The sequence below is a fragment of the Hyla sarda genome, chromosome 7 (genome assembly GCF_029499605.1).
Source record: "Hyla sarda isolate aHylSar1 chromosome 7, aHylSar1.hap1, whole genome shotgun sequence".
NCBI classification, from domain to species: Eukaryota; Metazoa; Chordata; class Amphibia; order Anura; family Hylidae; genus Hyla; species Hyla sarda.
In genome coordinates this window covers 178,471,306-178,543,394 of record NC_079195.1, presented here as the reverse complement: position 1 = coordinate 178,543,394, position 72,089 = coordinate 178,471,306, and the positions used below count along the sequence as shown (strand labels likewise).

The 72,089-nt window shown below is 44.8% G+C and overlaps 2 protein-coding genes across 7 annotated transcripts; both read left to right on the top strand.

The window, feature by feature from the left end:
• Positions 1 to 42,188: 42,188 nt before the first annotated feature.
• On the top strand, positions 42,189 to 49,850 carry LOC130282787 (zinc finger protein 345-like). Of its 2 annotated transcripts, none has more exons than XM_056531513.1 (5): positions 42,189 to 42,330; positions 42,650 to 42,789; positions 46,536 to 46,718; positions 46,792 to 46,912; positions 47,779 to 49,850. In XM_056531513.1, the coding sequence occupies exons 2-5, from the start codon at positions 42,718 to 42,720 to the stop codon at positions 49,590 to 49,592; spliced, it is 2,190 nt and encodes a 729-aa protein (XP_056387488.1). In that variant the 5' UTR covers positions 42,189 to 42,330; positions 42,650 to 42,717; the 3' UTR covers positions 49,593 to 49,850. The 2 variants fall into 2 exon arrangements, with proteins under 2 accessions (XP_056387488.1, XP_056387489.1); XM_056531514.1 differs by lacking the exon at positions 42,189 to 42,330 and adding an exon at positions 42,339 to 42,522.
• Positions 49,851 to 64,058: 14,208 nt separating this feature from the next.
• LOC130282805 (oocyte zinc finger protein XlCOF7.1-like) lies at positions 64,059 to 70,535 on the top strand. Of its 5 annotated transcripts, none has more exons than XM_056531577.1 (5): positions 64,059 to 64,202; positions 66,244 to 66,389; positions 67,130 to 67,315; positions 67,957 to 68,035; positions 68,364 to 70,504. In XM_056531577.1, the coding sequence occupies exons 2-5, from the start codon at positions 66,309 to 66,311 to the stop codon at positions 69,701 to 69,703; spliced, it is 1,686 nt and encodes a 561-aa protein (XP_056387552.1). In that variant the 5' UTR covers positions 64,059 to 64,202; positions 66,244 to 66,308; the 3' UTR covers positions 69,704 to 70,504. The 5 variants fall into 5 exon arrangements, with proteins under 5 accessions (XP_056387552.1, XP_056387553.1, XP_056387551.1 ...); XM_056531576.1 differs by having other exon boundaries at positions 64,090 to 64,309; XM_056531575.1 differs by having other exon boundaries at positions 64,090 to 64,358; positions 68,364 to 70,503.
• Positions 70,536 to 72,089: the final 1,554 nt, after the last annotated feature.

Below are 72,089 nucleotides of genomic sequence, written 5' to 3'. Positions count from 1 at the left end.
TCCGCTCTCTAGGGCGCGCGCGCGCCAGCTCCCTGAGACTTAAAGGGCCAGTGCACCAATGATTGGTGCTGGCCCAATTAGCTTAATTGGTTCCCACCTGTTCCCTGGCTATATCTAGTCTCCTCCCTTGCACTCCCTTGCCGGATCTTGTTGCCTTAGTGCCAGTGAAAGCGTTCCTTGTGTGTTCCTTGCCTGTGTTTCCAGACCTTCTGCCGTTGCCCCTGACTACGATCCTTGCTGCCTGCCCCGACCTTCTGCTACGTCCGACCTTGCTTCTGCCTACTCCCTTGTACCGCGCCTATCTTCAGCAGCCAGAGAGGTGAGCCGTTGCTAGTGGATACGACCTGGTCACTACCGCCGCAGCAAGACCATCCCGCTTTGCGGCGGGCTCTGGTGAAAACCAGTAGTGGCTTAGAACCGGTCCACTAGCACGGTCCACGCCAATCCCTCTCTGGCACAGAGGATCCACTACCTGCCAGCCGGCATCGTGACAAGAATCCAGTACAGCACAGGTTATAAGAGAATCCAGTACAGCACAGGTTATAAGAGAATACAGTACAGCACAGGTTATAAGAGAATACAGTACAGCACAGGTTATAAGAGAATCCAGTACAGCACAGGTTATAAGAGAATCCAGTACAGCACAGGTTATAAGAGATTACAGTACAGTACAGGTTTTAAGAGATTACAGTACAGCACGAGTTATAAGAGATTACAGTACAGCACAGGCTATAAGAGAATCCAGTACAGCACAGGTTATAAGAGAATCCAGTACAGCACAGGTTATAAGAGAATCCAGTACAGCACAGGTTATAAGAGAATCCAGTACAGCAAAGATTATAAGAGAATACAGTACAGCACAGGGTTATAAGAGAATCCAGTACAGCACAGGTTATAAGAGGATCCAGTACAGCACGGGTTATAAGATATTACAGTACAGCACGGGTTATAAGAGAATCCAGTACAGCACAGGTTATAAGAGAATCCAGTACAGCACAGGTTATAAGAGGATCCAGTACAGCACGGGTTATAAGAGATTACAGTACAGCACAGGTTATAAGAGAATCCAGTACAGCACAGGTTATAAGAGAATCCAGTACAGCAAAGATTATAAGAGAATACAGTACAGCACAGGTTATAAGAGAATACAGTACAGCACAGGTTATAAGAGGATCCAGTACAGCACGGGTTATAAGAGATTACAGTACAGCACGGGTTATAAGAGAATCCAGTACAGCACAGGTTATAAGAGAATACAGTACAGCACAGGTTATAAGAGAATCCAGTACAGCACAGGTTATAAGAAAATCCAGTACAGCACAGGTAATAAGAGAATCCAGTACAGCACGGGTTATAAGAGAATCCAGTACAGCAAAGGCTATAAGAGAATCCAGTACAGCACAGGTTATAAGAGAATCCAGTACAGCACAGGTTATAAGAGAATACAGTACAGCACGGGTTATAAGAGAATCCAGTACAGCAAAGGCTATAAGAGAATCCAGTACAGCACAGGTTATAAGAGAATACAGTACAGCACAGGTTATAAGAGAATACAGTACAGCACAGGTTATAAGAGAATCCAGTACAGCAAAGATTACAAGAGAATACAGTACAGCACAGGTTATAAGAGAATCCAGTACAGCGCAGGTTATAAGAGGATCCAGTACAGCACGGGTTATAAGAGATTACAGTACAGCACGGGTTATAAGAGAATCCAGTACAGCACAGGTTATAAGAGAATACAGTACAGCACAGGTTATAAGAGAATCCAGTACAGCACAGGTTATAAGAGAATCCAGTACAGCACGGGTTATAAGAGATTACAGTACAGCACAGGTTATAAGAGAATCCAGTACAGCACAGGTTATAAGAGAATACAGTACAGCACAGGTTATAAGAGAATACAGTACAGCACGGGTTATAAGAGAATCCAGTACAGCACAGGTTATAAGAGAATCCAGTACAGCACAGGTTATAAGAGAATACAGTACAGCACAGGTTATAAGAGAATACAGTACAGCACAGGTTATAAGAGAATCCAGTACAGCACAGGTTATAAGAGAATCCAGTACAGCACAGGTTATAAGAGATTACAGTACAGTACAGGTTTTAAGAGATTACAGTACAGCACGAGTTATAAGAGATTACAGTGCAGCACAGGTTATAAGAGAATCCAGTACAGCACAGGTTATAAGAGAATACAGTACAGCACAGGTTATAAGAGAATCCAGTACAGCACAGGATGTAAAAGAATACAGTACAGCACAGGTTATAAGAGATTACAGTACAGCATGGGTTATAAGAGAATACAGTACAGCACAGGTTATAAGAGAATCCAGTACAGCACAGGTTATAAGAGAATCCAGTACAGCACAGGTTATAAGAGATTACAGTACAGTACAGGTTATGAGAGAATACAGTACAGCACAGGTTATAAGAGAATACAGTACAGCACGGGTTATAAGAGAATCCAGTACAGCACAGGTTATAAGAGAATACAGTACAGCACAGGTAATAAGAGAATACAGTACAGCACAGGTCATAAGAGAATTCAGTACAGCACGGTTTATAAGAGAATCCAGTACAGCACGGGTTATAAGAGAATACAGTACAGCACAGGTAATAAGAGAATACAGTACAGCACAGGTCATAAGAGAATTCAGTACAGCACGGGTTATAAGAGAATCCAGTACAGCACGGGTTATAAGAGAATACAGTACAGCACAGGTTATAAGAGAATACAGTACAGCACAGGTTATAAGAGAATCCAGTACAGCACGGGTTATAAGAGAATCCAGTACAGCACAGGTTATAAGAGAATACTGTACAGCACGGGTTATAAGAGAAACCAGTACAGCACGGGTTATAAGAGAATCCAGTACAGCACAGGTTATAAGAGAATCCAGTACAGCACAGGTTATAAGAGAATCCAGTACAGCACGGGTTATAAGACAATCCAGTACAGCACAGGTTATAAGAGAATCCAGTACAGCACGGGTTATAAGAGAATCCAGTACAGCACAGGTTATAAGAGAATACTGTACAGCACGGGTTATAAGAGAATACAGTTCAGCACAGGTTATAAGAGAATACAGTACAGCACAGGTTATAAGAGAATCCAGTACAGCACAGGTTATAAAAGAATCCAGTACAGCACAGGTTATAAGAGAATCCAGTACAGCACGGGTTATAAGAGAATCCAGTACAGCACAGGTTATAAGAGAATACAGTACAGCACGGGTTATAAGAGAATACAGTACAGCACGGGTTATAAGAGAATCCAGTACAGTACAGGTCATAAGAGAATCCAGTACAGCACAAATTATACGAGAATACAGTACAGCACGGATTATAAGAGAATACAGTACAGTACAGGTTATGAGAGAATCCAGTACAGCACAGGTTATAAGAGAATCCAGTACAGCACAGGTTATAAGAGAATCCAGTACAGCACGGGTTATAAGAGAATCCAGTACAGCACAGGTTATAAGAGAATCCTGTACAGCACAGGTTATAAGAGAATACAGTACAGCACAGGTTATAAGAGAATCCAGTACAGCACAAATTATACGAGAAAACAGTACAGCACGGGTTATAAGAGAATCCAGTACAGTACAGGTCATAAGAGAATCCAGTACAGCACAAATTATACGAGAAAACAGTACAGCACGGGTTATAAGAGAATACAGTACAGTACATGTCATAAGAGAATACAGTACAGCACAGGTTATAAGAGAATCCAGTACAGTACAGGTCATAAGAGAATCCAGTACAGTACAGGTTATAAGAGAATACAGTACAGCACAGGTTATAAGAGAATACAGTACAGCACAGGTTATAAGAGAATCCAGTACAGCACAGGCTATAAGAGAATCCAGTACAGCACAGGTTATAAGAAAATCCAGTACAGCACAGGTAATAAGAGAATCCAGTACAGCACGGGTTATAAGAGAATCCAGTACAGCAAAGGCTATAAAAGAATCCAGTACAGCACAGATTATAAGAGAATACAGTACAGCACGGGTTATAAGAGAATACAGTACAGCACAGGTTATAAGAGAATACAGTACAGCACAGGTTATAAGAGAATACAGTACAGCACAGGCTATAAGAGAATCCAGTACTGCACAGGTTATAAGAAAATCCAGTACAGCACAGGTAATAAGAGAATTCAGTACAGCACGGGTTATAAGAGAATCCAGTACAGCAAAGGCTATAAGAGAATCCAGTACAGCACAGGTTATAAGAGAATACAGTACAGCACAGGTTATAAGAGAATACAGTACAGCACAGGTTATAGGAGAATACAGTACAGCAAAGATTATAAGACAATACAGAACAGCACAGGTTATAAGAGAATCCAGTACAGCACAGGTTATAAGAGGATCCAGTACAGCACGGGTTATAAGAGGATCCAGTACAGCACGGGTTATAAGAGATTACAGTACAGCACGGGTTATAAGAGAATCCAGTACAGCACAGGTTATAAGAGAATCCAGTACAGCACAGGTTATAAGAGGATCCAGTACAGCACGGGTTATAAGAGATTACAGTACAGCACAGGTTATAAGAGAATCCAGTACAGCACAGGTTATAAGAGAATCCAGTACAGCACAGGTTATAAGAGAATACAGTACAGCACAGGTTATAAGAGAATACAGTACAGCACATCTTATAAGAGAATACAGTACAGCACAGGCTATGAGAGAATCCAGTACAGCACAGGTTATAAGAGAATCCAGTACAGCACAGGTAATAAGAGAATCCAGTACAGCACGGGTTATAAGAGAATCCACTACAGCAAAGGCTATAAGAGAATCCAGTACAGCACAGGTTATAAGAGAATACGGTACAGCACAGGTAATAAGAGAATCCAGTACAGCACAGGTTATAAGAGAATCCAGTACAGCACGAGTTATAAGAGATTACAGTACAGCACAGGTTATAAGAGAATCCAGTACAGCACAGGTTATAAGAGGATCCAATACAGCACTAGTTATAAGAGATTACAGTACAGCTCAGGTTATAAGAGAATCCAGTACAGCACAGGTCATAAGAGAATCCAGTACAGCACAGGTTATAAGAGAATCCAGTACAGAAAAGATTATAAGATAATACAGTACAGCACAGGTTATAAGAGAATACAGTACAGCACAGGTTATAAGAGGATCCAGTACAGCACGGGTTATAAGAGAATCCAGTACAGCAAAGGCTATAAGAGAATCCAGTACAGCACAGGTTATAAGAGAATACAGTACAGCACAGGTTATAAGAGAATACAGTACAGCACAGGTTATAGGAGAATACAGTACAGCAAAGATTATAAGAGAATACAGAACAGCACAGGTTATAAGAGAATCCAGTACAGCACAGGTTATAAGAGGATCCAGTACAGCACGGGTTATAAGAGGATCCAGTACAGCACGGGTTATAAGAGATTACAGTACAGCACGGGTTATAAGAGAATCCAGTACAGCACAGGTTATAAGAGAATCCAGTACAGCACAGGTTATAAGAGGATCCAGTACAGCATGGGTTATAAGAGATTACAGTACAGCACAGGTTATAAGAGAATCCAGTACAGCACAGGTTATAAGAGAATCCAGTACAGCACAGGTTATAAGATAATACAGTACAGCACAGGTTATAAGAGAATACAGTACAGCACATGTTATAAGAGAATACAGTACAGCACAGGCTATAAGAGAATACAGTACAGCACAGGTTATAAGAAAATCCAGTACAGCACAGGTAATAAGAGAATCCAGTACAGCACGGGTTATAAGAGAATCCAGTACAGCAAAGGCTATAAGAGAATCCAGTACAGCACAGGTTATAAGAGAATACAGTACAGCACAGGTAATAAGAGAATCCAGTACAGCACGGGTTATAATAGAATCCAGTACAGCACGAGTTATAAGAGATTACAGTACAGCACAGGTTATAAGAGAATCCAGTACAGCACAGGTTATAAGAGGATCCAGTACAGCACTAGTTATAAGAGATTACAGTACAGCACAGGTTATAAGAGAATCCAGTACAGCACAGGTTATAAGAGAATCCAGTACAGCACAGGTTATAAGAGAATCCAGTACAGCAAAGATTATAAGAGAATACAGTACAGCACAGGTTATAAGAGAATCCAGTACAGTACAGGTTATAAGAGGATCCAGTACAGCACGGGTTATAAGAGATTACAGTACAGCACGGGTTATAAGAGAATCCAGTACAGCACAGGTTATAAGAGAATACAGTACAGCACAGGTTATAACAGAATCCAGTACAGCACATGTTATAAGAGAATACAGTACAGCACAGGCTATAAGAGAATCCAGTACAGCACAGGTTATAAGAAAATCCAGAACAGCACAGGTAATAAGAGAATTCAGTACAGCACGGGTTATAAGAGAATCCAGTACAGCAAAGGCTATAAGAGAATCCAGTACAGCACAGGTTATAAGAGAATACAGTACAGCACGGGTTATAAGAGAATCCAGTACAGCAAAGGCTATAAGAGAATCCAGTACAGCACAGGTTATAAGAGAATACAGTGTAGCACAGGTTATAAGAGAATACAGTACAGCACAGGTTATAAGAGAATCCAGTACAGCAAAGATTATAAGAGAATACAGTACAGCACAGGTTATAAGAGAATCCAGTACAGCACAGGTTATAAGATGATCCAGTACAGCACGGGTTATAAGAGATTACAGTACAGCACGGGTTATAAGAGAATCCAGTACAGCACAGGTTATAAGAGAATCCAGTACTGCACAGGTTATAAGAGGATCCAGTACAGCACGGGTTATAAGAGATTACAGTACAGCACAGGTTATAAGAGAATCCAGTACAGCACGGGTTATAAGAGAATCCAGTACAGCACGGGTTATAAGAGATTACAGTACAGCACGGGTTATAAGAGAATCCAGTACAGCACAGGTTATAAGAGAATCCAGTACAGCACAGGTTATAAGAGAATCCAGTACAGCACAGGTTATAAGAGAATCCAGTACAGCACAGGTTATAAGAGAATCCAGTACAGCACGGGTTATAAGAGATTACAGTACAGCACGGGTTATAAGAGAATCCAGTACAGCACAGGTTATAAGAGAATACAGTACAGCACGGGTTATAAGAGAATCCAGTACAGCATGGGTTATAAGAGAATCCAGTACAGCACAGGTTATAAGAGAATCCAGTACACCACAGGTTATAAGAGAATAAAGTACAGCACAGGTTATAAGAGAATACAGTACAGCACAGGTTATAAGAGAATCCAGTACAGCACAGGTTATAAGAGATTACAGTACAGTACAGGTTTTAAGAGATTACAGTACAGCACGAGTTATAAGAGATTACAGTACAGCACAGGTTATAAGAGAATCCAGTACAGCACAGGTTATAAGAGAATACAGTACAGCACAGGTTATAAGAGAATCCAGTACAGCACAGGTTATAAGAGAATACAGTACAGCACAGGTTATAAGAGATTACAGTACAGCACGGGTTATAAGAGAATACAGTACAGCACAGGTTATAAGAGATTACAGTACAGCACAGGATATAAGAGAATACAGTACAGCTAGGGTTATAAGAGAATCCAGTACAGCACAGGTTATAAGAGAATCCAGTACAGCACGGGTTATAAGAGAATCCAGTACAGCACAGGTTATAAGAGAATCCAGTACAGTACAGGTTATAAGAGAATACAGTAGAGCACAGATTAGGGGTGTGCGAGCTGTGCGGCTGCACAGAGCGCCATAGCAACAGGGGCGCCGGGCGGCCGTCACTGCTCGCACCAAATATGCTGGTGTAATGAAGAAAACTGTGCCCTGTAGCGGAATGTGACCCTCCGCACAGGGACACAGTTTTCTGCTTTGCAGGCCGCTCCCTCCTATTATTTTTTTCTGTTGCGCCGTATTTTTTATGATAAAGTGAGTGATGTCATTACAAAGGACAAATGGTCACGGAGAAAAACAAGCCCTCATACTAGTCTGTGGATGAAAATATAAAAGAGTTAGGATTTTTAGAAGGCAAGGAGGAAAAAATGAAAACGTAAAAATAAAATTGTCCCTAACAAATGGGCTGAGTCCTTAAGGGGTTAAAGGGGTACTCTGCTACCCCAGCATTCAGAACATATTGTTCTGAACACTTGGAGTTGGCAATGGGGGCGTAACGTCACAGCCACGCCCCTCGTGACATCACATCACGCCCCCTCAATGCAAGTCTATGGGAGAGGGCGTGGTGTAGACTTGCATTGAGGGGGCATGGTGTGACATTAAGATGGGTGTGGCTGTGACGTGACAACCCCACCGCCCCCACCCAGCCTTCTAAACAAATGCTGGGTGCTGCACAGAGATTGCGGGGGTTCCAGCGGCGGGATCCCCCCGCGATCAGACATCTTATCCCCTATCCTGGATAGGGGATAAGTTGTCTAGGGGTGGGGTACCCCTTTAGAGGGAAACTGAACACACTGTGTACTTGTGCGGATGAACAGCATTACTACAAGCGGTCACTTACATAAATTGGTGCAGTGGATTAAAAGTAGTGGCTTCTGGTATCCTCACTGCCACAGCGCTGCTAGGATGTGAGAATGGAGATATTAGAATATTAATCAAATGGACCGGCATAGTGCAGCATATAAAGGAGGCACGAGGATACCCACTGCACCAATTAATGTAAGTGACCCTTCCTCGTAATGCTGTTCATCCACACTACTACACAGTGCATTGGGTTTAGTGTGGGTGAATAGCCTGTCAGTTTCTTTTTAAAACATTATGGGGGATGCATGCGCGCGGCTCACTGAGGAGGACACAGGGGATGTGAGCTTCGTGCCGGCCACGCTGTTATAAGCTGAATTTAGCGCCATTACCGGCATTTAGCAGAAGAGACATACCATGTCGGGTGGCGGAAGATGTCCGCTCCGGTTGTAAGAAGTTCCAGGCAGATTCGCAGCGCCTTTCTCAATAATTTCCTGAGTTATTCTGGGCGGCCCCTCTATCCAATATGGCGGCACTTGCTTCTAGTCGTGACGGGGCTTCAGAGGAGGAGGAAACTGAACAAGAGCTGGCCTCTCTATCTCCATGTTCCGCAGCATTCAAAAGCTATTCCGGGCTGAGCTGGGAAAAGCTGTGCAAGACTTCACCACCCAGATCCAGGTACTGGGACAGCGGATAGCTGATAATGAAAACAAGATGGTGGAGCTGGGAGATGCTTTAGAGGCCGATCATAAAGACCTGAGTGACCATGTTGAGAAGCTTGAATATCTGGAGCTGAAACTTAAAGACCTAAAGAACAGGTCTCGGAGGGCGAATGTTTACATTCGCGGCCTGCCTGAACAGGTGACTGATCTGAAACCCTCGCAGTTTCAAGCCCTGCTATCTGATGCAGGCCCGGAACTGCTCCATATGGATCGTGTTCATAGGGCCCTGAGTAGGCCCCGCAACCCAGACATTCCAGGGGATGTTATTCTCAAATTACAATATGTGGAGACCAGCTGCTGGTCGTGGCTCGCAACTTAGAGACGCTCCTGGACATGTCATCTACGGTTCAAATTCTTTTCTGATTTAGCTCCCTCTACTCTGGAGTGTCGTCGACAGTTTTGACCCATCACTTTGGTCCTGCAATGAGAAAGTATCAGGTGCCATTGGGGATTTCCCTATTTTTTGGCATTCCAGATCTGCAGCAGACAATATGTGGCCTGCTCCCTGTCTGAAGTGCAAGATGCCTTGACTAAGGAGAACACTGCCTGGTCCTCAGACCCTCCACTGCCCCCGTCCATCTAGACCATGGTACACTGTAGCACCTGCAGTGCCTCGTCCTGCTCCTCCACATTAAAGGTGACTGTGAGTGTTTCTTGTTCTTCTGTTAGTTCATGGATGGAGACTTTTTTCGGGATGTCAGGACTCCACTACTAGTTTTTTATTCTTTTTGTCTGGGGGACTGCTTAGACCCCTTTATTTTTCTTTTTGCTGGGACTGATGCTGCGTGGACTCCCCCCGCTATTGGAGTATGCTGCTATGATATTTTCAATTATGCCCAAACTTCCTACTGGATGCTAGGTTTTCAAGCATATATTGTTTTTGCACTCGTGTGTTTGTTTGATGAATCTCTTCTCTGTTATCGCAGCGTTGTGTGTGATTTGATGTGTCCCTGTCTTTCCTATGGGAATCTGGAAGTATGTTGGCCCAATCTAATATGAGTGCTGACTTTCCGGCTGTGTTGGTGTTGTTGTTTGTATTGTTTTCTGTTCTGTATGTCCTTACAAGCCTTGTATTGTATCTCTCCCTCAGTCTGTTTCTTTGTGCCTCCCTTCTTTTCTCTTACATACCTCTCGCTTCTCATTCTTTTCTTTTTCTCCTCTTAAGCACCCTTTTTTTATGCTCTATATGTAGAATCCTATCTCACAATGTGCAGGGTTTTAATTCACCCACGAAACGTAAGAAGGCATAGGCCCGATATTATATGTTTACAGGAGACACATCTTACACCTCGATCTTTCCCAAAATTTCTTTCCAAGTCATATTCTAGGATGTTTTTAGCATCTTTTGAGATTAAAAGTAGGGGTGTTTTAGTTCATCTACGTAATGATTTTCCCCTTGAGATTACCAGTACGGTCATTGACCCTGAAGAGCGTTATGTGGTTCTTTTTGGCTCCCTGTATGAGTAGCAAGTTTGTTTACTTAATTCCTATGCACCAAATGATGACCCTATTGCATATTTTGATACTCTGTGTAAGTATATCTCTACATTAATTTATGACACACTGCTTTGGGGCGGAGACTTTAACTTTGTGATCAATGGAAAACTGGACCGTTCTAGCACGACTATGTTTCATCGCTCGGGGGCACAGCAGCGTCTCATTAATTCAAATTTTCTGTCCCTTTTTTGGGCAGACATGTGGAGGGAACATAATGGGATGGCCCGAGGGTATTCGTACTACTTACGCACTCTATACTAGGATAGACTGGTTGCTGACAAATGCTGCTACTCTCCCTTCTGTATTATTTGCTAGACATTTAGTTGTACCCTGGTCAGACCATGACATAGTCTTGGCTGCTCTGGATTGTGTGAGTAGGCCACACACACACACCTTTCAGGTGGCGCCTTAATGATGCTCTTCTGACTAATACCTCCATAGTGTCTCAGATGTCTGAGGATTTGATTACTTTTTTTGACAATCATGATGGCTCTGGGTCGGAACCAAAGTGGGTGTGGTCTGCTCATGAAGCATTTATTAGAGGCCGTATAATTGCTATTGCTTCAGGTCTCCGTAAAGCCTGTGACAGGCAACAGTCCATGCTAGAACATAAATTGGCTAAGTTATCCTTGGCGCATCAGAGGCACCCTGATGCCTATTTGTATAAAGCTATGCAGGATGCCAGAGTGCAGCTGGACTCCATTCTTTCAGGTCCGTGTGGAAAAAGTGGTCCGCTGGACCAAAGCGACATACTACCGTTTCGCTAACAGGCCGGACCGACTTTTGGCTAACATGCTCCATCAACGCCAGTCTTTGAATGTTATCTGCGCCCTGGTTTAACCACATCTCAACCGCATCATATTTACTTGGTCTTTCACGGTTATTCTGCCAAACTTTATAGTGAACCCCTCCATCTCTCTGCTCATGGGGATTGACTTTGTGAATACTTGAGAAATGTCCCTCTGTCTACTCTATCTGAGGAGGCTAGAGCGGTATTAAATGCCCCTCTTACTGTTGAGGAGGTGGGGAACTTGGCAAGTGTCCAGGTCTTGATGGGCTGTCGGCAGCTTATCATAAAAAATTCACTGACCAGCTGACCACCCACCTTACCAAATTGTATAACTCTCTATTTACCTCTGAATCTCTTCCCCGTGAGTATTTGGACGCCCTAATAATGGTCATACCCAAGCCTTATAAAGATCCTCTCCAGGTACATAACTATAGACCGATTTCTTTAATTAATGTGAATACTAAGATACTCACCTCGATTTTGGCCAGACGTCTTAATGGTTTCCTGCCCCAACTGGTCCACCAGGACCAGGTGGGTTTTGTGCCAGGCAGTCAGGCCCTGGATAGTGTCCAGAAGGTAACTTAATTTAGTGGCCCACTCGAATGCCTCCTCGATTCCTCTTACTTTGTTGGCATTGGATATCGAGAAGGCCTTTGATTGCGTTTCCTGGCAGTATCCTGGAGAGGATGGGCTTTTATTGTCCGTTTGTGAGCATTCTTCGTCTGCTCTGTTCCTGTCTGAAGGCCTTTCTTAAGATTCCTACTGATACCCCTTGCCCAATCTCTATATCTCGGGGCACTCATCAGGGGTGCCCCTTATCCCTGGTGCTTTTTGCCCTGGTGATGGAGTCCCTGACTACTGTTCTCCAGTCCTGTCCTGATGTTAGGGGAATACAGGTGGGTTCCCATTCTTATGAGCTAAATTTTTTTGCAGACGACCTTCTACTTACCTTAACGCAGCCCCTTGTATCTCTTCCAAATCTGTTTAGGATTCCGTCAGAATCTGTGGAGGTGTCTGGCCTTCACGTTAATAGCTCCAAGTCGGAGGTCCTGTATTGTGGAGTGCCCTCTGCCACTCAGAAGCCCATTGACCTAAACTTTGGGTTTCAGAGGCCCTCTTCCGGTCTTCCATATTTAGGGGTATATATTACTAGCACACTTCCCTACATTTATGCTGCTAACTGTCTTTTTAAGTCTTTGAGAGAGGACATTAGGAGAATGGATCTTCCCTATATCTCCTGGATTGGGAGGGTAAACGCTGTTAAAATGGTGATTTTACCATGCCTGTTATACTTATTTCACACCCTCCCGGTCCCGGTGATTGGGGCTGAATTGAAGGCCTTTCAGGCAGAGTTATTCCACTTTATTTGGAAGAATAAACAACCTCATATTCCCCGTGGAGTTATGTATTTTCATAGGCGTTGGCCTGGCCTATCAGTCCCGAACCTTATGAAATATTATTATGCAGCCAGAATAGCCCAACTGACTATGGTTAATGCATCTCAAGGGGTCCCTTATGGATTCCCCTGGAATTGGATTTAGTCTGATCATACTCCATAACAGCGCTTATGTGGTCTTTCTCCCCAGTAGCTCATCTTCTCCCTTCTTCTGCTCTTGTGGTTCTTTATGCTCTTTCTTTTTGGCGACAGGTGCACTTTTGCTTTTTTCTGCAATCCCTCCCCTCTCCTTTTACTCCTTTGCTCTTTAATCCTGCTTTCACTCTGGGTCTCCTCCCTTCTAATTCCTTCTGGTGGACGAAGAAACGTCTTGTCTGTTTGGCTGATTTTCTAGTTCGGAAACGCCTGATGTCTCTTGAGGATTTTCAGAATACTTTCCATCCTCCAAACTCTGAGCTGTTTCGTTCCCACCAAGTTTTCTATTTTCTTCGCTCCTTGGCTCCAGGTACACTGTCTATTTCTTTCACTGTTTTGGAGAATGTTGCCCGATACTCTCCCCTCCATATGGGTTGGTTGTCCCATCTATATGCGGTCCTCAATGCCCCTCCTAAGGACCAAAATTACCATTCATGCTCAAATGGGAAGAGGATTTTTACTTTCATATGCCCTTGCAGCGATGGCAAGCTTGCTCTGAGGCTGTGAGTAAAGGGAATTGGCAAGTGTCTCTTATGGAGACTTCTCTGAAGATCTTAAATAGGGCTTATTATGTCCCCGCTAGCTTACATGTTATGTTTCCTTCCACATTTCCTTATTGTTTCTGGGGGTGTCCCACTATGGGTGATATGTCCCACACTTGGTGGAACTGCTCGGTGGTCCATGCATTTTGGAAGAGGGGGGTGAATCTCATACGTGCAATTACAGGGTTTCCCTGTCCCTTTACACCTTCTTTTTGTTTGTTAAGTGATAAGCCGTCCCATATGTCTTTCCGTCTTTTTCATCTGTCCAACTCTATGTTACTGGCTGCAAGGATCCATATTGCCTCCCGATGGAAACAACCTGATTTATTGTGGGATGCTTTTATTGCACGCATTAATGTAATTGTACTTTTTGAAAAGCTTTTGGCTATCCGTGAGGACAGGGTGGAGGGATTTCAAAAGGTCTGGGAGCCCTGGATATCTTCTTCGTACTGCCCTGATCTTAGGTACACTGTTACGCCAAGCGCTCCGGGTCCCCGCTCCTCCCCGGAGCGCTCGCTACACTCTCCTCACTGCAGCGCTCCGGTCAGATCCACTGACCCGGGGCGCTGCGATACCGCCTCCAGCCGGGATGCGATTCGCGATGCGGGTAGCGCCCGCTCGCGATGCGCACCCCGGCTCCCGTACCTGACTCGCTCTCCGTCAGTCCTGTCCCGGCGCGCGCGGCCCCGCTCCCTAGGGCGCGCGCGCGCCGGGTCTTTGCGATTTAAAGGGCCACTGCGCCGCTGATTGGCGCAGTGGTTCCAATTAGTGTTATCACCTGTGCACTTCCCTATATCACCTCACTTCCCCTGCACTTCCTTGCCGGATCTTGTTGCCATCGTGCCAGTGAAAGCGTTTCCTTGTATGTTCCTAGCCTGTGTTCCAGACCTCCTGCCGTTGCCCCTGACTACGATCCTTGCTGCCTGCCCCGACCTTCTGCTACGTCCGACCTTGCTTCTGTCTACTCCCTTGTACCGCGCCTATCTTCAGCAGCCAGAGAGGTTGAGCCGTTGCTAGTGGATACGACCTGGTCACTACCGCCGCAGCAAGACCATCCCGCTTTGCGGCGGGCTCTGGTGAAAACCAGTAGTGACTTAGAACCGATCCACTAGCACGGTCCACGCCAATCCCTCTCTGGCACAGAGGATCCACTACCTGCCAGCCGGCATCGTGACAGTAGATCCGGCCATGGATCCCGCTGAAGTTCCTCTGCCAGTTGTCGCTGACCTCACCACGGTGGTCGCCCAGCAGTCGCAACAGATAGCGCAACAAGGCCAACAGCTGTCTCAACTGACCGTTATGCTTCAGCAGTTACTACCACAGCTTCAGCAATCATCTCCTCCGCCAGCTCCTGCATCTCCTCCGCAGCGAGTGGCCGCTTCTGGTCTACGACTATCCTTGCCGGATAAATTTGATGGGGACTCTAAGTTTTGCCGTGGCTTTCTTTCCCAATGTTCCCTGCACCTGGAGATGATGTCGGACCAGTTTCCCACTGAAAGGTCTAAGGTGGCTTTCGTAGTCAGCCTTCTGTCTGGAAAAGCCCTGTCTTGGGCCACACCGCTCTGGGACCGCAATGACCCCGTCACTGCCTCTGTACACTCCTTCTTCTCGGAAATTCGAAGTGTCTTTGAGGAACCTGCCCGAGCCTCTTCTGCTGAGACTGCCCTGTTGAACCTGGTCCAGGGTAATTCTTCCGTTGGCGAGTATGCCGTACAATTCCGTACTCTTGCTTCAGAATTATCCTGGAATAATGAGGCCCTCTGCGCGACCTTTAAAAAAGGCCTATCCAGCAACATTAAAGATGTTCTGGCCGCACGAGAAATCCCTGCTAATCTACATGAACTCATTCACCTAGCCACTCGCATTGACATGCGTTTTTCCGAAAGGCGTCAGGAGCTCCGCCAGGATATGGACTCTGTTCGCACGAGGCGTTTCTTCTCCCCGGCTCCTCTCTCCTCTGGTCCCCTGCAATCTGTTCCTGTGCCTCCCGCCGTGGAGGCTATGCAGGTCGACCGGTCTCGCCTGACACCTCAAGAGTGGACACGACGCCGCATGGAGAATCTCTGCCTGTACTGTGCTAGTACCGAACACTTCCTGAAGGATTGTCCTATCCGTCCTCCCCGCCTGGAAAGACGTACGCTGACTCCGCACAAAGGTGAGACAGTCCTTGATGTCTACTCTGCTTCTCCACGTCTTACTGTGCCTGTGCGGATGTCTGCATCTGCCTTCTCCTTCTCTGCTGTGGCCTTCTTGGACTCCGGATCTGCAGGAAATTTTATTTTGGCCTCTCTCGTCAACAGGTTCAACATCCCGGTGACCAGTCTCGCCAGACCCCTCTACATCAATTGTGTAAACAATGAAAGATTGGACTGTACCATACGTTTCCGCACGGAGCCCCTTCTAATGCACATCGGACCTCATCACGAGAGGATTGAACTTTTGGTCCTTCCCAATTGCACTTCTGAAATTCTCCTTGGACTTCCCTGGCTTCAACTTCACTCCCCAACCCTGGATTGGTCCACTGGGGAGATCAAGAGTTGGGGGCCCTCTTGTTCCAAGGACTGCCTAAAACCGGTTCCCAGTAACCCTTGCCGTGACTCTGTGGTTCCTCCCGTAACCGGTCTCCCTAAGGCCTATATGGACTTTGCGGATGTTTTTTGCAAAAAACAAGCTGAGACTCTACCTCCTCACAGGCCTTATGATTGTCCTATCGACCTCCTCCCGGGCACTACTCCACCCCGGGGCAGAATTTATCCTCTGTCCGCCCCAGAGACTCTTGCCATGTCTGAATACGTCCAGGAAAATTTAAAAAAGGGCTTTATCCGTAAATCCTCCTCTCCTGCCGGAGCCGGATTTTTCTTTGTGTCCAAAAAAGATGGCTCTCTACGCCCTTGCATTGACTACCGCGGTCTTAATAAAATCACGGTTAAGAACCGCTACCCCCTACCTCTCATCTCTGAACTCTTTGATCGCCTCCAAGGTGCCCACATCTTTACCAAACTGGACTTAAGAGGTGCTTATAATCTCATCCGCATCAGAGAGGGGGATGAATGGAAAACGGTATTTAACACCAGAGATGGACACTTTGAGTATCTGGTCATGCCCTTTGGCCTGTGCAACGCCCCTGCCGTCTTCCAAGACTTTGTTAATGAAATTTTTCGTGATCTTTTATACTCCTGTGTTGTTGTATATCTGGACGATATCCTGATTTTTTCTGCCAATCTAGAAGAACACCGCCAGCATGTCCGTATGGTTCTTCAGAGACTTCGTGACAATCAACTCTATGCCAAAATAGAGAAATGTCTGTTTGAATGCCAATCTCTTCCTTTCCTAGGATACTTGGTCTCTGGCCAGGGACTACAAATGGATCCAGACAAACTCTCTGCCGTCTTAGATTGGCCACGCCCCTCCGGACTCCGTGCTATCCAACGTTTTTTGGGGTTCGCCAATTATTACAGACAATTTATTCCACATTTTTCTACCGTTGTGGCTCCTATCGTGGCTTTAACCAAAAAAAATGCCGATCCCAAGTCTTGGCCTCCTCAAGCGGAAGACGCCTTTAAACGGCTCAAGTCTGCCTTTTCTTCGGCTCCCGTGCTCTCCAGACCTGACCCATCTAAACCCTTCCTATTGGAGGTTGATGCCTCCTCTGTGGGAGCTGGAGCTGTCCTTCTACAAAAAAATTCTTCCGGGCATGCTGTTACTTGTGGTTTTTTTTCTAGGACCTTCTCTCCGGCGGAGAGAAACTACTCCATCGGGGATCGAGAGCTTCTAGCCATTAAATTAGCACTTGAGGAATGGAGGCATCTGCTGGAGGGATCAAGATTTCCAGTTATTATTTACACCGATCACAAGAACCTCTCCTACCTCCAGTCTGCCCAACGGCTGAATCCTCGCCAGGCCAGGTGGTCTCTGTTCTTTGCCCGATTTAATTTTGAAATTCACTTTCGGCCTGCCGATAAGAACATTAGGGCCGATGCTCTCTCTCGTTCCTCGGATGCTTCTGAAGTTGAACTCTCTCCGCAACACATCATTCCTCCTGACTGCCTGATTTCCACTTCTCCAGCCTCCATCAGGCAAACTCCTCCAGGAAAGACCTTTGTTTCTCCACGCCAACGCCTCGGAATCCTCAAATGGGGCCACTCTTCCCATCTCGCAGGTCATGCGGGCATCAAGAAATCTGTGCAACTCATCTCTCGCTACTATTGGTGGCCGACTCTGGAGACGGATGTTGTGGACTTTGTGCGAGCCTGCACTATCTGTGCCCGGGATAAGACTCCTCGCCAGAAGCCCGCTGGTTTTCTTCATCCTCTGCCTGTCCCCGAACAGCCTTGGTCTCTGATTGGTATGGATTTTATTACTGACTTACCCCCATCCCATGGCAACACTGTTATTTGGGTGGTCGTTGATCGATTCTCCAAAATGGCACATTTTATCCCTCTTCCTGGTCTTCCTTCAGCGCCTCAGTTGGCTAAACAATTTTTTTGTACACATTTTTCGTCTTCACGGGTTGCCCACGCAGATCGTCTCGGATAGAGGCGTCCAATTCGTGTCTAAATTCTGGAGGGCTCTCTGTAAACAACTCAAGATTAAATTAAATTTTTCTTCTGCATATCATCCTCAATCCAATGGACAAGTAGAAAGAATTAACCAGGTCTTGGGTGATTATTTACGACATTTTGTTTCCTCCCGCCAGGATGACTGGGCAGATCTTCTACCATGGGCCGAATTCTCGTATAACTTCAGAGTCTCTGAATCTTCCTCCAAATCCCCATTTTTCGTGGTGTACGGCCGTCACCCTCTTCCCCCCCTCCCTACCCCCTTGCCCTCTGGTCTGCCCGCTGTGGATGAAATTTCTCGTGATCTTTCCATCATATGGAGAGAGACCCAAAATTCTCTCTTACAGGCTTCATCACGCATGAAGAAGTTCGCGGATAAGAAAAGAAGAGCTCCTCCCATTTTTTCCCCTGGAGACAAGGTATGGCTCTCCGCTAAATATGTCCGCTTCCGTGTCCCTAGCTATAAGTTGGGACCACGCTATCTTGGTCCTTTCAAAATTTTGTGCCAGATTAATCCTGTCTCTTACAAACTTCTTCTTCCTCCTTCTCTTCGTATTCCTAATGCCTTTCACGTTTCTCTTCTTAAACCACTTATCATTAACCGTTTCTCTCCCAAATCTGTTCCTCCCACTCCTGTTTCCGGCTCCTCGGACATCTTCTCCGTCAGAGAGATTCTGGCATCTAAAAAGGTCAGAGGGAAAACCTTTTTTTTAGTGGATTGGGAGGGTTGTGGTCCAGAAGAGAGATCCTGGGAACCTGAGGACAACATCCTAGACAAAAGTCTGCTCCTCAGGTTCTCAGGCTCTAAGAAGAGGGGGAGACCCAAGGGGGGGGGTACTGTTAAGCCAAGCGCTCCGGGTCCCCGCTCCTCCCCGGAGCGCTCGCTACACTCTCCTCACTGCAGCGCTCCGGTCAGATCCACTGACCCGGGGCGCTGCGATACCGCCTCCAGCCGGGATGCGATTCGCGATGCGGGTAGCGCCCGCTCGCGATGCGCACCCCGGCTCCCGTACCTGACTCGCTCTCCGTCAGTTCTGTCCCGGCGCGCGCGGCCCCGCTCCCTAGGGCGCGCGCGCGCCGGGTCTTTGCGATTTAAAGGGCCACTGCGCCGCTGATTGGCGCAGTGGTTCCAATTAGTGTTATCACCTGTGCACTTCCCTATATCACCTCACTTCCCCTGCACTTCCTTGCCGGATCTTGTTGCCATCGTGCCAGTGAAAGCGTTTCCTTGTATGTTCCTAGCCTGTGTTCCAGACCTCCTGCCGTTGCCCCTGACTACGATCCTTGCTGCCTGCCCCGACCTTCTGCTACGTCCGACCTTGCTTCTGTCTACTCCCTTGTACCGCGCCTATCTTCAGCAGCCAGAGAGGTTGAGCCGTTGCTAGTGGATACGACCTGGTCACTACCGCCGCAGCAAGACCATCCCGCTTTGCGGCGGGCTCTGGTGAAAACCAGTAGTGACTTAGAACCGATCCACTAGCACGGTCCACGCCAATCCCTCTCTGGCACAGAGGATCCACTACCTGCCAGCCGGCATCGTGACATACACTATGTCTTTGTAGTAGTATTTTAATTGGGGGATTGTTTTTCTCATTATTTTCTATTACTCAAGGCTTGTATTGTTTGTTTATTTTGTTGTTATATTCTGCTTAGTTATCTTTTTGCCTGGGTTGCATCCCAGATACTGTCATATTACAATGTCAACTCTAAATAAACTTGCTCGGTTTGTTACTAAAACATTATAAACAAAAAAAATGCTTTGCATCAGTCTATTCTGATCCCTATAACTTTCATCGGCTGTGTGAGGCTTATTTTTGTGGGTCGATTTGTAGTTTTTATTGGTACCATTTTGGAGTAGATAGGACTTTTTGTTCCATGTTTTCTGTGATGCTAGGTGTGCAAAGAACAGCAATTATTGTAGTGTGTTTTTGTTTAGCATGTGGGATAAATAACTTTATATTTTAATAGCTCTGACTTTTCTGCACAGAGATACCAAATGTATTAATTATTATTTTTATTGTAAAGAGAGAGTCATCCGTAAAGTAAATTATTGCATGAGGATGGACAGGAGGAACAGTGCAGGTGTTACGCCGAGCGCTCCGGGTCCCTGCTCCTCCCCGGAGCGCTCACGGCGTCTCTCTCCCTGCAGCGCCCCGGTCGGTCCCGCTGACCAGGAGCGCTGCACTGACATGGCCGTCGGGGATGCGATTCGCACGGCGGGACGCACCCGCTCGCGAATCGCATCCCAAGTCACTTACCCGTCCCGGTCCCCTGCTGTCATGTGCTGGCGCGCGCGGCTCCGCTCTCTAGGGCGCGCGCGCGCCGGCTCTCTGAGACTTAAAGGGCCAGTGCACCAATGATTGGTGCCTGGCCCAATTAGCTTAATTGGCTTCCACCTGCTCCCTGGCTATATCACATCACTTCCCCTGCACTCCCTTGCCGGATCTTGTTGCCTTGTGCCAGTGAAAGCGTTTAGTGTTGTCCAAAGCCTGTGTTACCTGAACTCCTGCTATCCTCATTGACTACGAACCTTGCCGCCTGCCCCGACCTTCTGCTACGTCTGACCTTGCCTCTGCCTAGTCCTTCTGTCCCACGCCTTCTCAGCAGTCAGCGAGGTTGAGCCGTTGCCGGTGGATATGACCTGGTTGCTACCGCCGCAGCAAGACCATCCCGCTTTGCGGCGGGCTCTGGTGAACACCAGTAGCCTCTTAGAACCGGTCCACCAGCACGGTCCACGCCAATCCCTCGCTGACACAGAGGATCCACAACCTGTAAGCCGAATCGTGACAGCAGGGCTCAGCAAAGCGAGTAAGTTGTATTTTATTATTTTACACCGGTAGCGTAGCAAGCAGGAATTAGTTTTTCATTTAAATTGGAATTTCTGTGCCGGAAACATCTGGCAAGGAAATTCCATAGTGTGCACAGAGCAGCAGAATCCTGTTGAATTCAACGGGACTCTACTGCAGAGGAATCAGCATTGGAATCCGGCACGGAAATTCTGAGGTGTGAACATGGCCTTAGTGTAGTTCACAATATAGTGTCTGTACCTGTCTTTGATGGCTGGTCTCGTAATTCTTATGTGATCTTTGCCCCAATGTTTATTATTAACAGCATACAAAATGAGTGTTGTCTAAGGATTTCCAAGGTTGCAGTGCGCCTGAGACATTGCATCACTAGTCAGGTGTTGATAGGGAGCCTGTCTGCTTCAATGGTGGAGCGACTGCTGGGTGGGGGAGGGAGATCTTTCTCCACAGGGCTGCAGCTGTACTGCAATGGGTGGGGTGGCTGATGTGTGGGTGGGAGAAAAGTGACCTCACACTTATAAACAAGCGATCCTGGGACTTGAAGTTGGAAGGAGGGAACTCCCACAGGAAATAGCCATTTCACAAAAATAAATCAGCAGCATTATGGTGGACTCACAACACAGCCATTTAGCACCAAGACAAGAAAAGATCCTTCCTAAGCATGTCTATTATTGTCTGGCAGGTAAGTGCTAAAATTACCTTTTGGTGGATAACCACTTTAATGGAGAAAGGTACTGAGGAAAGGTCATAAATCAAAAAGTCCTGGAAGACCCCTTTAACAGGTTAAGCAGTGTGAAATGTCAACAGTATATATATGTCAACATATATATGGAGCGGAGTGCTGGCTGTGGAAGAAGGGAGGGACTACAAATGTGCAACACAAAAAGAGAAACACAGCCGCACATCCACCATTTGTAAATTGATCTACTTGCTTCTCAGCATAATTTCAAAAACTAACAGGTTGTTAGTATACATTTTGATCAAAAAGTACAAGCCCACTAGCCACGTCAAGGCCACCTCGTTAGAGTGGGTCCCTAACCTGACACTGGCGTAGCGCCCGGTGGCGACCACTGCCTCCGAGACCCCATGCCCAACGAGGGGAGCCCGACCATGCTGGTGTGGTTCTCTGTGGCGGCCATTGTTTCTGTGATGCTTTGTCTGTGGGGTGGAGTGGCCCAGAGCCAGGGGCTTGGTCGGGCAGTAGTGGTGCTGCCTGCGCACTGGGTCGCCCCCCCCATTGGGCAAGGGGTCTCGGAGGCAGTGGTTGACGCCGGGCGCTACGCCAGTGACAGGTTAGGGACCCACTCTAACGAGGTGGCCTTGACGTGGCGAGTGGGTTTGTACTTTTTGATCAAAATGTATACTAAAAACCTGTTAGTTTTTGAAATTATGCTGAGAATCAAGTAGATCAAATTACAAATGGTGGATGTGCGGCTGTGTTTCTCTTTTTGTGTCTGTATAACACAATGCCGTCCAATCCATCACGGGTGCACATGAATACCCATCACTACAAGAAATATCCTAAAGCTAACAAATGACAGTGACTAGCACAGTGCCGTTACCTGCGCCTGACAAGATCAGGGAGCAGATAACAGCCGCTACATACAAATTTACCGGAGGACTCTCACTTCCAGACTCCAACATAATTGCTGCTGCGCTCCATCAGAAGGTACAGAGAAATTAAATTGAAGACGCACAAAAGCACGATTTTCATTTTATTTAATAATCAGGTGTTAAACAGGACATGCGAGCCAAGGTGCTCTACAGAAATGATGGCGATACATTGTGCTATAACCATTACTCATACCATGCTAAATCAATGCTTTCACACAATGATCCCTACAGCTAGACATTGTGAGCGGAACTATTTGTTCACAAATACAGCGGAAGATTTTAAGGGAGCCGCATCCTGTCAGTGGATCGCACAAACCGGAAATGTCGCTCAAACCCCAGGTAAAAATTTGTATTAATGTAGATAAAGAATCCAAGTGAAGATGGAAAAATCTCCAAAAGGCATCAAATTACAGATTAGACATTCTTATAATATGTCAACAAAAGTTAGATTTTATTGACAGAACATAAAAATAACAGAAAACAAATAAAATGGCATCTGCAAAAGTTTGGGCACCCTGCAGAGTTAATATCTTGTACTGCCCCCTTTGGCAAGTATCACAGCTTGTAAACGCTTTTTGTAGCCAGCCAAGAGTCTTTCAATTCTTGTTTGAGGTATCTTTGCTCATTCTTCCTTACAAAAGTCTTCCAGTTCTGAACAGAGGCGCCATTCTTCCCGCTTTCCACTGTATATAACCATGCTCTTTTAACGTCTATCCATAGATTTTCAAGTATGTTGAGGTCAGGAGATTGTGAAGGCCATGGCAAAACCTTCAGTTTACGCATCTTGATGTAATCCCCTGTGGATTTCGAGGTGTGTTTAGGATCATTATCCATTTGTAGAAGCCATCCTCTCTTTAACTTCAGCTTTTTCACAGATGGCATCAAGTTAGCATCCAAAATTTGCTGAAATTTTATTGAATCCATTTTTCCTTCTACTCGTGAGATGTTCCCTGTGCCACTGGCTGTAATACAACCCCAAAGCATGATTGATCCACCCCCAAGCTTAACAGTTGGACAGAGGTTCTTTTCATTAAATTCTGTTCCCCTCTTCTCCAAATGTACCTTTGCTCATTCCGGCCAAAAAATTCCATTTTAACCTCATTGGTTCACAGAACTTGTTTCCAAAATGCATCAGGCTTGTCTATATGTTCATTTGCAAAGTTCAAACGCTGATTTTTGTGGTGAGGACGTAGAAGAGGTTTTCTTCTGATGACTCTTCCATGAAGACCATATTTGTGCAAGTATCTCTTTATAGTGGAATAGTGTACCACAACTCCAGTGTCTGCCAGATCTTTCTGGAGGGATTGTGCAGTCAAATTTTGAATTGTTTTTCTCACAATCCTGCGAGCTGTCCTGTCTGATATTTTCTTGGTCTTCCAGATCTTGCTTTAACTTCCACTGTTACTGATGAATGCCATTTCTTAATTACATTCCAAACAGAGGATATTGACATCTGAAAATGTTTTTCTATCTTCTTATAGCCTTCTCCAGCTTTGTGAGCGTCAACTATTTTCAGACAACTGCTTAGAAGAACCCATGGTATAGAAATTTTTCTAAATGACATTCATTTTAAATTTAGTGGCTAAATGCCTGAAGGGAGGCACCACTCTACCTCACCATAGATAACTTTGCAGAAGGAGATGAAATTTCCCACTCCGTCTCCTTAGCACCCGTCTCCAGGGTGAGACTCAATGCCATAGAACAGTGCTTTCTAACCAGGGTGCCTCCAACTGTTGCAAAACTACAGCTCCCAGCATAGAGCAACAGCTGGAGGCACTCTGGTGGAGAAACACTGCCATAGTATCACATTATGCAGGAGCGGAAGACAGAGCAGGAAGCCTCCTCCATTCAGGCATTTAAGCGCTGAATTTTAATGAATACCATTTAAAAAAATTACTGTAGTGCACAGTGCTGCATGATAGTCATTGTTGAAAAAATCATTGATGGTACCCTTTAACCTGTGGTTCTCCAGCTGCTGCAAAACTACAGTTCCCATCATGCCCTGACAGCATTTGGCTGTCAGGGCATGGTGAGAATTTCTGTTTTGCAACAGCTGGAGAGGCCCTGGTTGAGAAAGACTGATATAGAGGGTAAAGAAGCTGAGGACACAGGCTTATTATATATTCCCTGTCGTCCCTCAGCAGCACAAACGGGGGTTTCCTGCCCCTCTGTGAGCCAATAGGACACAGGAATTTTTTAATGACCCCAAAAAAACCCCGCAGATAGCACCTCCCCAAGTGCCTATAAAGTGGCTGCCCGCTCACAGAACAGTGAGTTTTTTTCTGTCGTGTGAGCCGGACACGTGCCTCTACCGCTCTCTACTCGAATTCTTTGTTTCAATGGGTTTTCTTCTTTTTTCACAGTTGGCGCTGACTAACCTGTATTGAAAATCCTGTTATGCGTGGCACCATTTTTCCGGAGCCTGGCTGCTCCTGTGGAGCGCACGCCGTGCGCGACTTCACTTCCGCTGACGTCACCGGAAGTCGCTTCCGGTTTCGTGAGCGGGCGGAGGCTTTAATTATTACTAATTCTGTGCTTTTTCATACAACTTACTTATACTTACCTTACCAGTCTGATTCTTCTAATCTGCTACTATTTTATTTTTAATTCTTCTTCTTCTCCGTCGGTACTAGCGGACCGGAAGTGGGGGGGGGGGGGGGAGTGGCTGTCTGTTTGGCGCCACGGCGCTCTATTTAAACCTCCCTTCACTTCGACTCAGCCTCTCCGAGCGGTATAGTGTTCCTTGCTGTACACTTACTATTGATTATCTTAATCTTCTTACCTAGAACCCTTTTGTTGTAGGTTCACTTCTTTAATTTTACTTTCCTTAACCATTTTTTTCTCTGCTTGCTAAATAATTTGTTATGTGTTTTTTCCATTAGACATTCTTAATGAATTCTGGGGGCTCTAGTGATCGCAGGGACTCTAGAGGTCATATTGAGTGTTCTCTGTGCAAAGTTCCTCTGCCAGATGGCTTTGAGTTCTCTACTTGTAATTCATGCCGTCCCCGGTTACCCCCAAACCAAGAGCCAAACATGCAGGACATGTATATTTGGGTAAAGGACCTTGTAGCATCCTCTATTATGGAGCTGAAAGATTCTTTGGCCATAGCCCCCCATGCAGCCAAGACTCCGAGGAGGGGTGAAGCTCCCACTGTGGTCCACTCTGAAGAGGAATTCACAGTGGTGGATGAGGCAAATTCCTCCTCCTCTGAGGATATTGAGATACAGGGCAAAGAGAATTTTCCCATTGAAAAATTCCCTAAATTTATTAGAGCCGTACAAACAGAAAATCTGCCAGAAGAGACTCCTTCAACCTCTAAAGGCCCTAGAACCTTTTCTGTAGACGACTCTATGATGGATTTAATCAAGAGTGAGTGGATTAATCCTGAAAAGGTGCCTGTACTGAACAGACGCTTCAAGATGCTTTTTCCCCTGGATCAGGCAAAATGCAAGTCCTGGATATCTCCTCCCAAGGTGGACTTCGCGATCGCGAAGCTATCTAAAAGGACCATCATCACATCTAAGGATGGTTCCAATCTGTCTGATCCCATGGACCGCAGGATTGAGGTGACATTGAGACATGCCTATACCACCGCCACCAGCCAGACTGCAGTAGCATGTGCGCTTTCTGAAGTTATTAAAGCTATGACATCTTGGCTCTCTAGGACCCAGGATGACATAGATTCTGGTGTCAACAGAGAAGATATCTTAAGGTCTTTTAAGTATATTAACCTAGGCATGGATTACCTGAATGATGCCAATAACCAACAGGTTAAACTGGCCGCATGTAAAATGTCTCTGTCCTGTGCCACCAGAAGAGCGCTTTGGATAAAGCACTGGCCTAGTGACACCTCGTCCAAATATAGTTTATGTGATCTCGAATACATCCCGGACAAACGTTTTGGTCCAGAGCTAGACACGATTATGGAGGAACTATCCAATAGCAAGGGGAAAAACCTTCCCATCCCTTATCAGTCTTTTCGAGGAAAATACAGTCAGTCTAAGTGTGACCACTCCCCTCAGCGTTCCAGACCCAGTAGAGGCTCCTCACGCGGTAGAGGTGCTGGCTCCTCCAGAAGAGGAGCATCTAGAGGAAAGGACTCCAAGAAGCCAGAATTTTGACTGCCTGCCAGTAGGCGGTCGTCTTCTCCACTTCCTTCCTGCCTGGAGGCAAACCATTCAGGATATTTGGGTGTTAAACATTATCCGAAGAGGTTACGGCGGGGATGCAATTTGCATAGCGGGACGCGCCCGCTCGCGAATCGCATCCCAAGCTACTCACCTGTCCCGGTCCCCGGCTGTCACGTCCTGGCGCGCGCGGCTCCGCTCCTTAGGGCGCACGCGCGCCAACTCTCTAAGATTTAAAGGGCCAGTGCACCAATGATTGGTGCCTGGCCCAAATCTGTCTAATTAGCTTCCACCTGCTCCACGTCCATATAACCTCACTTCCCCTTCCCTGCATTGCTGGATCTTGTTGCCCTTGTGCCTAGAGAAAGCGTTTACTGTGTTTGCCATACCAGTGTTTCCTGACCTTTGCTATAACCATTGACTACGAACCTTGCCGCCTGCCCTGACCTTCTGCTACGTCTGACCTCGCCTCTGTCTAGTCCTTCTGTCCCACGCCTTCTCAGCAGTCAGCGAGGTTGAGCCGTTGCCGGTGGATACGACCTGGTTGCTACCGCCGCAGCAAGGCCATCCCGCTTTGCGGCGGGCTCTGGTGAATACCAGTAGCAACCTAGAACCGGTCCACTAGTACTGTCCACGCCAATCCCTCACTGACACAGAGGATCCACATCCAGCCTGCCGAATCCTAACAGCAATGACAATTCCCTGGGACTTCAGTCTGGCTTGCATCTTCCCACCAACTTCCATGATACCCAGGGTATTGATGAAGATCAGACAGGATCAGGCCTCAATGATAGCGATCATTCCCTTTTGGCCCAAGAGACCCTGGTTCTCCCAGCTCATCCAGATAAGCAGAGGAGTATACTGGAAGCTTCCCCTCAGGCAGGATCTGCTGTCTCAAGGTACACAGCTTTGCCGCAACCTCAGAGCCTTCAATCTGACAGCCTGGAGGTTGATAGGTCCTTATTGAAAGCCAGAGGGTTTTCGGACCGTATTCTGAGCACACAATCTCACTCTAGGAGTGAGTCTACTAGCAAAGTCTATGCCAGAATAAAGGGGATCTTCCATAAGTGGTGCCTTGGTAAGAACATTAACCCTACCAATCCTTCTATTCCAGCCATACTAGAGTTTCTCCAGGATTGTTTTGACAAGGGACTTTCTCCAAATTCTATTAAAGTCCAGTTAGCAGCTTTATCAGCTTCTTTACACAAACGATTTACGCAGGATCCAGTTGTCAAATCGTTCATCAAGGCGATAACCCGGTTACGTCCTAGAACCATCGCCCCAGTGGCCCCTTGGAACCTTTCGTTAGTTCTCCAACAGTTGTGTAACCACCCCTTTGAAGCCCTAGATGAGGTAGAACTGAGATTCCTCACTCTAAAAATATCTCTATTATTAGCTGTCACTATGGCCAAGCATGTGAGTGAGCTTCAGGCTCTGGCTGCTAGCGAGCCATACACAACCTTTTTGCCTGGAAAGGTTCTTACGAGATTCCTTCCATCATTTCTGCCAAAGGTGGCATCCTTTGCAAACATTAACCAAGTTATTTCTCTCCCTCAGTTTACTCCAGAACCTGATTCGTCTCTCGAGAACCTGGCAACCTTAGATATGGTAAGATGCCTTAACATCTATATTGAAAGAACTAAGACCTTTCGTACAGTAGAGAACCTTCTTGTTCTTTTTCATGGGGCAAAAAAAGGGGTCGAAAGCTTCTAAACCATCTATCTCTCGATGGATTTGTGATTGCTGTAATGCGGAGCTGTCCGGGTCCCGCGGCTTCACCGGAGCGCTCGCGGCGTCTTGTTAACAGCAGCACTCCGGTCTCTGTCTATGACCGCAAGCGCTGCTGTGTTACATAGTTACATAGTTAGTATGGTTGAAAAAAGACATACGTCCATCAAGTCCAACCAGGGGATTGAAGGGAAGGATGTAAGGGGATAAGGGAAAGGGATGTAGTTTTATAATTCTGCATAAGCATTAATGTTATTTTGTTCCAGGAATGTATCTAACCCTGCTTTAAAGCTGTTAATTGTTCCTGCTGTGACCAGTTCCTGAGGTAGACCGTTCCATAAATTCACAGTCCTCACGGTAAAGAAGGCGTGCCGCCCCTTTAGACTAAACCTTTTCTTCTCCAGACGGAGGGAGTGCCCCCTCGTCCTTTGGGGGGGTTTAACCTGGAACAGTTTTTCTCCATATTTTTTGTATGGGCCATTTATATACTTATATACGTTTATCATATCCCCCCTTAAACGTCTCTTCTCAAGACTAAACAATTGTAACTCCTTTAATCGCTCCTCATAGCTAAGATGTTCCATGCCCCATATTAGTTTAGTCGCGCGTCTCTGCACCCTTTCCAACTCCGCAGTGTCCCTTTTATGAACAGGCGACCAAAACTGAACAGCATATTCCAGGTGAGGCCGTACCAATGCTTTATAAAGGGGGAGTATTATGTCCCTGCCCCTCGAGTCCATGCCTCTTTTTATACATGACAATATCCTGCCGGCTTTGGAAGCAGCAGCCTGACATTGCATGCTATTCTGTAGTCTGTGATCTACAAGTACACCCAGATCCTTCTCTACCAGTGACTCTGACAGTTTAATCCCCCCTAAGACATACGATGCATGCAGGTTATTAGTACCCAGATGCATAACTTTACATTTATCCACATTGAACCTCATTTGCCAAGTGGATGCCCAGACACTTAGTCTATCCAAGTCATCTTGTAACTTATGCACATCCTCTATAGACTGTACCGTGCTACAAAGCTTGGTGTCATCTGCAAAGATAGAAATAGAGCTGTTAATACCATCCTCTATATCATTGATAAATAAATTAAACAGCAGCGGGCCCAGTACAGAACCTTGGGGTACACCACTAATTACCAGGGACCAATCAGAGTACGAATCATTGACCACCACTCTCTGGGTACGATCCATGAGCCAGTGTTCAATCCAGTTACAAACTAAAGTTTCCAAGCCCAAGGACCTTAACTTACCTGTCAGATGTCTGTGAGGGACAGTATCAAACGCTTTGGCAAAATCCAGAAACACTATATCCACAGCCATTCCTCTGTCAAGGCTTCTACTCACCTCTTCATAAAAGCAAATTAGATTGGTTTGACAACTTCTATCCTTAGTAAACCCATGCTGGCTATCACTTATAATACTATTATCCCCTATGTATTCCTGTATGTAATCCCTTATAAGTCCTTCAAACAATTTACCCACAATGCACGTTAGACTTACCGGTCTATAATTGCCTGGCGAAGACCTAGAGCCCTTCTTGAAGATTGGTACCACATTAGCCTTGCGCCAGTCCCTTGGCACAATACCAGACACCAGAGAATCTCTAAATATCATGAACAAGGGTACAGATATTACTGAACTTACCTCTCTAAGAACTCTTGGGTGTAGTCCATCCGGTCCTGGGGATTTGCTTACATTTATATCACTTAACTTACCTTGTACCATCTCTACATTAAGCCAGTTCAGTACATTACATGATGTGTTACCAGCACTGACCTGACCAATGTCAGCTCCTTCTTCCATAGTATATACAGAACTAAAGAACCCATTCAGTAGCTCCGCCTTCTCTTGATCGCCCGTGACAACCTCCCCATTATCATTATTAAGGGGTCCTACATGCTCTGTCCTTGGTTTTTTTGTATTTATATATCTAAAAAAATATTTAGGATTAGTTTTGCTTTCTTCGGCCACCTGTCTCTCATTTTGAATTTTTGCTGTTTTTATTACATTTTTACAGATTTTATTAAGCTCCTTGTACTGTTTAAATGTTATAGCTGACCCATCAGATTTGAATTTTTTGAAGGCTATTTTTTTGTTGTTTATTGCTCTTTTAACCTCATTTGTCAGCCATGTAGGATTTAGTTTTAATCGTTTATATTTGTTCCCCTTTGGTATATATTTAGCTGTATAGTTATTTAGAGTTGATTTAAAGATGTCCCATTTACCTTCTGCATCAGCATTTGAGAACACCTCCCCCCAGTCTATGTCCTGTAGTGCAGCCCTCAACCCAGGGAAGTTTGCCTTTTTAAAGTTATATGTTTTTGCTTTCCCCGTCTGTCTTTGTTTTCTACATTTTAAGTCAAAAGTAACTATATTGTGGTCGCTATTACCAAGGTTTTCCCTCACAGTTACATTACCAACCAGCTCTGCGTTGTTGGAAATGATCAGATCCAACAAGGCATCACTTCTTGTTGGGTGTTCATACCGGCGGGGACGCGATCCGTGTGGCGGGTCAGGCCCGCTCATGGATCGCGCCCCGTTCCACTCACCCTCCTCCTCCGTCTGTCTCGTCCCGACGCACGCGGCCCCGCTCCCTAGGGCGCGCGCGCCGGCTTTCTAAGATTTAAAGGGCCAGCGCACCGTTAATTGGTGCCTGGCCCAATCAGTTCAATCACCTCCCTACACTAAATAAACTCACTTCCCCTTCCTATCCTTGCCAGATGTTGTTGCCTTGTGCCCTGAGAAAGCGTATAGTGTGTTCCGTAGCCTGTGTACCCAGACCTACTGCTGTTGCCCCTGACTACGAACTTCGCTGCCTGCACTGACCTTCTGCTACGTCTGACCTCGCCTCTGCCTAGTCCTTGTGTACCACGCCATATCAGCTACCAGTGCGGTCGAGTTGCTACTGGAGGATACGAACTGGTGGTTACCGCTGCAGCAAGTCCATCCCGCTTTGCAGCGGGCTCTGGTGAAAACCAGTAACCACTTAGAACCAGTCCTCTGGTACAACCCGCATCATCGCCTCACTGATCCAGAGGATCCACTACCAGTCCTGCCGGTACGTAGATCCGGCCATGGATCCCGCTGAGATGCCGAGTGTTGCTGATCTGACTATCGTTGTCGCCCAACAAGGACAACAGCTGATGCAGTTGACCGCCATGCTCCAGCACCTTCTGCTTGCCCAGCGTCAACCATCTTCTCTGCCAGCTCCAGCTTCTCCTCCACTCCGAGTTGCTGCAACTACCCCTAGAGTCCGCTTGTCTCTTCCAGAGAAATTTGATGGGGACTCTAAGATGTGCCGGGGATTCCTGTCCCAATGTTCCCTGGACCTTGAGTTGATGTCGGACCAGTTCCCCATAGAACGGTCGAAGGTGGCATTCGTGGTTAGTTTGTTATCTGGGAAGGCCTTGTCCTGGGCCACACCGCTGTGGGACCGCAACGATCCTGCCACTGCCTCAGTCCAGTCCTTCTTTGCCGAAGTACGCAGCGTCTTTGAGGAGCCAGCCCAGGCTTCCACTGCCGAGACGGCTCTTCTGAATCTCGTCCAAGGGAGCTCTTCTGTGCGCGAATATGCAATCTAGTTTCGCACCCTCGCCTCTGAGCTAGCTTGGAACAATGAGGCCCTCTCCGCGACCTTCAAGAAAGGTTTATCCAGCCACATCAAAGATGTTCTGGCCGCACGAGAAACTCCTGCTACCTTGCCTGAACTCATCCAGTTGGCCACCCGCATAGATATGCGTTTCACGGAGAGATGCTTGGAGCTCCGCCAAGAAAAGGATCTTGTTCACACCCGACGGTTTCCTCGCCTGGGACCTCTCTTCCAGAGTCCTCTGCAAACTACCTCTGTGCCTCCTGCCGAGGAGGCTATGCAAGTGGACCAGTCTCGCCTGACCCAAGAAGAGAGGATTCGCCGCAGAAATGGAAATCTGTGGTTGTACTGTGCCAGTACTGAACATTTCCTTATAGACTGTCCTATTCGTCCTCCACGTCAGTGGAAACGCATGCACCTAGTTAACGTGGGAGAGGTGTTACTAGGTGTGAATTCCTTCTCTCCACGCCTGACTATTCCAGTGCGGATTTCTCCATCCGCTAACTCCTACTTCTCTGCGGTGGCCTTCTTGGACTCTGGTTCTGCAGGAAACTTTATTGAAGCCTCATTCATCAACAGATTTAATATCCCAGTTACCCGTCTCTTCAAGCCCTTCTTCATCTCATCTGTTAATGGAGAGAATCTGGACTGCACCGTGCGTTACCGCACAGAACCCTTACTCATGACTGTTGGAGTACTCCACCAAGAAAAAATTGAATTCTTTGTTTTACCAAATTGTACCTCGGACATTCTGCTTGGCTTGCCCTGGCTCCAGCGACATACTCCTACCCTTGACTGGACCACTGGGGACATTAAGTCCTGGGGTGCTTCCTGCCACAAAAATTGCCTTAAATCTGTACCAATCAGCCAAATCCCCATCGCTACTCCTCTGCCTGGTCTTCCCAAGGCCTACCAAGACTTTGCTGACGTCTTTAGTAAAAAACAAGCGGAGGTCTTGCCACCACATAGACCCTACGACTGTCCTATTGACTTGCTCCATGGTATCACACCACCCCGTGGCAGAATTTATCCTCTCTCCGCTCCAGAGACCAAGGCCATGTCTGAATACATCCAGGAAAAACCCAAGAGGGGTTTCATTAGGAAGTCCTCTTCGCCTGCCGGAGTGGGGTTCTTCTTCGTGGCTAAAAAGGATGGTTCACTACGACCCTGCATAGACTATCGTGGCCTTAATAAAATTACAGTAAAGAACCGTTACCCTCTGCCTCTCATCTCTGAGCTCTTTGACAGACTGCGTGGAGCAAAAGTATTTACAAAGCTTGACCTCAGGGGCGCCTATAACCTCATTAGAATTCGTGAAGGTGATGAATGGAAAACCACTTTTAACACCAGAGATGGCCACTTTGAATATCTCGTCATGCCATTTGGACTTTGCAATGCCCCTGCAGTTTTCCAAGACTTTGTCAACAAAATCTTTCGGGACTTACTGTATACCTGCGTAGTGGTCTATCTTGATGACATACTAATCTTCTCCTCCAACCTACAGGAACACCGCCTCCATGTTTGTCAAGTGCTCCAGCGCCTCCGTGTTAACCATCTCTACTCCAAAATTGAAAAGTGTCTCTTTGAACGTAGCTGTCTTCCTTTCCTGGGATAACTGGTCTCAGGACAAGGTCTTCAAATGGACCCCGACAAGCTCTCCGTGGTCTTAGATTGGCCACGCCCGCTCTATCCAGCGCTTCCTTGGATTCGCTAATTACTACCGTCAGTTCATCCCCCACTTCTCCACTGTCGTGGCTCCTATTGTGGCACTGACAAAGAAAGATGCGAATCCGAGATCCTGGTCTCCCCAAGTGGAAGAAGCTTTTACCCGCCTTCGCCTCCACCCCAGTCTTGACTAGACCCGATCCTCTGAAACCATTCTTCCTTGAGGTAGACGCCTCTTCGGTAGGAGCCGGGGCGGTCCTTCTTCAAAAAACCGCTAAAGGAAAAAATGTCACTTGCGGTTTTTTCTCTAAAACTTTTTTCCTCCTGAAAGGAACTACGCTATTGGTGACCGTGAATTGCTGCCCATTAAGTTGGCACTAGAGGAGTGGAGACATCTCCTGGAAGGATACATTCACTCTATCACCATCTACACTGACCACAAGAATCTGTCCTACCTACAGTCCGCCCAGCGCTTAAATCCTCGCCAGGCCAGGTGGTCGTTGTTCTTTGCCCGCTTCAATTTCCAGATCCATTTTCGTCCTGCAGACAAGAATGTCAGGGCGGATGCCCCATCACGTTTCACCGATGCCACGGAAGCTGAAGCCTCTCCCCAACACATCATCCCTCCTGAGTGTCTGATCTCTGCTGCCCCTGCTTCTCTGGTGCCAGTTCCTCCAGGAAAAACTTATGTCCCTCATGTCTTCGCCTCCGGACTCTCAAATGGGGTCATTCTTCCCACTTGGCGGGTCACGCTGGAATCAAGAAATCCATTCAGTTGATTGCCAGACACTATTGGTGGCCTGCCTTTGAAAAAGATGTGACTGAGTTTGTACGATCCTGTGCTGTCTGTGCACGTGACAAGACTCCTCGCCAGAAACCTGTGGGTCTTCTCCTTCCTCTGCCGTTGCCCGAACAGCCTTGGTCACACATAGCGATGGATTTCGTCACTGACCTTCCTGTATCCCATGGCAACACTGTCATTTGGGTGGTCGTTGATCGATTCTCGAAAATGGCTCATTTTGTCCCGCTTCTTGGTCTCCCTTCTGCGCCACAGCTGGCGAAGCAATTCTTTTTGCACATTTTCCGTCTCCACGGATAGAGGCGTTCAATTCATCTCAAAATTCTGGAGAGCACTCTGCTCCCAATTAAAGATTAAATTGAATTTTTCCTCCGCCTACCACCCGCAGTCCAATGGACAAGTGGAGAGAGTGAACTAGATCCTTGGTGACTACCTGCGACATTTTGTCTCCTCCCGCCAAGACGATTGGGTTGACCTGTTACCCTGGGCTGAATTCTCGTACAATTTCAAAGACTCTGAGTCATCCGCCAAGTCTCCATTCTTTGTAGTGTTCGGCCATCACCCGCTTCCCCCCCTCCCCATTCCCACTTCATTTTCTCCTATTGCGGGCTGATCGGGTCTCTGGTGACCCGATCACCCGGAAAATAGGGATGCTCGGACCTGTGAGTGACAGGCCCCAGCATCCTGCAGGGTAGGAGTGAGGTCGCAATGCTGCGATCTCCTCCCATCCCCTGAAATTGGTCAGAACTGATTCTGACCAATGGGAGAGCAGGACGGTGGGTTGCCATGGAAACCCCCCCTTCTGCCCATCCCTGGATGTCAGGCAGAACGGGGGGAGAACATGGAGGCCGGCACCTGGAGGAGAAGACTCGTGGGGCCTGGCAATCATCGCAGATATTCACCGGAGATCCCGGCTCAGGTAGGGAATCGACGGTGGGGGGGGGGGGGGGAGAAATGAAACTGAAAGTAAAGTGATTTTTACTGTGGCAACCACTAGAAAGGCCGAACTGCAACTCCCAGCATCTGCTACAATGGTGCCCAAACTGTAGCCCTCCAGATGTTGCCAAACTACAACTCTCAGCATGCCTAGACTGCCCAGGCATGCTGGGAGTTGTAGTTCTGTAACATCTGTCCCTTCAGATTTTACAATTTTCATGAAATTTTTGAAAATTGCTGCTCTACTTTGAAGCCCTCTAATTTTTTCAAAAAGAAAAAAATATGTCCATTTTATGATGCCAACATATAGTGGACATATTGTATTTGTGAATAAAAATAAAATTTATTTGGAATATCCATTTTCCTTACAAGCAGAGAGCTTCAAAGTTAGAAAAATGCAAAATTTTCAAAATTTTCATGAAATTTTGGAATTTTTCACAAAAAAAGGATGCAAGTAACGCCGAAAATTTACCACTAAAATAAAGTAGAATATGTCACGAAAAAACAATCTCAGAATCAGAATATTCGGTAAAAGTATCTTAGAGTGATTAATGCTTAAAGTGACAGTGGTCAGATGTGTAAAAAAACGCTCTGGTCCTAAGGTGTAAAATGGCCTGGTCCTTAAGGGGTTAAGCAGGATTTGTGAAATTTTTGCAGGAGCATACCTAGAAGCTAAAATCTGTAAAGTAATCATTGTACATGCTAGACAGACAATCGTTTTAGATTTAAATGTATTAATAATCCGGCGCCACTTTGATACATTATACTTGTACGCAAGCCATATATGTTCTTATATTTTACAAGAACAACAGAATATATGAATGCAACAAATCCCTCACAAATTAATAGAATGTAATTTCAAACACATACCCTCAGATTTCTGCTGCAGATTTCACTCACTCTATTGTTGCTATTTTGGACGGGGACTACCATATTTAATCCAACACTGTATTAAAGTGACTCCTTTTGGGACACGCTTATGGAATGCACTATTTCAAAAGTGCAACAGTACGGTTTTTGACTCAGCTTGAAATAGCGGATATGTCCCTAACACTAGATGAATCAGTTTGTCCATAGAAGTGAATGGGGTCTGCTGCTCCTTTTAACAATATACGTCTACATCCCATCAAATATGGGATACGATTAACACAGGCAGGAATGCAGTGTGGTCCTAGCCTTAGCACACTCTACTCCTGGCTCATTCTAATGATCGATCTAATTCTAACGATCGATAGAGGTCTTAAATGGGCACTGTCATAATTTTTTTTTAATATATTGTAGTACATATGTACTACAACATATCTCTAATATATTTTCATTATTTTTTTATTAAAACGTTTTAATTTAATGCAGGCTGGCGTGATGTCATGCCTGAATTCGTACGGATGCCGGCCGTGCATCGGTCCTTATTCATTCAGCCTGCGCTAGCTCCCTGCCTGTCAATCAGACAGGCGGGAGTGAGTGCATTGGCTCCCTGGGCTCACACGGCCACTCCTCCCGCACATGTTGCCGCCGCTGCTGCCTCTGCACGCCTGCTGCTGCCTCTGCACGCCCGCTGCTGGACTCTGCAGTATGTATCTATCTTTAGGGGAGTGCAGGGTTCAAGATTTTTACATGGGGGTTGGGGGAGAGCGGGGAACGGGATTTCAACATGGGGAAAGGGGGGAACGAAACGGGGTAGCGCCCCATGGCCCTAACTTATTGTTTTATTGTTTTCAACACAGGGTGCCTCCAGCTGTTTCACCACTACAACTCCCAGCATGCCCTGACAGCCAATAGATGTCAGGGCAAGCTGGAAGTTTTAGTGGTGAAACAGCTGGAGGCACCCTGTGTAGATGAACTAGGGGCGGAAGTGTGCCCCCCCCCCAGCAGGCATCACTGACGTCGTGCCTGTTGGGGAAGTCTGCCTAGTAGTGAGCACACTACCAGGCAGACTAAAAGGCATTTAAAATTTTTTTTTTAAACAGGGAGGGGATAGAAGGGTAATAGGCAGGGACAGTAAAAAAAAAACCACTCAGATCTCAGCCGATCAAAACTTTTGACAGGCCTCTATACCATGTCAAAAGTTGTCTTTAACCCCTTAAGGACCCAGGACGTACTAGAACGTCCTGGCACCCTGGGCTTTAAAGACCCAGGACGTATTAGTACGTCCTGGTGTTTCTCCGGTCTCTGCCGCGCCCCAGGCAGAGATCGGAAGCGGATGCCTGCTGAAATGCTTCAGCAGGCATCCAGGGCAAACGCCGAGGGGGGCCATGTAGGCCCCCCATGTCGGCGATCACCCCAAATCGCTAGGGAAATCGCCCCTGCGATCTGCGGCGATACCGGGCTGATCGGGTCTCTGTGACCCGACCGCCCGGTAATTTTGCATGATCACGGCTGTCACAGACAGCCAGGACCATGCTAAAGTATAGGAGCGAGGTGGCAAGCCTGCCACCTCCTCCTATCCCCTGCGATCCGTCGGTTAGCTAACCGACCAATCGCAGGGTGGGAGGAGGTTACTTCCTCCCGCCCTGCCCGGCCCCTGGATGTCCGTCGAGGACGGGAGGAAGACCGGAGGACGCGGTGGGGGACGGGGGAGTGCTGGGGACCCGCCCCGGTACTTACCTCGTCCCTGAAGACCCGGATCCCAGCGATGAAGACAGCGGCGGTGGCGACAGGTGAGTTCCTCTTCAGCCGTGGTCGGGCCCTTTACAGCAATGCACATCGCCGTAAAGCGACATGCATTGCTGTAATGGGACCCTGTATACTACAACTCCCAGCATGCCCAGACAGCCCTTGGCGTCTGGGCATGCTGGGAGTTGCAGTTTTGCAACATCTGGAGGTCCACAGTTTGGAGACCACTGTGCCCTTCCAAATGTTGCAAAACTACACATCCTCAGCATGCCCTTACTGTCCAGGCATGCTGGGAGTTGTAGTTCTGTAACATCTGGCCCTTCAGATGTTGCAGAACTACAACTCCCAGCATGCCTGGACAGTTTTGGCATACTGGGAGTAGTAGTTTTGCAACATCTGGAGGGCTACAGCTTGGACACCACTACACAGTGGTCCCCAAACTGTTCTCCTCCAGCTGTTGCGTAACCACTACTCCCAATATGCCCTTCGGCTGTCTGGGCATGCTGGGAGTTGTGGTTTTGCAACAACTGGAGGCACACTAATTGAGAAACATTGTCTGTTTCCTAACTCAGTGTTTCCCAACCCGTGTGCCTCCAGCTGTTGCAAAACTATAACTACCAGCATGCACTGATAGACCGTGCATGCTGGGTGTTGTAGTTTTGCAACAGCTGGAGGTCCCCCCCCTGTGAATGTACAGGGTACATTCACATGGGCAGTGGGCTTACAGTGAGTATCAGGCTGCAAGTTTGCGATGCAGCAAATTTTGCGCGGCAGCTCAAACTCGCAGCGGGAAACTCGCTGTAATCCCCCGCCCGTGTGACTGTACCCTAAAAACACTACACTAACACAAAATAAAATAAAATAAGTAAAAAACAGTACATATACACATACCCCTACACAGCCCCCCTCCCCAATAAAAATGAAAAACGTCTGGTACGCCACTGTTTCCAAAATGGAGCCTCCAGCTGTTGCAAAACAACAACTCCCAGTATTGCCGGACAGCCGTTGACTGTCCAAGCATTCTGGGAGTTTTGCAGAAGCTGGAGGCACCCTGTTTGGGAATCGCTGGCGTAGAATACCCCTATGTCCACCCCTATGCAAATCCCTAATTCAGGCCTCAAATGCGCATGGCACTCTCACTTCGGAGCCCTGTCGTATTTCAAGGCAACAGTTTAGGGCCACATATGGGGTATCGCCATACTCGGGAGAAATTGCCTAACAAATTTTGGGGGGCTTTTTCTCCTTTCACCCCTTATGAAAAGGGGAAGTTGGGGTCTACACCAGCATGTTAGTGTAAAAAAAAAATTTTTTTACACTAACATGCTGGTGTTGCCCTATACTTTTCATTTTGACAAGAGGTAAAAGGGAAAAAAGCCCCCCAAAATTTGTAATGCAGTTTCTCCTGACTACGGAGATACCCCATATGTGGGTGCAAAGTGCTCTGGGGGCGCACAACAAGGCCCAGAAGGGAGAGTGCACCATGTACATTTGAGGTGATTTGCACAGGGGTGGCTGATTGTTACAGCGGTTTTGACAAACGCAAAAAAAACAAAACCCCACATGTGACCCCATTTTGGAAACTACACCCCACACGTAATGTAATGAGGGGTGCAGTTAGAATTTACACACCACTGGTGTCTGTCAGATCTTTGGAACAATGGGCTGTGCAAATTAAAAATTTTGTACAGCCCACTGTTCCAAAGATCTGACAGACACCAGTGGGGGTAAATGCTCACTGTATGCCTTGTTACGTTCCTCAAGGGGTCTAGTTTCCAAAATGGTATGCCATGTGGCGGTTATTTTGCTGTCCTGGCACCATAGGGGCTTCCTAAATGCGACATGCCCCCCGAGCAAAATTTGCTCTCAAAAAGCCAAATATGACTCCTTCTCTTCTGAGCATTGTAGTTCGCCCGTAGTGCACTTCAGGTCAACTTATGGGGTACCTCCATACTCAGAAGAGATGGGGTTACAAATTTTGGGGGTATTTTCTGCTATTAACCCTTGCATAAATGTGAAATTTGGGTGGGAAACACACATTTTAGTGAATTTCTTTTTTTTTTTACGTATGCAAAAATCGTGAAACCCCTGTGGGGTATTAAGGCTTACTTAATTCCTTGCTATGTTCCTCAAGGGGTCTAGTTTCCAAAATGGTATGCCATGTGTTTTTTTTTTTTGCTGTCCTGGCACCATAGGGGCTTCCTAAATGCGACATGCCCCCGAGCAAAATTTGCTCTCAAAAAGCCAAATATGACTTCTTCTCTTCTGAGCATTGTAGTTCGCCTGTAGTGCACTTCAGGTCAACTTATGGGGTACCTCCATACTCAGAAGAGATGGTGTTACAAATTTTGGGGGGGTATTTTCTGCTATCAACCCTTGCAAAAATGTGAAATTTGGGGGGAAACACACATTATTTTTATTTATTTTTTTACATATGCAAAAGTCGTGAAACACCTGTGCGGTATTAAGGCTCACTTAATTCCTTGTTACGTTCCTCAAGGGGTCTAGTTTCCAAAATGGTATGGCATGTTTTTTTTTTTTTTTTGCTGTTCTGGCACCATAGGGGCTTCCTAAATGCAACATGTCCCCCAAAAACCATTTCTGAAAAATGTACTCTGCAAAATCCCCTTGTTGCTCCTTCGCTTCTGAGCCCTCTACTGCGCCCGCCGAACACTTTACATAGACATATGAGGTATGTGCTTACTCGAGAGAAATTGGGCTACAAATACAAGTATACATTTTCTCCTTTTACCCCTTGCAAAAAATTCAAAAATTGGGTCTACAAGAAAATGTGAGTGTAAAAAATGAAGATTGTGAATTTTCTCCTTCACTTTCCTGCTATTCCTGTGAAACACCTAAAGGGTTAAAATGCTGACTGAATGTCATTTTGAATACTTTGGGGGGGGGTGCAGTTTTTATAATGGGGTCTTTTATGGGGTATTTCTAATATGAAGACCCTTCAAATCCACTTCAAACCTGAACTGGTCCCTGATAAATAGTGAGTTTGAAAATTTTGTGAAAAATTGGAAAATTTCTGCTGAACTTTGAAGCCCTCTGAGGTCTTCCAAAAGTAAAAACTTGTCAATTTTATGATTCAGACATAAAGTGGACATATTGTATATGTGAATAAAATAAAAAAATATTTGGAATATCCATTTTCCTTACAAGCAGAGCTTCAAAGTTAGAAAAATGCTAAATTTTAAAATTTTTCATAAAATTTTGGGATTTTTCACCAAGAAAGGATGCAAGTTACCACAAAATTTTACCACTATGTTAAAGTAGAATATGTCACGAAAAAACAATCTCGGAATCAGAATGATAACTAAAAGCATTCCAGAGTTATTAATGTTTAAAGTGACAGTGGTCAGATGTTCAAAAAATGGCCGGGTCCTTAAGGGGTTAAGGGTCTATTCACACGTACAGTATTCGGTGCAGATTTGAGGCGCAGGATTTCAAGCTGTGCTCAGTCATTCTGTTTACATTGAAATCTGCAACAGTAAATCCTGCGCAACAAATCTGGGCAGAATACTGTACGTGTGAATAGACCACAGTGACCATTTACATTTTTAAAAAGGGTTCTAAAACATAAAAGAAGCAATCTGGTTTCTATGGGCAACTGGTCAACTGTTCCTCTGCACAGGTTTATATAAAGCTACTCCAGTCTTTATGCAGGACTGAGGAAACCTTCACCTGCATAGTCCTGCGAAAAATACAAGCCCACTGAAATGGAGCGAAAGCCATTACTTGTAGACTTTATTCAGCCAATTGAACTTAATGTGCACTACACAGGTACACCATGGTATACGTCCACATACTGTTCTGCTGACGTATCCCCCACATGTACCCCAATTAATAGATATGAACATAGCCTAGGGGTCTATTCATAGGGGTCTATCTATTGGCAGTTTTGCAACAGCTGGAGGCACCCTGTTTGGGAAACACTTCATGTTACATAGTGGCAGGATATAAGTGGCATCAAACACTTCAGTACAGATACAGCCTCTGCCCTCTATAAAAGTAAACATTATTGCAGCCACAGCATCATTAGAAGGAGTCATGGACTCTCCTCCTGCAGTGGGTCCAGGGGGTCGGAACCACGAGCGCAAGACGCGGCGGAAGAATAATTAGTGGGCACACGCAGCCAGTGAAACGCATGAATGGGGGGCGCGACACACAGACCGGAAGTGGCCATGGAACTTCCTTTGGTGGGGAGTTAGAAGAGAAGCGGCTGATGCTCGTCCTCAGTGGTAGTGAACGCAGGTGAATGGCCCGGGCATCTTCCAGAAATTGTACTATACGAGCATGTCTCCCCTGTATGCTAGGTCACGTGATGGAGGCTGCCACAGGATGTTATTTTATACAGTTACCATGTCATAACCGCCCGCATCCGCTAGGGGGCGCTGTAGTTATTGCTCCACCACAATGGGCCAATGAACAGTGACAAGTTAGGAGGTGAAACCATGAACAAGAGCTATACTAAACCAAAGAGCTGACAGTTTATTAGGAAACAGTATAAACTGATAGACGCCATGTGGATATTAAACATGATTTGTGTTTTATTCCCATATATGATGGACAGGAGGGCAAAGTGCGAAACCCTAAGTCATCGGGACCTTGTACAGGACAGTTCTGAATAAGGCATCAAGGATGGAGGAGGATAGTGTAACTGAGAGGGTGCTGCGCCTCACCCTGGAGATCATCTACCTGCTGACCGGAGAGGTAAGGGATTCTGGGAAATACATCACGTGACATCGTCATACTAATGCCACTGGGCAGCAATTGACATCTCTTGCACAGTTTGCCAATTGCGGCTGTGATGTAATGTACATCATCTATGTCAGTGGTCTCCAAACTGTGGATCTCCAGAAGTTGCAAAACTAACACTTCCAGCATGCCCGGACAGCCGTTGGCTGTCCGGGCATGCTGGGAGTTGTAGTTTTGCAACATCTGGAGGTCCACAGTTTGAAGACCACTGCTGATGCTGTTGTGTCTAGGCATAACCAATCATAAATGCTACAATTGTATGTACCTAATAGTGTCTCATCAGAAGATAAAATACTTGATATGACAACATTATCCAAAAATTCATTGAAACATATAAATAGATCTTCATTAGAAAACTTGGTACCCAGAGCGAGGTATTTACACGAGCAGCAGGTGTAATTGTATTAAAGGCTGCCCATTGGTTAAAGGGGTACTCTGGTGGGAAACTTTTTTTTTTTTTTAATCATCTGGTGCCAGAAAGTTAAACAGATTTGTAAATTGTGCAAAGATAAGGTAATAAGACGGCACTCACCACAGTCGTGACTTCATATCCTTTATTCGGGGATAGCAGGGAATAGAGGTGCGGTATCAGGCAGGTATCATGGCAAGGACACCGGGGACCTCCACACTGAGGTCCCCGGCATCCTTGCCATGATACCTGCCTGACACCGCACCTCTGTTACCTGCTATTCCCAAATAAAGGATATGAAGTCATAACCGTGGTGAGTGCCATCTTATTACCTTATCTTTGCATATTTGGATTGTCTACCTCTCTGAAAAGATTGAGCACCACCTGGTCCATTGTTATTCACCTGCCGTGATATTGCACATTCCCGGATTATCAGCAGTGCCGGTCTCTTCCTCATAAAATTCAGATTTGTAAATTACTTCTATTAAAAAATCTTAATTACTTCTATTAAATAATCTTAATGTGAGTCATTTACAAATCTTTTAAACTTTCTGGCACCAGTTGAGTAAAAAAAAAAAAAGTTTTCCACTGGAGTACCCCTTTAATTCATTAGGATACATTCACATGTACGCAGAATTGATGCGCAGGATTTTCTGCTGCAGATTTCAATGTAAACCAAATGACTGAGCACAGATTCTAATCTGCAGTTATAAATCCTGCGCATCAAATCTGCGCCGGATCCTGTATGTGTGTGAACCTACTCTTAACCAGTAAATAGCATTGGTGTCCACATCCTTATGAGCCCAGATAGCAATGGTCACATAATTTACCTATGCTATCACCCACCCTTCTGTACCAGTGCTGAACAATGACACATGCATATACAGGAGATTCTGCTCCCTATATGCTCACATGTGCCAAGTACAAACAGCCATTGTTTGGTGCTGGGTCAGATGGGAAGGCAGTCACATGGGTAAATCATGTGTCAGGTGCCATGTTGGGGCCTTTGGACAGGAGCACCAGTGTTGATAACTGGCTATTAACCTAATCAGTGGACAGCATGGGACCTTAAAGGGGTTGTTCCACCTAGTTACTTCCTGCTTTTCTGGCTCCTCCAGCCTGTTTGCAGTGGGGAAGTTAAAGGGGTAGTCCAGTGGTGAAAAACGTATCCCCTATCCTAAGGAAAGGGGATAGGTTTGAGATCGAGGGGGGTCCGACCGCTGGGGCCCCCTGCGATCTCTCTGTAGCGGCGGCCGACACGCCCCCTCAATACATCTCCATGGCAGAGCCGGAGATTGCCGAAGGCAGCGCTTCGGCTCTGCCATAGAGTTGTATTGAGGGGGCGTGTTGGCCGCCGCTTCGTGCGGAGGTCGACACGCCCCCTTCCCGCGGGCTGTTGGGGCTTCGTACAGGAGATCGCAGGGGGCCCCAGCGGTCGGACCCCACAGAATCTCAAACTTATCCCCTATCGTTAGGATAGGGGATAAGTTGTTCACCACTGGGTCACCACTGGACTACTCCTTTAAGTGTAATTGACTTTAATGGGAGTTACGGACACTGCTTAGGGCCACGAGCCAGGCTCACTGAGTTATGTAAACGGAGTAGCCCGCAGGGCTACGCCACTTGCACAACTCCCATTAAAGTCAATAGGAGTTACACAAATTGCATAACATGCTTTGGCTACTTTTGGCTTTCCCAACCACCTCGCTGGAGGAGTTGGAAAAGCAGAAAGTAGCAAGGTGGGAAATATTCCGGCCAGAGATACAGAGGAAGTCTGATCAGTCAGCAATAGGACTCTGCTTCACTGGAATCTCCAAGCAGAATTCCTAAAATGGAATTCCAATTGGAAATTCCCAAGTGTGAACCTAGCCTTAATGCATTATGAGTATGGAAGCCTCCGGACTCTTCCCTTGACAGCAGATGAGCAGGGTTGGGCATATTGGATTTCAATGCCCTGGCTGAGTGTGCATCAGTAGAGATAGCTGTCAATGAATATATGGATAGTTTTAGGGACAGTTCGGATGGAAAGCTGTATACACTTATGAGCCCTATCCAAAGAAAAGAGGATAAGCTTCAGATCACGGGGTTCTGACCGTTGGGACAAACCCCCCCCCCCCCCACCCCCCCCCCCCCCCCCCCCCCCCCAAAATCTCTCCTGCACAGCATTCCTAAGGAAGGGGGCATGCCGAACCCTGCAGGAAGCCGCGGCCTACAAGCCCCCTCCATATATCTCTATGAGATCGACACACCCTCCTACTGGGGACTGCCACCGTGCCATGCAGGAGATCGCGACGGTCCCAGCAATCGGACCCCACGCGATCTGACACAACCCCTATCCTTTGGATTCGGGATAAGTTTAATTCCACTGGAGTACTCCTTAAACTTTAAAAAGAGTACTGTCACTAGGTTTATGCTGTGTTATCTGAGGGCATATACTAGTGACAGATGTATCACATACTGTGCAGCTGCGCTTCTCCCTTTGCCACTGATTGACAGCTGTCCACCTACACATAGTAGGCGTGTTTCCCAACCAATGTGCCTCCAGCTGTTGCAAAAAAAACTACAACAGGTGGAGACACCCTGGTTGGGAACCACTGGTATAGACAGACAGACAGCTTCCAATCAGTAGCCAGTGGGCAGAGAGAGAAAGAGAGAGGTCTTCATACATGACCTTTGAGCACCACCAAGTGCGCACATGATGAAGAATAGTGTGAGGTGGTTATTGTCCTTGACACTCATGAGGATTCCTGGAGAGCAGCTGAAAAAAAAAAGATATAAGCATTAAATTGTTCTGTCCGTGGTCTCAGGGCAGCATTAACCTAGTGATCAAGTCTCTTTAATTTGCATGAAAAAAAACACTTTGTGTATACACACATGAGCTCTGCTTGATCCTTCATTCTCTTGAGATAAACTGGTGCCAGAGGATTCTGGCAGCTATGTATTCCCCTTTCCCCACACACTGTCATTTTTATTCTCTTGTTCAGTAGTTCATTTGTTTTACTATGCAATATGTTATTTTGTCTGTGTATGCGCCCTATGTATTGAAAATTGCTGCAGAATTGTCATCATCAACATTTCTCCACTATATATCTAGCTGATTGGTCGGGGTCTGACTGCTGGGACCCGCACTTATCCTGAGAATGATGTGGGTGAGGTTATCTGCTGCTTATGTCTATCTTTCATTTCCAGAATTAGTGTTCCATTAATACAATAGTGATATGATTACTGAGGTGAGGGGTATCAAAAATTATATCTCATGGCATCGCAAGTGACCTTTATATTTGTGTCTTAGGACTATGGACCTGTAAAGAAATCCAGTGACTCCATGATGGCCAAGAGACATTCCTGTTTATCAAGAGGGTGGAGCAGGAGCCGGATCACAGAGCCTCCACCTCACTCACGAACGTATAATGGAAACCAGGAGAAGACCATTCTGGAACTTACCAACAAGATAATTGAGCTGATGTCTGGAGAGGTGAGCACTGCTGGGAATGCTGGGACATTATACTGGTAAACCAAAATGGTGTCTGATAAATTGTATGTATCAGGTTCCTGTACGATGTGAGGATATCACAGTCTATTTCTCCATGGAGGAGTGGGAGTATATAGAAGGACACAAGGATCTGTACAGAGATGTTATGGAAACTCAACAGCCTGTCAAATCACTTGGTAAGGAGAGAAGATTTTTAGTTTCTAAATTAAATGTAATGTGCTTAAAGGGGTACTCCGGTGAAAAACTTTTATTTATTTATTTTTTTTAAATCAACTGGTGCCAGAAAGTTAAACAGATTTGTAAATGACTTCTATTAAAAAAAAAAATCTTAATCCTTCCTGTACTTATTAGCTGCTGAATACTACAGTGGAAATTCTTTTCCGTTTGAAACACAGAGCTGTCTGCTGACATCATGAGCACAGTGCTCTCTGCTGACATCTCTGTCCATTTTAGGAACTGTCCAGAACAGCATATGTTTGCTATGGGGATTTCCTTTTACGCTGGCAGTTCCTAAAGTGGACAGAGATGTCAGCAGAGTGCTCTGTGTTTCAAGCGGAAAAGAATTTCTACTGTAGTATTCTGCAGCTAATAAGTACAGGAAGGATTAAGATTTTTTTTTTAATAGAAGTAATTTACAAATCTGTTTAACTTTCTGGCACCAGTTGATTTTGAAAAAAAAAAAAAAAGTTTTTCACCGGAGTACCCCTTTAAGAATGGCCTAGAACAGTGGTCTTCAACCTGCGGACCTCCAGATGTTTCAAAACTACAACTCCCAGCATGCCCGGACAGCTAAATTAAATGTAATGTGCTTAAGAATGGCCTAGAACAGTGGTCTTCAACCTGCGGACCTCCAGATGTTGCAATACTACAACTCCCAGCATGCCCGGACAGCCGTTGACTGTCCGGGCATGCTGGGAATTGTAGTTTTGCAACATCTGGAGGTCCGCAGGTTGAAGACCACTGGCCTAGAAGTCTCTTCTTATCACTATGACACTCCTCTCACAGAGAAATCTTATAAGCTTAGTATGTTGCTTTCCCACAGGTCTCACTGAAGTCACAAAAAAATCTCGAGCACCCCAAATCCATGTTTCATCACTGGATTGTGTGAACGATGGTCCCAATGTTTTAAATCTTCAGACTTCAGATATGGGAAACGTTACTGAGATACCTCATCCATGTGAAGAAGTGCATTTTAGCGACCGTGACCTATATAAAAAATCGAATAGAAGAGAGCACTTTATAACACATCATATTGGAAAGGAACTGTGTGAAAACAATGTTCTCAAAGAATCCGAGATATATATACCGATACCTCACAAACAGTATCCCACTTCCTATATTAAGGTAGAAACCTTTCCCTTTGAGGAAGAAGATCCAGAACCTACCACAGTTTATACTATAACAGATTCAGCAGACGAATATGAATCCATTCAAATTAAGGAGGAGCCTGTGTCATGTGATGAAGATAATTTTTCAGACACCAATATGTATTCAGCCATAAATCATAGGCCGCAGTTTCCATCTTCTCATATTGAGGTGGATCGACTTTCATTTGAAGAGGTAATTTTGGACGACCCAGACATGAGTACATCTGGTCACATTCAGCAAGATCTGTCTCCTCACATGGAGGAAGAAACAATGTTATGTGATGAAAATCTTGCAGAATTTTATTTGGGAGTAAACCATATAAAAGAAAATGGTCAAATGTATCCATCCAAACCTAGACCGTTCATGTGCTTTCAGTGTGGGAAATGCTTCACACGCAAGTCACAGCTCCACAGACATCAGATGATCCATACTGGCGTGAGACCATACTCATGTTCAGAATGTGGGAAACGCTTTTTCCGCAACTCACACCTTCTTATACATCAAAGAACGCACACAGGAGAAAGGCCATATTCCTGCTCTGAATGCGGAAAACGGTTCACCACCAATTCAAATCTTACTATCCATAAAAGGATTCACACAGGCGAAAATTTATATTACTGCCCTGAATGTCACAAATGTTTTACAAATCACTCTAATCTTGCGATTCACCTAAGGATCCACACAGGGGAGAAACCATATATGTGCTCAGAATGTGGCAAATGTTTTACAACCAAATCAAATCTCGTTCTGCACCAGAAGATTCACACAGGCGCCCGACTGTATCACTGTTCTGAGTGCGAGAAAAGTTTTACCACCAGTGCAAACCTAGTCCTTCACCAGAGAATTCACACAGGAGAAAAACCTTACACTTGCACAGACTGTGGAAAAACTTTCACAATAAACTCCCATCTTGTTCGACATCAGAGAGTCCACACAGGAGAAAAGCCCTACATATGCCCGGAATGTGATAAATGTTTTATAAGCAATTATGAACTTAAAAGACATCAGCGAACTCACTATGAAGAGAGAGCGTATTCCAACATTCTTGGTGAGGAATACATAAATGATCCAACAGATCCCACCAAGGATTGGAGGGTTTCCTTATCAGAGAGATCATATTATTGTAGTGAATGCGGTAAAGGTTTTGCCACCAACTCAAATCTTGTCCAGCACAGGAGGATACACAGGACTGAAAGACCATATTCTTGTTCTCAGTGCGGTAAAACTTTTACGTGTAAGTCATATCTCCATAGGCATCTAAAAATTCACACAGGGGAGAGACCGTATTCTTGTGCTATATGTAGAAAGAGTTTCTCCCGAAACTCCCATCTCAAAAGGCATCAGAAATGTCATACAAGAAAGAAAGCCTTCCCTTGCCTGGACTGTGGGAAATATTTCAGTTCTCAGGCACGTCTTGCTCAGCACAGTCATATTCATGCAACTGAAAATCCTCAATCTTCTGAACATGAAGAAGTTTATATTATATGAATCTAGGATTTGTACATTACATGTCACTTTAGTGTTAAAGATAAGCTTTATCTTTATTAGGTTGCAGATTATGATCTGTCAAAAAATATCTTGAAGTGAATATAAGAGACGTTTTATGGCTGATCTGAACTAATGTTACTGTAGAAACTCAGTATTTTAAAGGATACCTTGTAGTGTTATCCTAGGTTTTTAGTAGAGATGAGCGAACTTACAGTAAATTCGATTCGTCACGAACTTCTCGGCTCGGCAGTTGATGACTTTTCCTGCATAAATTAGTTCAGCTTTCAGGTGCTCCCGTGGGCTGGAAAAGGTGGATACAGTCCTAGGAAACTCTTTCCTAGGACTGTATCCACCTTTTCCAGCCCACCGGAGCACCTGAAGGCTGAACTAATTTACACAGGATAAGCCATCAACTGCCGAGCCGAGAAGTTCGTGACGAATCAAATTTACTGCAAGTTCGCTCATCTCTAGTTTTTAGCATCAACACAGTTTGTTGGGTGAAATACCCTTTTGTCATTGAAAGTTTTTGGTTTTCTGGACTTTAAATTGTATGGCCTCTCCATCAGAGAAGACCTTTTATATTTAATTGGTTTGGCTTGAGCATCCAAGATTCCTGAAGATCAGCCTACAGCTTATTAATTGTCTACTCAGACAGGTGCTTAAAGTTTTATGAAAATTCATAAAGCAAGTAAGTATTGGTATTTACTGTTGGCCACCAGATGTCGGCACAATATGGATATACCCTACAGTAGAAGGGGTTATGATAGAACGACAGGTTTGTTCGCTTTTTTTTTATTGCCTGAGACTAGATAGGCAGCTGTTACACTTACATTAGAGGATTGCATTTTTATGAACGATTTCCCATATTAGGTAAAAAACAGAAAAACAATTACTACATCAGATCTCAAGATATCTTATGTGGAATTAATACAAATGCTAGTCAGTGTGATCTGGAACTAAACGTTGTTCATTTGGACACTGTTGAGGCCTCAGCATTGCATTTGGCTGCAGTTTGCTTGACTATGCACCACTTGTTTGTCGGAATGGTTCTTGATATTCTTCTGTGACCCCCTTACTCTTGTACCTCATTGCATGAGAAAAATCCCACATGGTAGGCACATTACTTGTCCAACAAGTTTAGCATTTCCCATTTGATTGTGGGTTTATCCTGACTGTAATCCATGGATGAGTTGCTCACTTAAAGGGGTACTCCGCAGCACAGCGTTTTGTAACAAACTGTTCCGAACGCTGGAGCCGGGAGCTTGTGACATCATAGCCCCGCCCCCTCATTACATCGCGCCCCACCCCCTCAATGCAAGTCTATGGGAGGGGGCGTGACTGATGTCACGCCCCCTCCCATAGACTTGCATTGAGGGGGCGGGCCGTGACATCATGGGGCGGGGCTATGACATCACGCGCTCCCAACTCCAGCATTCGGAACTGTTTGTTCCAAATGCTGAACAGCAGAGTACCCCTTTTAAAAGGGGTATTCCGGTCAAAAACTATCTTTTTTCATATCAACTGGCTCCAGAAAGTTAAACAGATTTGTAAAGTACTTCTATTTAAAAATCTTAATCCTTCCAGTATTTATCAGCTGCTGAAGTTGAGTTATTTTCTGTCTGACAACAGTGCTCTCTGCTGACACCTCTGTCTGTCTCAGGAACTGTCCAGAGCGGGATAGGTTTGTTATGGGGATTTGCTCCTACTTTGGACAGTTCCTGAGACAGACAGGTGTCAGCAGAGAGCACTGTGGTCAGAGAGAAAAGAACAACTCACCTTCAGCAGCTAAGTACTGGTAGGATTAAGATTTTTTAATAGAAGTAATTTACAAATCTGTTTAACTTTCTGGAGAAAGTTGATAAGAAAAAAAATAGTTTTTCACTGGAGTACCCCTTTTAATTTTATGCAGCACTTCAAAGTCATATGTCTGGGAAAAGGCAGGTTAATATAATAAGTTTCAGATTCAGTGTATTCCATATGAATAAGTGGATGGGGAAAAATATTTTTAACTTGTAAATAAGTTGTGGATGTCAAAATATTTTTCGGCACCAGTGCACTCTACTTCTTCCCCATTGTTTGATTTTGTGCGTTAAGAACAATGAGGGAGATTTATCAAAACCTGTGCAGAGGAAAACTTGCCCAGTTGCCCATAGCAACCAATCAGCTTGCTGCTTTCATTTTTATGAAGGCCTGTGAAAAATGAAAGAAGCGATCTGATTGGTTGCTATGGGCAACTGGGCAAGTTTTTCTCTGCATAGGTTTTGATAAATCTCCCCCCATTTTTATCCATATTCACATGTAACATAATAATGTATATGTTAACATACTAGAACGTGGATCACTCCACACACATTCTAACAGACAAAGAACATCGTAGTGAATATATATACATGTTTCCCAATGTGTCTGTAGTTGCAAAACATAATTTCAGTGACTTTATATTTTACGTCATAGTAGTCAGAAAGTACTACATATCATTTATTTTTTTTTTTTCTAATACAGTGGTCCCTCAACACACAATATTAATTGGTTTTGGGACAGCCATTGTACAGTGATCCCTCAACTTACAATGGCCTCAACATACAATAGTTTCAACATACAATGGTCTTTTCTGGACCATTGTAACTTGAAACCAGACTCAACATACAATGTACAGACAGTCCAGATCTGTGATACGTGTCACAACTGGAGGAACCGACCAATCAGAATGGGCATTTTACGGACGTGCGCCACATTTATCATTCTCACCTCGCTTGTTGAAACCATCGTATGTTGAGGGATCCGTGCAATGTAAAGTATAGGACAGTGGTCTACAACCTGCGGACCTCCAGATGCATGAAAACGGTGTTGGGAACACGCTGGCTAGTGGAATACCCCTTTAAGGCTATATGTACATACACAGTTTCTTATGCTATAGCCCCAAAAAAAGGTCTGCTTGTGACTGGGATGCAAAAAATCCTGAATGCTAAAAATGGCTTGGTAAAATACAGCCGTATTTAGGCACATAAATGTCTCAAAAGTGCCTTGCACTTAATTTACAGCAATAATTGCTTTGGCCCTAAAACGGTTTGGGCACTAATGTATGTTTTCCCTATTCCTCTTCCTTATACTGTTGTGTTTTGTTCTTTAAATTTTTTTTTGCCATTTAAGGTCTCAAAAAACTGTGCACATAGCCTATGACTGTAAAAATACATTACCAAAAATGTACCACCTCCTTGCTCATGGCCAGAAAAAAGCCTTAATGGCTGCCTATATTTTAGATCATGAATCTTTAATGATGTACCGTATTTATCGGGGTATACCACGCACCGGCCTATTACACGCACCCTCATTTTACCAAGGATATTTGGGTAAAAAAAGTTTTTTACCCAAATATCCATGGTAAAATGAGGGTGCGTGTGTGCGCGTGTATACCCCGATACACCCCCAGGAAAGGCAGCGGGAGAAAGGCCGTCGCTGCCCGCTTCTCTCCCCCTGCCTTTCCTGGGGTCTAGAGCCCTGCTGCCGGCCCTTCTCCCCCCTGGCTATCGGCGCCGGCAATGGGGCGCCGGCACCGATAGTCAGGGGGACAGAACGGGCAGCGGCGCCGATAGCCAGGGGGAGAGAAGGGTCGGCAGCAGGGCTCTAGACCCCAGGAAAGGCAGGGGGAGAGAAGCGGGCAGCGACAGCCTCTCTCCCCCTGCCTTTCCTGGGGGTGTATCGGCGTATAACACGCACATAGACTTTAGGCTAAAAATTTTAGCCTAAAAAGTGTGTGTTATACGCCGATAGATACGGTACTCCGCTAGAAGAAAAAAAAAGGTTTTAAATCAACTGGTGGCAGAAAATTAAACAGATTTGTAAATTACTTCTATTAAAAAAAATCTTAATCCTTCCATTACTTATTAGCTGCTGAATACTACAGAGGAAATTCTTTTCTTTTTGGAACACAGAGCTCTCTGCTGAATCACGAGCACAGTGCTCTGTGCTGACATCTCTGTCCATTTTAAGAACTGTCCAGAGTAGGAGAAAATCCCCATAGCAAACATATGCTGCTCTGGACAGTTCCTAAAATGGACAGAGATGTCAGCAGAGAGCACTGTGCTCATGATGTCAGCAGAGAGCTCTGTGTTCCAAAAAGAAAACCATTTCCTCTGTAGTATTCAGCAGATAAGTAGTACTGGAAGGATTAAGATTTTTTAATAGAAGTAATTTACAAATCTGTTTTCTGGCATCAGTTGATTTAAAGAAAAACATTTTTTTTGACCGCAGTGCCCCTTTAAACAGTATTGGCCTAGCCAGGTGATTTTTCAGATTTTACCTTACCATGGTCTCTGGCTTCTTGGTTCTAGCTGAATGGCAAAGAAAGGACATTAAAACCTTTCTTCCAGTTATTTTTTGTCATCTCTGCTGTGATCTACATTGCGTGTGCCAAATTTAGCAAAAAAAACCCCCGCTTTTTGCAGTTTCCACTAGAATTCTGAAACTGAAAGGGGCATGGCTAAGAAGTCTTAACATCCAAATTAGCATTTTGTGGCTGTTGTGTAAAATATTAGTGTAATGAATGCCAGGAATGAGGTGCCATCAGGAAATTGTCTGCCACATTACCCAATATTTATTTTGAGTGTGCTACACCTGTAAAATTTGGCTCAGTTTCCACCTTTAGGGTGCGTTCACACGCTAGTAGCTAGCAGCGAGTTTCCCGCTGCGAGTTACGCTACCATTGATTTAAATGGGTCCGTGGACAGTCCGCAAATCTGACACTATTGCGGACTGTCTGTGGACCCATTCAAATCAGTGGCAGTGTAACGCGCAGCACTTTTTGCGTGTTGTGTGTCACGATTGTTGGGATGTGCTAGCCCTTCTGGGTGTCCCTCCTTGCGGTCTAGGGGAGGTGTGTGTGGCCATTAGGTTCCGCACCTCCCTGCAAAAACCCTGGATACCGACCGTTATCGGCTCTGCGGGCAGATAACTTGGCTAATGCAGAGGGGGATGTCGGGAGCATTTGTGGTCCCTTAGTAGCTTTGGTGAAAAGGGACATCCAACCTGGAACCTCGCAGGTATCTTTTGGGCCGGAGGTGAAGGGTAAGGTTTGTTGGGGGGCCTCTCTCCTATCGGAGAAGGGCTTGCGATAGACCGCATCCTTTGTGCACTTCTTTTTTTTTAGTTTAACACGTTTGCACTTTTTCTTGCACTTTGGGTGATTCGAGAGCACGTTCCTCGGCTCTTAAAGTGTAACTCGCAGCAGGTTTCCCGCAACGTGAAACCCGCTGCTAGTAAGAGCGTGTGAATGCACCCTAAGGGTACGCTCACACGAGCGGATTTTTTTGTGGGTTTTCCGCTGCGTATTTGAAAGTGGGCGGGCTCTTCTCGGCTGTCCGCAGCAGATTTTCCGCTGTGGAATTTACGCTGCGGAAAATCCGCCGCAGTCCTAACTGACTTCAATGGGGCTTGTGGCGGATTTTCCGCAGCGTAAATTCCGTCGCGGAAAATCTGCTGCGGACAGCCAAGAAGAGCCCGCCCACTTTCAAATACGCAGCGGAAAACCCACAGAAAAATCCACTCGTGTGAACGTACCCTAAGGGCTCGTTGACATGAGCGGATTTCTTTTCAAACTTGCAGCGGATCTCCGCTTCAGGTTTGAAAAGGGGTGGGGTCTCCTTGCACTACTCACATCAGATTTATGCCAGCGGAATCTCCGCTGTAAAAAATTTGCTGCAGACCCCATTGAAGTCAATAGGTTCTGCGGCGGATTTTTCAACAGCGGAGGTTCCGCTGGCGAAAATTTGCTGCGGGTAGCACATAGAGATTCTTTTTTCAAAATTGCAGCGGGAGATCCGCTGCAAGTTTGACAAGAAATCCGCTTGTGTGAACAAGCCCTTAGGCTATGTTCATATGGCAGAATTTCTGCACGTAATTCTGCATGAAAATTCTGCAGTAAATCCCGCAGAAATTAATTGCCCATTCACTTCAATGGAATTCCTGCAGCAGAGATTCTGCTGTATAAATAGAACAGCAGAATACCATTGACTTGTATTGGCTATAAATTAATGCAGAGTTTTCATGCGGAATTCCATGCAGAAATTCTGGTGTGTGAACATAGCCTTATTGTTTGTCTATTCAACCTAGATTATGCTATTGTTTAGGCGTGTAATAGCTTAGATTCCAAAGTACAATAAAATCCAGTTCCTATTTATATAGTTCATATGTGCAGGTACAGAAGAACAAAGGTAACATAGGAAGGAAATTAACTGCAACTAAATGTTTTCAGTAGTGGTGCCTGTCATAGGGACTGAGTATTCTCTCCCCTAGGCGTACCTTCAGCCATGCTCCCTGCTGCAGGATATCTATTTTTAAAATTTCTGGCAACTGGGTAGCCTGAGACTAAAGCAGGAGATGTGTTTGCCGGAAGTCACATGCAGGTCTATTGGAAGTCCAGCAGATACGTCTCCCGATTGCATTAGTCTTGGGTTACTTAAAGGGGTACTCCGCTTTTAAACATCTTACCCCCTATCAAAAGGATAGGGGTTAAGATATCTGATCGCGGGGGTCCCGCCGCTGGGACCTCCGATCTCTGTGCAGCCCCCGGCGTTCAGTTAGAACGTGGCTGGCAGGGGTCGTGATGTCTCGGTCATGCCCCCTCATGACATCAGGTCACACCCCTCAATGCAAGTCTATGGTAGGGGCGTGGCGTCCGCCACGCCCCTACCATAGACTTGCATTGAGATGGTGTGACGTTACGAGGGGTGTGGTCGTTATGTCACTGCCACGCCCCCTTGTGACATCATGCCACACCCCTAAATGCAAGTCTATGGTAGGGGCGTGGCAGCCGCCACACCCCTACCATAGACTTGCATTGAGGGGACATGGCGTGACATAGATTTGCATTGAAATGGTGTGACGTTACAAGAGGCGTAGTCATGCCCCCTCGTGACATCATGCCACGCCCCTACCATAGACTTGCATTTAGATGGTGTGACGTTATGAGGAGCGTGGTCGTCATGTCACACCCCTAAATGCAAGTCTATGGTAGGGGCGTGGCAGTGACGTCCCAACCCCCGCTGCCTGCTCCAAGCGTTTGGAACAAAATGTTCCGAATGTGTGGGCATTGGAGTACCCCTTTTAATTGTTGGAAATTTTAAAGGGATACTCTGCTACCATCATTAAAGGTACACTTTAACGTGCAGGCTTTCATATTTGACCTTTTCTTCTCGGCTATACCTAAAATCCTGAGATATGTTAGAATTGTTAGTATAGCTCCTTGCTTAAAGCACACTTAAGATGATAAATTGAGAATATACTGTAGATTGGTTAGTGAGGGGAAATTGGGGCCCCCTGTACTGTACACCCTTGGTGTACGGGCATATGCAGGTATTAGATGACGGTACATGTGTGGAAGCATAGAGATGGAGATGGTTATATAGATGAAGTAACTTGGAGTATATGCTGTATAAATTAGATTAGTATTTAGGCCCTGTCAACTAAACCAGGGATTACGTGACAGAAGATCAGGGAATTCATATTTTTTTAGGTGGAAAAACTATGGAAACTGAATTTCTAGTTATTTGTTTAAAATGTCTCTTACAGATGTGCCTAACACATTGTTTTTTATTTGAAAACTGCATGTCTTACTGTATACTTATGTAGTTGTTGTCTTCTATGCTGTGTTTGACAGCTTTTATATTTTAAATTAAAATAAATCGAAAACTTTTGCCAAGGAGTTTGCTTTCCTAGCTCCCAGGGCATGAATGTAGGTGTCCCTACCTCACTGTACTGTATGTCTGCCCCTAATGTTATTTGCCTAGTAGACACAGGGGTATATCAATGACAGTAAAAGGCTAAATATTGACAGGAGAGGGGGGAAAATATAATGTTTGCACCCTTAGAAACCTAAGTAAGGGTGGGTTCACACCACGATTTTTCTATACAGTTTTTGGATACGTTTTTTTTTTTAAAACCGTATACAACCGTACAGCAAACCGTGGCCATAGACTTTCCATTCAAAACCGTATGCACTATATTGTATACGGTTGTCTCCGTTTTTCAAACCACATGGCTTTTTACTTTTTTTTTTTTCTGGACTGAAAACTGTGGCCTACCACGGTTTTTGGTCTGGGTGAAAAACAGTATCAACCCGTATACTTTTTTTTAAACATGGGAGTCAATAGGAACCGTACAGAACTGTGTGTGCGTACGGTTCCATCCGGTTTTTGCCATACGGTTTTTGACTTTGCACAGTTTTTTTTTATTGGAATTTCAATCAAACAAGTGAAACTTTATTCACAATGGAGTGAAAAGTTCAAAACGTATGTTTTTTTTTCCTTAAAAAACGGATGCAACCGGACATCATTTTTCAAACCGTATACAGATAAAACTTTGTACACACGTTTTGATACAGTTTAGTCAGGTTTTGAGGAATCCGTTTTTTTTTAAAAATCAAAAACCTGATAAAAAACTGTATTGCAAAAACGTGGTGTGAACCCACCCTGATTAAATCTGGCAGCAGATTATGTGAAGGTAGTATAGTATATGAAGAGGTCCACACTCCTTTTAGCTAAAGCAGTAGTTTGGTGTATTCCGGAGAAGAGCTCTTCTTTCACACCTCTCAGCAGTTATTGAGATTTGGCCTCCACAGCAGCCGGCCAATCACTGGCGCGATCTCAGATACACTGGACTCTGATCGCGTCTATTGGCCAAACTGATCAATTTATATTTTTGTGCCAGTTTGCCAAAAAGGAAGAGTCCACCTATCACTTGCTGATCTATGCTGCATAGGGCAGCATAGTTTGATGACAGATCTGCCATGGCTGCCATTGGCTAGAAATTAAAGGGGTTATCCTGCATTAGAAAAACAGAGATGATTAAAGAAAAATAATAATCTGCACCACATTTGTTTGCAGGTGGGGTGTGGTCTTGCAGCTTAAAGGGGTACTCCGGTGAAAAACTTTTTTTTTTTTTTTAGTTAACTGGTGCCAGAAAGTTTAAACAGATTTATCAATTACATCTATTTAAAAATCTTAACCCTTCCAGTACTTATCAGCTGCTTTATGCTCCAGAGGAATTTCTTTTCTATCTGACCACGCTGCTCTTTGCTGACACCTCTGTCTATGTCAGCAACTGTCAGAGCAGGAGAGGTTTGCTATGGGGATTTGACAGAGGTGTCAGCAGAGAGCACTGTGGCCAGACTGAAAATACATTAAAAAAGAAAAGAACTTCCTGTGGAGCATGCAGCAGCTAAGTACTTTTTTTTTTTATAGAAGTAGTTTATAAATCTGTTTAATGTTGTGGCACCAGTTGATTTAAAATAAATTGTTTTTCACTGGAGTACCCCTTTAATTCCATTGAAGGGAGTTAAGCCAAGTTGTAATACCGCACAGATCCTGAGAACAGGTGTGATGCTGTTTTTGGAGAAAAAAAAATAGGTCTGTTTTTCTATTACTGGATAACTCCATTAGCCCTGTTCCTTGAGCGCCTCTTTGTAATTTGGGATACAATGGTATTAAAAGTTAAATGGGAAGTCCTTGAGTTGGCCTCCTACGTGACGTGTCCTCTTTTCTGCCATTGAAGATGATAGTCCTTGTTTAGGCATTCTTTCCTTTTTATATACAAGAACGGACTAGATTCTGTCAGGAGGAGGACAATAAATCTTACCTTATGAGATTCTGAAGCAAACACTGATGGCTGCTATAACTGTGCCCAATGGGATTGTGCACAATGACCTTCCCAATTTTCCTTCTCTCCTACTGTCGTCTGTGTCTTCTGTAGTTCTGCCATTTAGTCAAGAAGCAGGAGGCTCTCCATGAACGGTTCAATATGTTCCTTCCTGAAAGCTAAGGGATACAGTGCATGGATTTGTGGAGAAACAGTTTGTGGTCAGAAATGTGAGTATTCTCTGTAAGCAATGCTGCATCTGTAACTGGGATCTATGGGGTCTCCTAGAGTAGCTGTTAAATAAAGATTTCCTCAATGGCATTTTGTGTTGCCTTCATTGTAGCACTTAACAGTAAAGGATATATGTGAAAATGACGTTAATAAGATTGTCTTCGGTCTTAGAGTCCTTTCAGGAATGCTGACTACTTCACTGTTGGTTCCTTTCAGCTGTGAGAAGAGCGCAGGCATAGCTGCCATTCTACACCTGGGGAGCAGGAGAGAACTCACCCCTGCCAGGCTAACTCTGTGAGAACTCCAGAATAGCAAAACATATCCCCTCTGCTAAGGATAGGGGATAAGTGTCAGATTGGGGGGGGGGGGGGGTCTGACTCCTGGGACCCCCGTGATCTCCTGTACGGGGCTTTGACTCTCCTCCCGAATGCAGCGTTTCGACCATCGCACAAAGTGGCGGCCAACATGCCCCCTCAATGTAGCTCTGTGGGAGAGTCTGAGATTGCCGAGTGTAGTGCTTCAGCTCTCCCACAGAGATGCATTGATGGGGTGTGTTAGCTACCGCTTTGTGCAGTGGTCGAAACCATCCATTCAGGAGTAGAGCCGAGGCCCTGTACAGAATATTGCAATCTGACACTTTTCCCCTATCCTTAAAATAGGGGATAGGTTTTGCTATCCCAGGTTTCTCCTTAAGACATCTGCATATTCCTCACATAGGCTGGCAGGGTGGAGAATATTAAAGGGGTTATCCAGCATAAGGTGATTTTAGTACATACCTGGCAGGCAGTAATGGACATGCTTAGGAAGGATCTGCGCTTGTCTTGGGGCTAAATGGCTATGCTGTGAGATTACCATAACAATGTGGCTAGCTTTCTATGAACTTGTATTTCCTGTTTTCAGTTTTCTTGTTTGCCTACAAATCCCATGATTCCATTTTCCTCCTTCCCACACATCAGCCACCCCACCCATTGAAACATAAATGAGCTGCAGACCTGTGATTTTCAATCTGGGTGCCTACAGCTGTTGCATTAGTTACAGATTGATCCCTCCACCCATTGAAGCAGACAGGCTCCCTGTCATCAGCTGACTAGTGAGTCAGGTCTCGACCGCTTTGCAAGCTGGGAAAAATCCGAGACAAGTCATTTTGTATACTGGTAAAAATAAATATTGGGGTGAAAATCACAGAAGAATTGTGAGAAAACCCTCACACACAGACACTATATTATGAACTACACTAACTTTAGAACAACTACTAGACAGATGAAAGTAAGTGATGACTGTTTTTAAAGCTCTTTACACGCATAATAACCCAGTATATTGGGCGTAGTACAGGTGAACAGGCTGTTGGTTTCTCTTGAAAGGGATTTCCAGGAAAATCCAATACTTAGCCCAATGAGCACTAAAACATCAAACTCCTACATATTTAATATACCTGCTCCTCTGGAGCTGCAGTTGTCAAACTTCTGTTCGCTGCTCCTGTGTTCTTCCTTCTAATGATGTCCTGCTTCTCGCTCAGCCATTTACAAAGCAGGGTGGGGGAGCTGGAAGTTATCAAAAGAAGGAAGAACAACACAGAAGCGGCGACCAGAAGATATAACTGTTGCGACACCAGGCAGCAGGAGAGGTAAGTATGCAAGTGTTTCTTGTTTCAATGCACAGGGAGGCATAGGGCTAAGTATTGGAAAACGTCTTTAAGTTTATGTACTGAAATTTGTTGTCGTAAAATGTTTAAGGGTTAAGACAAGTTAATCTTTGTTCTGTTACCATATTGATGTACTGGGCTTGGTTCCAATACCATATTTACTTCTATTAGGGTTTGACACTGAGTCTACAGTTTGGATTAGAGTTATACATCTGGATTTACAGACATATACTATGGTATAGGAATACATTGCCCATAATATGTAGTTGTCAGAATCAAATGAAACTTATATTTGTGAATATATTAAGTGGTTATAATCCATGAATTGAGAGACCTTGGTTTATCACTCCAGGAAATTGCTATGCGCGTAAACCAAGATGTCAGTTCTGTTTAAAGGAGAAATCCAGCAAAACTAAACTTATCCCATATGCACAGGATAGGGGATAAGTAGCTGATCGTGGGAGGGGGGGGTCCAAGGGCTGGGACAGGACCTGACGCTCAGTGAGGAGCATGAGCCGCATGATCCATTTGTTTCTATGCAAGTGCCGAAAACAGTACAGCAGTGGGACATCATCGGCGCTCTTATAGAAATCAATGGAGGGCTTGCCTTCCACCAATAGGTGACATGCTCCTCACTGAGAGCCGGGGTCCCATCTATTACGGGGGTCCCAGCTGTCAGACCCCCTGTGATCAGCTACTTATACCCTATCCTGTGGAGAGGGGATAAGTTTACTTTCGCCGGAGTTCTCCTTTAATGTTGCGTATCACAGTGTTTGGGAGACTAAAGACAAACTGAAATGACAGTAAGAGGTGCATATAAAGAATCTCTGCACAGACAGATTCTTAGTTTAGAAGAATGGCGCATAGTGATCCATGCTGTCTTGCATGTAAAACTGGACATCCTCTACAAAGCCAAAAGTGTCAAACATTGTCTGCACAAACCATCAGCAGGCGTTTGTGTGATATTGGGGTATGAGCCAGCCTGAGAGAAGCCCAATCTTCTGGCGTCCGTTAGCGGAACAGGAAGATTTAGATTTATGGGTTGTGTGAATTCAGCCTCACTGTTTCTATGCATTAGATCTATGTATTTAGGTAGTTTGACAAAAGGCGGAAAAGGATGGTGACCTACTCTTTTCATACAGCGCAGACTCATAGTGCCATGTCAGAAGTTTTGATTGTGTGGCCCGGGTACTAAGACCCCTAATAATTGCGGATTCTCTCCACTGTGCCCTGTGTCCTTCCTGTATGTTCAGTCCAATCAGAGTTCCTCCAGCTGTTGCAAAACTACAACTACCAGCATGGGCATGCTCTGCCTTCTTGTCCAGGGCGTCTCCACTCACAAGAAGCCCTACTGTCCTGACATAGTTGGAGCTGACTGGTCATAGCGCCTGCCAAAAGCTCCATTCTCCCTGCAGTGACAGATCAAATGCCGGAAGGATGGACATATTGGAGAACTGTGAAATGCTCCTCCCCTGCAGTGAGGCTGCAGGTCATATGTGCCTTTCAGGTGTTGTCCCCTCTCTTTCCCCCCCTGTTTCCTCTCTTCCCCATTTAACCTTTCAGATGCTGTCCCCTCTTTTTTTTTTTTTTTTTTTTTTTTTATTACTCCTTGTTAACCATTCAGGCGCTGTATGGCTATGTTTACACTTCCGGAATGTCCGCACAGAAAATCTCAGTGCGGACATTCTAGAGAGTGCGGCGCCAGCATAATATGCCGGTGCTAAAACCGCATGGGAATGTGCCATCTCATAGATGGCTATACTTTTTGTGCAGAGTCTGCACAAAAAATTAACAATTTCATTCTTTGTGCGGACACAGAAAATGGAAATTCCGTACCAGAAACATCTGGCATAGAAATTCCAGATGTGTGCACAGTGCAGCAGAATCAATGGGACTCTGCAGTGCAGCAGAGTCAGTGGGACTCTGCTGCTCTGGAATCTCCGGTGGAATTCCAATGCAGAATTCCGCACAGAGATTCTGGACGTGTGAACTCTAGAGGTGCTGTCCCCATGTTCTTCCTTTTAACCCAGTGTTTTCCTATTAAGGTGCCTCCAGCTGTTACAAAACTACCAACCAAAAACTGGCAAGTTTGGAATTGTAGTTTTACAACAGCTGTAGACACCTGGTTGGGAAATACTGCCTCAGAGAGTGGAGTAAGTAGTGTACAAAGCAGCCGAGGTCCAACTTCATCTCTTTCCTTGCCAAAATCTGTATATCCAGAAGTAGAGATGAGCGAACTTACAGTAAATTCGATTTGTCACGAACTTCTCGGCTCGGCAGTTGATGATTTTCCTGCATAAATTAGTTCAGCTTTCAGGTGCTCCGGTGGGCTGGAAAAGGTGGATACAGTCCTAGGAGACTCTTTCCTAGGAATGTATCCACCTTTTCCAGCCCACTGGAGCACCGGAAAGCTGAACTAACTTATGCAGGAAAAGTAATTAACTGCCGAGCCGAGAAGTTCGTGACGAATCGAATTTACTGTAAGTTCGCTCATCTCTATCCAGAAGCATCACAACTTGCTGGGTGCGGGTGAAAAATGGTTATCAGCAACAAGTCCCAGCTATACCAGTGGTACACTAGTCACGAGGTATCCTTATAATAATAATAATGTGACATTTCCCAGAATCCCTCCTCTTTAGGCAGCAGACCAAGGCACTTAACCACAATTTTCCTTTATCTAATCTCTGTATACCCATAATTTCAATTAGCACAGAATTTAATTTCTATATAAAGCACACACCCTATAACAATGGAAATGTTAAAATATTACAATGAGAGGTGTATAATATAGTTTTATTGTAAGCCCCATTTCTTGTACTCTTCCCCTTTAATGACCAATAGAAGTCATGTGACTACAAAGGCGGTGGCTAATCTGGTCACGTGAGAGGCATCCCTCGAACTTGTACAGTTAGATCCTCTTTCTATGTACGCCAGGTACCTGCTTACCATGACAACGGAATTCAGCCAATCAGCGACTGTAACGGCACCTCCTGCAAGCAGAGGCTTGGAATGCAAATCCCGGAAGCGATGTGGAACGCAGAACTAGGAAGTGATGTGTCTGTGAAAGCCTAACGTTTTTTTTTTCCGGGTTACGTGATAAATACATAGTAAGAACGACCGAGGCCGGGGCTGTGGATGAGTAGAGGGGATTATATACGCTGCTCTGCCCTGACTGCTACTTCAAAAGGTGCAACAGCACACGGAGGAAAGAAGGGTGCGGGGGCTGTGTCTGTGTGTGATCTGATGGCTGTGGACATGATGTAGTTAGTATTGTCATAGTTGTGCAATAAGGTTGTTTTATCTCTAAAAGACGAATGTGTTCTGTATTATCTTTTATGATCAGCTAGGTATAGGCCAGTGCAGTATTTCCCAACCAGGATGCCTCCAGCTGTTGCTAAACTACAACTCCCACCATGCCCAGACAGCCTTCGGCTGTCTGGGCATGCTGGGAGTTGTAGTTTTGCAACAGCTGGGGGCACCCTGGTTGGGAAACACTGGCCCAGTGTTTTCTAAGCAGTGTGCCTCCAGCTGTTGCAAAACTACAACTCCCAGCATGCCAGGAGTTTAAATTTTGCAACAGCTGGAGGCACCCTGGTTGAGAAACACTGATGTAGACTCCCATATAAAGGCCAAATGTTTTATGCTCGTGATTAGAATTTTCTCATTTAGGGTCCGTTCACACTGAGTAATTCAAGAGGAACTTTACTCGAGTAATTCCTCTTGAATTCTCAGCTCCAAATTAATTCACATCTGCTCTGCCCATTGACTTTAAAGGGGTACTCCGGTGAAAACCTTTTTTTTTTTTTTATTTTATTTTTTTTTTAAATCAACTGGTGCCAAAAAGTTAAACAGATTTGTAAATTACTTCTATTAAAAAAAAAATCTTAATCCTTCCTGTACTTATTAGCTGCTGAATACTACAGTGGAAATTCTTTTCCGTTTGAAACACAGAGCTGTCTGCTGACATCACCAGCACAGTGCTCTCTGCTGACATCTCTGTCCATTTTAGGAACTGTCCAGCGTAAAAGGAAATCCCCATAGCAAACATATGCTGTTCTGAACAGTTCCTAAAATGGACAGAGATGTCAGCAGAGAGCACTGTGCTCATGATGTCAGCAGACAGCTCTGTGTTTCAAAAAGAAAAGAATTTCCGATGTAGTATTCAGCAGCTAATAAGTACAGGAAGGATTGAGATTTTTTAATAGAAGTCATTTACAAATCTGTTTAACTTTCTGGCACCAGTTTATTTAAAAAAAAAAAAAAAAAAGTTTTTCACCGGAGTACCCCTTTAATGTTTTTTCTGCGGTCATGTTCACACATCGGAAATTCTGCTAGTGGAATTCCGACGCCGAATTCCTTTCCGCTTGAAGAAAGAACATGTTCATTCTTTATGCGGAATGCGCTAGCAGAAATCAATAGAAGTCGATGGTAAAAAAAAATTTTCCGCCCGACATCGTTTTGGCGCAGAAATGGCTGAAAAAACCTTTACTTCTTTCTCCCCCATTTCCGCGCGAATAGAAAATTCTTTTTTCCGCACGTACATTTTTCAACGTGAATTCCTCTTGATTTATTTAGTGTGAACGCACCCTTATAGATACATTTTGTTATATCTTCATCACTCACATATTTCATGTATGCACATTGGAGAGTTATATAATTTACATAGAATATTCTCTAGGGTCAGATATAGCCGTGCTACTAACATATAATATACTTTAAAGCCGGTTATATCATATATACATTGGAGCTGGTTGTAGCATCTATATCATTTGTCACGTTCCAATTTAGAATGTAATGGGTATTCTGGAGATTTTGGGGTAGAGCCCGGCGTGGGACTGTTTAATTAATCCTGCCTGCTCCCGCTGGATTTCTGACCATTACCGCCCGCTCCCGCAAGGTGTGTGTTTCACTCCTGCCTGCTCCCCAAAAATGTTGTTGCAGCTTTTAGAGAAAGTACCCCCTGAGGCATTTTAGGTTTGCAGGATGGGGCAAGGCGTTTCCCATTGAAATTAGCGGAATATGTGTGTAGAATATTCCTTGCGGACATTCTGCACACATTCCACCTGTGTGAACATACCCTAACTACACCCTGAACATACAAACTCTGGAATATCCTTTTAATTGTTTATCATTTCTGTTCTTTGAAAGGTTCTTGTTGACCAGCGAGAGTGCGCGGCATTGGTCACCTGCCCCAAGGTTGTTTTTTTTCATTGATGAGAATGGATCCTAACAGAAGTCAGGTGACTGGAGTGCTAAATCTTACACTGGAGATCATCTACATGCTCACTGGCGAGGTGAGGGATTCTGGGAAGATTTTTATAAGTTTGTCCCCCCCTGGGGAATGAACCTTTTTTACTCCAAGCAGGAGGAGTCTTTCCTTTGTCTTTCGATAGGGTTTTACATGAAAAAGTTTTTCACCATATTTATGGTATGGCCTTCTGTATACAGCAGCATCTTCAAAATGGCACCAGTGGGTAAGGGGAGACTAAGGGTGACATTTAGGAGCAAACTGAGGGGCTAAGAGGGAGGGAAAGTAATAAAAATAGTAGGTATACTATGATGCTAGGCCATGCCCCTAACGGACGATTAATCATCGATAGTGTTTTCCATTATTGATTTTTATGGATTAATCCATGCAGCCCTAAACAAATACATATTTTTTATTAGCTCTCCCCATATCGAAGCTCCTCCATGCCATGTCTCAGTTCATAGTCATGTCCTCCATTGACCAAACAAGCACTAATGTGCTTTATATTTGTAAAATCTCTTTTTTGTGTAAAACCTCTGTCGCATTTATAAAAAAAAAAATAAACTTCCACTAAGCTTGTCCTGAAGGGGCATCACATTATTGAGGCAGCACTTCGGAGTAATGTGACAAACACAGTTGCATCCGATAAAGCACTATAGGCATCTTAAGGATGGTCTTTTGAAAGAAAGGAGTCTGACTTTAAATAAATATTTTAATGTCTTAAAACATTCATCTGATATGGTAGACATTAAGCGTGGTTTAATATTCAGAACTGTCTTTTAATAGGACTACATAGTTGTGAAGAAGACCCCTAGAGAACATGACACAGATAGCTCATATGGTTCAGAAGCACTGAACAGGACCCAGAGCCCCTCTACAGAGCTTCAACATAACTCACTTCGTCAGGGTAGAACCAACGACAAGAAGATCCTAGAACTCACAAACAAGATTATTCATCTACTAACTGGAGAGGTGAGCAGTGCCAGGGATGTTGGTACATTAAGGGTACGTTCACACATACGCAGATTTGATGCGCAGGACTTGATGCACAGGATTTTCTGCAGCAGATTTCAATGTAAACTAAATGACTGAGCACAGCTTCTAATCTGCAGTTACAAATTCTGCGCATCAAATCTGCACAGGATCCTGTACATGTGAATGTATCCTAAAGGAGAACTATCGTGCACAAAACTTTATCCCCTATCCAAAGAGTAGGGAATAAGTTTTAGGTTGCCGGGGGTCCGACCGCCGCAATCCTGCGATCTCCAAAATGGGACGCTGGCTCTGCCTGGGAATGGAGCAAGCAGCGGCTGACATGCTCCCTCCATGTATTTGTATATGAGAGCTTAAGATACAGAGTTCAGCTATCTACAGCTCTCTCATACAGATACATGGAGGGGGTGTCAGCCACCACTTTGTGTGGGGATCAACATACTCCGTTTCCAGGAGAGCCGGTGTCCCATGCAGTCTGACAACGCATTACCCCCCCCCCGCGATCTAAAACTTATCCCCTATCCTTTGGATATAGGATACATTTTTGTGCACAATAGTTTTTCTTTTAAACATAGGTGCGATTGTTTAGTTAAAGCATCACTGTATATGTCTCCCTCCAGGTATGGCAGTATTTAGAAGGACATACAAATCTTTACAAGTATGTCGTGATGGAGAATCGGCAGCTCCTCACATCTTTTGGTAAGAAACTAGTCTATTGACATCATAGTTATTCACAGGGAAACTAATAGCCATATATTAAGTTTATTGTACATTTAGCCTATTTTATTGCCTTTTAGAGTAGTTTATAATTTGCTTTTTGGGTTTAAAGCAGGTGTATTTTGCTTTCTTTTTTAGCAGATCTATTATTGTCCACTTATTTTTATTTTTCTTAGCATGTAAATTCTTGTTCATTTTGGACGGTGTTATTGTAGTTATATTCTCTGCCTAAACAATTAAAAAAAAATGTATAAAAAAAAATTTGATGTACAAAATACTAATTATTGTTTTTTTTGTACTGCTGTAATAGATTTAACAGAGAACAAAGAGCCAGGTCCACAGGATAGGAATTTTGTTGACGTGGAAATGTATACACCCATGGACCATATGCTAATAAAGGAGGAACCACACTCATATGATGAGGAAAATGTCACTGACCATCATACACATAGCAATTCTACTTCAATTAAGGTGGAACCAGCCTCTTATGAACAAAGTAATCTAACCATCCATGATATTTCCACATCCATAGATTGTACACAGCACAAATCAAATCCTAATGTTAAGAGGGAACCTTGTGACAATGAAACTTTTATGGATTCTAATAATTTTACACCCAAGGGTTGTACAGAACTGGATTATACAATTACTCATATTTCAGGAGATGTTGAAGAAGATACTGGAACCCATAAAATGGATGATGCTTTTAGTGGTTTAATTTGTTCTTCTGATGTTGATGAACAGCATTCAGAAAATAAGATGCCTTGTAGGTCACTTATGGTAGCAACTCAAGGAACTACACCTGCAAAGGAACAATACCCCTGTTCTGAACATGGAAGTTTATTGTCTGATCAGTCCAATTTAGCAAAACCCCCAAAACGTCAGCCAGGAATGAAGATTTATACTTGTCTTGTATGTCATAAATGCTTTAGTACTAAACTAGGCCTTTTTAAACATCAAATAACTCACATAGGCCAAGGAAAGAAGGTTATGAATTCTATTGACTTTGCCCCAGATGGCACAGTTGTTGATCCTGTTACTAAGCTAAGTAATGGCAAAGGGCTGGTAAAGTCTAATGTTGAATGTAAAGTAAAACCTTTGGATGGAAGAAATCGGACATGTCAACATCAAACATTTCTAGCTAATAAACTGAATGATCAGCAAGACAGCATTTGTATGGAGTGTGGAGAAGTTTTTTCCTCTAAACCTCAAGAAAAGTCAATTCTTTCTGGGAAGTTTTTGTGTTCAGAATGTGGAAAATGCTTTGCCAGCAGCTCTCATTTGGTTGTCCATGAAAGAACCCACACTGGAGAGAAACCTTTCATGTGTACTGTATGTGGTAAGCAATTTGCTACTAAATCTACTCTTGTCATCCATCAGAGAATACACACGAGAGAAAAACCTTATTCCTGTACCGAGTGTCAAAGACGATTCCCCTGCAACTCACAGTTAATCATACACCAGAGAACACACACAGGGGAGAAGCCATATTCCTGCTCTGAATGTGGCAAAGGATTTATCAGTAACTCTGATCTTCTGAGGCATAACAGAATCCACACAGGAGAGAGACCCTTTAGATGTTCTGAGTGCGGAAAATGTTTCTCTCAAAAACCACATCTTCGAGAGCATCAGAAAACACACAGAAGATAACTTGTATTTTTTATTTTAGCTAACTTAAATTTATTTATGTCCACTGAAATAAGTGTATATTTTTCAATTTAAAAATGCATATTAAAAGTATATATGCAGTGTTTTTTTTTTTTTATCCATAGGAATATGTTCTAATTATACTAATAAAGGAGTTTGCTCTTTTTTCGTCAATAAGCCCAGAATGTCAGCTTTCAAAAAAAAATTCTAAATCTAGGACTTGCCTCCCACCGCTTCCTTGGTGACTCTGGTATCTCGTCCCGGTCTCTACTACAATCCTCTTCCTGCTTTTTAGGAAACACTGAAGCTCACTGATCTCTGGCCCTTGCAGTGCCCTTCTTTGGCCAGTGATTGGCTGAGTGGCAATATGACCGATTGGGCCATTCTGTGCTTATTGAAAAAAAAAAAAGATTTTGGCCTGTACCTATAAAGATCTTATCCTATATAACGCTTTGCCAAGCATTATATAGGGTGAAATCTGATGATTAGTTCCCTTTAACAGAGGCTGATGCACATGAGTCCTGAGCCTTTCCAGCTTTAGTGGAGTTGTACGGCCTCTGTGCTGCTAGCTTTCCTACCTACCTCAAGTTCATAATTTCATACAGTCAAGAGTATTATCCATTTACCAGAAAAATACTCTGATTGTATGAACTTTGATGCATATTGTAGAATAGAGGCTCAAATGGGCATTCCAGGAAAAAAAGTATATAGTTTTGTTCCAAAGCTTTTACTAAAAAGTTATATAACTTTGTAATTCAATTAAATGTTTTCAAATTTTTTTTTTTTTTTTTAAGTTTTTAACACTTTTGTTCCCTGATGGAAGCTCTGTATGCAGAAATCTCTGACGCTCTCTGCTGAGAGAGAATGTGATGGGGGGGGGGGGGGGGGATGTGACAGGTGGGAGATGTGAAATGGGCAGTCGGCATAAAATAGGTGGATAGATGTGAAATGGAGGAGATTGGACATGAAATGGGGGGATTTCACCATTTATTTATTGTATCGCTATATATTTTATGGCTTATACACACAGTAATCACCTGCAATGTTTAGGGGATAGCTGTGTGTAACGCTGATCCCCCACTGCTACATGCCAGTCTGTGTGTACATGATAAATATCAGCACTCCTCTATTGGCATCATTTCTTGCAGTGATTCACTTTTTTCTGTCCACATAGTATATGTGCTTCCTTGTGCTGACAGCTACACATACAATTCCCTTTTTTCTCTGCAGAGAGTCTGTTGTGGGCGTCATTCCTCTATGCAGATACACAACCTGTCACTTACCTTTTTTCTTTTCACACTGCAGTGTGTGCTATCCTTCTGATTCAGTACAGTTTGACCTACATATACTGAAATAATTTAATAATTTCCCTGTCATTTAAAAAAAAAAAAAAAAAACAGAAAAATGTCAAAAGTTTTGTTATGCAGGGGGTCTTGAAGCACAAGTGGCTTTGCTCTTCACTCACTGCGATCTGTCAGGTTGCAGGAGATTGGCTTCCTACGATCCCCATCTGGTTAGCCTATGTTGAGAGTGAAGAACATTGATCCCCCTTGTTCCAATGATCAGTTGTGACCTGACCCCCTCCAGACCCTGACCAACAAAACGTAATACTTTAATAACTTATTACCTATCTGCAGGACAGGGGAGGTGTCTAATCGCTGTGGAGTCCAACCACAAGTACCCATCCCTGCAATCACCATAATGGCATCCAATCCCCCTGTACACATAGTGAAGTTGCCACATCACCACCATGCATCCTGTATGGGAGCACTGGAGGCAGCGAGCATGTATCAAAGGTGCGTGTCAACCTCCTCCATGCACAAGAAGATTTGGGTGCTGTTTGTCGAGATCAGTTGGACATCCTTGGATCAGACACTTATTCCTTATCCTATGGATAGGTGATTAGTTGTCAAATGCTGGATAACCCCTTTCTACTCAGCTGTGTAGATCCCTTCACTCTTCCCTACTGTTATCTTCTAATAATGAGAGGGGAGGAGGAGAGCAAAGAACTGGTACAACCAGGAACCATGTGCTGTTGGATCTATAATGAGAAGCAACAGAAAATACAGCTGTGAGACAAAGTTACACGGACTCTACAAGAGGCATTTTTTTTTTCTATTGAAACTTGCTTAAATTTAGGAAAAAAATAACAATAAAAATAGATCAGTGCAAATTTAGCCATTGACTTTTACACCTTAAAGGGGCACTCCAGTGCTCAGCGTTTGGAACAAACTGTTCCGAATGTTGGAGCCGGGAGCTTGTGACGTCATAGCCCTGCCGCCTCATGACATCACGTCCCGCCTCCTCAATGCATGTCTATAGGAGGGGATGTGATGGCTGTCACACCCCCTCCCATAGACTTGCATTGAGGGGGCAGGGCATGATATAA

Coding starts and splice junctions, on each gene's coding strand:
- LOC130282787 (XM_056531513.1), top strand. CDS start 42,718: ATGGAGGAGGATAGTGTAACTGAGAGGGTGCTGCGCCTCACCCTGGAG. Junction 42,790..46,535: donor TCTACCTGCTGACCGGAGAG/GTAAGGGATTCT, acceptor TTTGTGTCTTAG/GACTATGGACCTGTAAAGAA. Junction 46,913..47,778: donor ACAGCCTGTCAAATCACTTG/GTAAGGAGAGAA, acceptor GCTTTCCCACAG/GTCTCACTGAAGTCACAAAA.
- LOC130282805 (XM_056531577.1), top strand. CDS start 66,309: ATGAGAATGGATCCTAACAGAAGTCAGGTGACTGGAGTGCTAAATCTT. Junction 66,390..67,129: donor TCTACATGCTCACTGGCGAG/GTGAGGGATTCT, acceptor GTCTTTTAATAG/GACTACATAGTTGTGAAGAA. Junction 67,316..67,956: donor TTCATCTACTAACTGGAGAG/GTGAGCAGTGCC, acceptor GTCTCCCTCCAG/GTATGGCAGTATTTAGAAGG.